The sequence below is a fragment of the Neofelis nebulosa genome, chromosome 1 (assembly GCF_028018385.1).
Source record: "Neofelis nebulosa isolate mNeoNeb1 chromosome 1, mNeoNeb1.pri, whole genome shotgun sequence".
Classification (NCBI taxonomy): domain Eukaryota; kingdom Metazoa; phylum Chordata; class Mammalia; order Carnivora; family Felidae; genus Neofelis; species Neofelis nebulosa.
In genome coordinates this window covers 43,666,539-43,738,260 of record NC_080782.1, presented here as the reverse complement: position 1 = coordinate 43,738,260, position 71,722 = coordinate 43,666,539, and the positions used below count along the sequence as shown (strand labels likewise).

The following is a 71,722-nucleotide window of genomic DNA, read 5'->3' as shown; positions in this document are numbered from 1 at the left end:
AATCACATGAGCCAAATAAGTTCATCAGGGGAATATAATTGTGGTTGTTTGTTTTAGAATGGTATTGGATTGTTTTTAATGCTTTGTATTTGATGTGCTTATAAGGAAGTCCTTTTTCCCTTTTTTTTTCTTTTCTACTTTCTTCTAGACCTATCTCTAAGGCTCAATTTAGCAAGCTATGCTTATGCAAACTAAAAGAAAATATTTTTTTTAGTGATATCTTGTTCCCATTGACCCCTCAGAATTCAAGAGTGAGCACTTTTACTGAGTCCCTAGAAATTAATTTATTTGTAAAGATCAAAAGAAACTGCCCTCCTCTTTACCAGGATGTAATTGGACAAATCTATTACACAAACAAATCCATCTAAAAGGTTTTATATTTGACAAAAAAAATTTCATCTAATTGGCTATAAGGAACAAGAGTTATACCTCCTGTGTGTATAATGACCTTCCAGGAGACTGGTCTGGTGAGCCTATTCTGTGGTTCACAGTGTCCTAACATTACACTGGTAAGGAAGTTCATTTGCTGTCAGGTCACCAACCCTAGGAAATGTTAGAGACCTTGAGAAAAAGATGAAGTCTCTTATTTTTAGGGACTGCAAGTAGAGCCTGATAGAGATTGATTTTTTAGCTTTGGTTTTAGCTTTGGTTTTTTAGTTTTGGATGATATTGGAATAGATGAGCAAAGACATCAATCATTGAATAATTAAAATATTAACACTAGAAAATATCCACTCGATATAAAAGATAGCAGCAAAGAAGGAACAAAGATAAAAAAATGTATGATGTAAAAGATGAAATGGCAGATGTAAATTCAACTATATTAATGATAATATTAAGTGTAAATGAATCAAACAGTCCAATCAAAAAGGAGAGATTTTTAAGACTAGATAAAACAAAAACAAGCTCCAACTACATGCTATCTACAAGAGGCACACTTTAGATGCAATCACATGAATAGATTGAAAGTAAAAGGATAGAAAAGATGTATGACGCAAAGCAAACAGCAACCATAAGAAGGCTGGAGTGGCTATACTGATACAGGAAAAAATAGACTCGTAAACAAAATGTCATTAGAAATAAGGAGGCACGTTTTCTAATGATAAAAGCATAAAGCCATGAGGAAATTATAAACATATATGCACCTAGCAACACACACACATACACCATGAAGGTTGATAGAATTGAGGGGAGAAGTAGACAGTGTAATAATAATTTTCAGGGACTCTCATACCTCACTTTCAATGTTGGATAGAACAACTGGACAGAAGATTAACAAGGAAATGGAAGAATTGAACAGTATTGTACACAAGCTAGATTTAAAAGACAGATCTACCCAATGACAGAAGAATACACATTCTCCTTACATAGAATATTAGACCAGATTTCAGGCTGCAACATAAGTCTCAATACATTTAAATTGGCTGAAATCTTTCCAACCACATTCTCTAATCAGGATGGTGTGAGGTTGGAAATTAATAGCAAAAAGAAATTGGGGATATTAACAAATATGTGGAAATTAAGCATCATACTACTAAATAACCAGTGTATCAAAGAAGAAATCACGGGGGCACCGGGGTGGCTCAGTTGGTTGAGCGCCTGACTCTTGGTTTCGGCTCAGGTCATGATCCCGGGGTGGTGGGATCCAGCCCCACACTGGACAGAGGGATGAGCCTGGAGCCTGCTTGGGATTCTCTCTCTCCCTTTCCCTCTGTCCTTCCCCTATTCATGCTCTCTCTCTCTAAAATTAAAAAAAAAGAAAAGAAAAGAAAAAGAAAATAAGATGCATGAAAATGAGGACACAACATAAAAAGTCTACGGGATGCAACAAAACAGCACACAGAGGAAACTGTATAGGTATAAGTGCCTACATTAAAAAAAAAAAGGTCTCATATCAACAACCTCATCAACACCAGAAAAAGAAGACCAAACTAAAACAAAAGCAAGACAAGGAAGGAAACGATAAGAATTAGAATGGATATTAATGACATAGAGGACAGAAAAACAATTAAGAAAATCAAGGAAACCAAAAGTTGCTTCTTTGAAAAAAGCAAGATTGACAGACTTCTAATTGAACTAAAGAAAAACAAAACTTCAAATGACTCAAGTCAGGAATAAAAGAGGGGTCGTTAGTACTGACCTTTCAGAAATAAAAAGAATTACAAGGAAATACTACAAGCAACTCTTTGCCAATGAACTAGACAGCTTAGATGAAATGGACAAATGCCCAGAAAAACGTATGCTACTCAAACTGACTCGAGGAGAAACAGAAAATCTGAGAAAATCTGAATAGATCCATGACAAGTAAAGAGATTGAATTGGTAATCCAAAATATATACATATATATTAAAAAATAAAACAAAAACAAAAACAAAATCCTATAAAAAGAAAAGCCCAGGACCAGATGGTTTCACTGGTGAATTCTACCAAATATTTAAAAAAGAATAAATACCACTTCTTCACAAACTCTTCCAAAGAATATAAGAGGAATGTATACTTCCCAACTCATTCTATGAGGCCAATATTACCTCGATACCAAAACAAGACAAAGATACCACAAGAAAACTATAGACCAATGTTTCTTATAGTCACAAAAATCCTCAACAAAATACCAACAAATGGAATTCAGAAATAAATAACAAAATTTGTATACCATGACCAGGTGGGATTTACCCCAGGAATGCAAGTTTGGTTTAATATGCAAAAATCAATTAATGTAATATACCATATCAAGAGAATAAAGGAAAAATGACATAATCATCTCAATAGACACAAATTCAGTGCAATTTCTACCAAAATCCCAATTGCTTTTTCTTGCAGAAATGGACAAGCTTATAAATTAAATTCATATGATGAAAATGCAAAGGATCACAAGTAGCCCAAACACTCCTAAACAAGAAGAACTCCAACAAAAAGAAAGTTGAAGGATTCCTACTTTCCAATTTCAAAACTTACAGAGCTGTAATGATCAACAGTGTAGTACCGGAATAGTGATAGGTACATAGATTGATGGTAAAATAATTGAGAGTCCAGAAATAAACCCTCACATTTATGGTCAACTGATTTTCGAGAAGAGTGCCAAAACAATTAAGTGGGGGGGAAAGAACCGTCTCTCCAAGAATTGGTGCTGGGACAATTAGATATCCAAAGGCAACAGAATAAAGAAATACAGTATACCATATACAAAAATAAACTAAAAATGGGTCAAAGGCATAAATGAAAGAGTTAAAGTTGTAAAACTCTTAGAAGAAAACTTCAGGACTAAAACTTCATGAGCAAACAGTGGAATATTTACTCAGCAATCTGGGGTAATGAAAATCTATAGCTGATTGTGATGATAGTTGCACCACTCTGTGAACGTACTAAAAGCCAACGTATCGTGTACTTTAAATGAGTGAATTGGATGCTATGTGATTTATATCTCAATCAAGATAAGAATATCTTTGGAAGGATAGTGGGTATTGAAAATTCAATCCTAGTTCTTTGTGAAATGTCCAAACAGAAGTCAATGCTATGGCTGTAGTAGTCGTTCAATACCATATGCTCCACATTTACTGACCACGCAAAACGATGAGGCTTCTATGCAAATAGGACAGGTCAACTAGCCCCCAAATATAATGAAATCAGCCATTTGTATGATCATGAATAATTTTTTGAAGGTTGTGATCATAGAGGTGGAGTTATAAAAATTATCCAGAACTGGGAAATAAACCAAAAGGAGGACTAGAGGTCTTCATGTAGATGTCTTGTTAACATCATGCAAGGGCACAGCTTCGCAAGTCTGCCTAAAGATCATCTGACTCTCCGGGGGTGTGTACCTTTGTTTGATTTACCATTTACTGTTAATTTAAGGGTCTACATTTGGCAACTCTGTAAAGTTAGATCCTAACTTGTAGAAAGTTTAATAAGGTATAAATCTGTTGGTTTGGTTTGTCCAGTAGAGATGCAAATGACTTCTAAAAGGTAGCCCCAAGGTTGTGTTTTATTGCCCTCTAGGGCATTAACAACTTTGCATTTAACCCATCAAACGTATTCCAGCATTCTTTGGCATCCTGCTGGTTCCTTTGTTAAACACCTAAGGAAAACTTGGATGCATGCTCATTACATGCATGCATAAAAATTATATTTTTAATATTTTTAAAATTACACTTTGCCAAACTATTTGGAGAGAACGCTGTGCTGGAAACACATCCCAGACTTCTTAAACTCTTCCCAAATGGCCCAAATCCCTAAGCAAAAGGATGCGTGATCGTGTAGTTTAGAGATTTTAAAAATTGAGTTTGAGGGGTACCTGGCTGGCTTAGTCAGTGGAGTATGCAATTCTTGATCTCGGGCTTGTGAGTTCAAGCCCCATGTTGGCTATTGAGATTATACAAAAGTAAAATCTTTAAAAAATATTGGGGGGTGCCTGGGTGGCGGGGTCGGTTAGGTGCCTGACTTCGGATCAGGTCATGATCTCATGGTTCATGAGTTCAAGCCCCGCGTCAGGCTCTGTGCTGACAGCTCAGAGCCTGGAGCCTGCTTCGGATTCTGTGACTCTCTCTCTCTCTCTCTCTCTCTCTCTCTCTCTCTCTCTCTGTCCCTCCCCTGCTTGTGCTTTGTCTCTCTCTCTCTCAAAAATAAATAAATATTAAAAAATATTTTTTTTAATTGAGTTTAAATCCTGGCTCTGGCACTAACTGTGTGACCTTGGGCAAAGTATTTAATGTCTACGAGCCTCAGGTTTCCCTTCTACAAATGTGAATGGCAATACCTTCCTCAAGGGATTTTAGTGAGGAGGAAGTGGGATCGAGCAAAATCACGAATGTGGAAGAGCCTATGACTGGTAAGCACCACTTATTTGTATCCATAATATGTATGGAGCATATATTCATGTATGGGTTTTTTCTGGGCCCTGAAGTAGATGTTCTATTGCCCTATAGAGTATTAACTAATTCTGCATCTTATTTATCAGTCTTGTTTCAGTATTCTTTGTCATCTTACTGGTTGACTGTTACTATTTACGATTCTTCTCTTCCTGAATTTTCGCTTATAGTTTTTAAAAAAATTTTTTTAACATTTATTTATTATTGAGACACAGAGAGACACTGAGCATGAGCAGGAAAGGGGCAGAGAGAGGGGAAGACACAGAATCCGAAGCAGGCTCCAGGCTCTGAGCTGTCTGCACAGAGCCCAATGCAGCACTCGAACTCACAAACTACGAGGTCATGACCCGAGCCGAACTTGGCCACTTACCCGACTGAGCCACTCAGGCACCCCATCTTCCTGAATTTTCAATAAAGACACTGCGCTTCCAGAATTAAAGGGAAAATTAAAGATCACTTACAGCAAACTCTTCCTTTTACATATGGGGAAACTAAGCCGAGGCTCAGGAAGGCTGGGCAGTTTTCCAAGGTCACGAGCTGGCCGTTGTCAAAGGCAGAATACTAGCCCAGAGCTGTCTGACTACAGAGTCTAAATTCTGTGTCATTGCACTAGCGATCTGGGGTAGGGTCTGATCAGTTCAGAGGTTGCAATATTGGGTGCCACATTTTCCTTTCTATCACCAGCACCTCGTGCAGAATAATGCTCTTTTGTGGAGTGAATAAATGACAGGATATGGAGAGGAAGATGAGGGATCAACAAAGACTTCTCTTTCTGGTTCTGAGGTTGTGCCTAAAGGCTTGAAAACTGGGTGTATTAGTGACGGTTCTCCAAAGAAACAGAACCAATCTGATGGTGTGTGTGTGTGTGTGTGTGTGTGTGTGTGTGTGTGTGTGTGTGAAAAGAGAGCTTGATTTATTTTATTTTTTTAAATATTTATTTAGTTTTGAGAGAAAGACAGAGAGTGAGCAAGGGAGGGGCAGAGAGAGGCGGAGACACAGAATCTAGAGCAGGCTCCAGGCTCTGAGCTCTTAGCACAGAGCCTGACTCGGGGATCAAACCCACGAACTGTGAGATCATGACTTGCGCTGAAGTCAGATGCTCAACTGACTGAGCCACCCAGGTGCCCCTGGTCAGTCTTTTTCTTAAGGCCTTCAACTGATTGGGTGAGGTCTGCCCCCATTATGCAGGGTAATCTGCTTTACTCAAATTCTACTTATGAAAATGTCAATCTCATCTAAAAAAAACAAAAACAAAAACAAAAACAAAAAAGTCTTCACAGCAACACCAAGAAGTGTTTGACCAAGTTTCTGGAAACCATGGCCCAGCCAACTTGAAACATAAACATCACATTTGTGTACCCTTCTGGCTATGGGTGTCCGAACAAAATCTTAACTACGTAATTGATCAATCTAGGATATAAAAACTCTCTTGGATTCTAAAATAGGTCAAAATGTTTGGTCTAGAGATGAGGAAATCATGGAGGTCATGGAGACTCTGAGCAAACCTCGGAGGTATGTTGGGGCTTTGGGAGCCAACCAGAGGGCTGACGTAGAACTAAAGAGGGTCATTGAAGATAGGCAGATCTTAGTTTGCTCTAAGAAGGAATGTTTTGAGAGCTGTCTGAAAATAGAACAGAATGGGCTTTCTTGGGATGTCATGAGCTCCCTAACACTGGAGGTATGCAAGCAAAGTGATGTTGCAGAGGACTCCATTGGTGGAGGGCTGGTGAGACAGGGGTGAGTGACTGCACCCACGGGCATGATGGAAATGGCACTAAAATGGCACTAAACAGTTCTAAACTGTGGCTCCTTGTTCTGGCTCTATCACTAGCTTGCCACGTGACCTTCAATGAGTCCCCATCCCTCTCAAGGTCTTTTGGCCCCCAAAGTAGAAAGAAGGGAGGTGAATTAGATATTCTTTGAAGTCACTTGCAATACCAATATCTTTTCAAAGCTAAGAACTCAGGATCTGAAGACCGCTATAGTTTTGAGTTAACGCATACCCATGCAGGACAACCCATCTTGTTCCACATACCAAAATGTCTGCTCAGACATCAATCCCTCCTTACAGACTGACTCCTCAACAGCTCAGTTCTTCCCAAAGAGTCAGGCACTGGGCAGCAGGACTCCTGAGATGGCTGTTCTCTCCCTTCCCTTATTTCCCTGGAACAATTTCCAAGAGCATTTCTACTGTGTAGATCCTTAGGCAACATGCCATCTAACTCTTAGGGGAAGCCCCACTGGCTTGCTAACTTTCAAAAGAAATTCTGAATTCATTTCTTTTGAATTCCTGATGCAAGAATTTTTATTTTAATTCCGTGATGCAGGAGTTTTTAATTACAACCTATTTTATTGTAGCCAAAAGACTTCGTTGAATTAGCGATTAGGCAAGAAGGTAAAATGATGAGACTTTCTAAACATGTGGAATTTGAGATAAAAAAAAAACAAGCTGCTGTGCAGACAGGAAGAAAGAAATGGAGACAGAAGGGTTCCACATTATAGCTTTCAAGTGGATAGTCACGTGGTCTCATGAGTGTGGTTGTAATTATATGCATTAATTCTCATGGCTTCATTCCAAAGTGTTCAATTATCACAATCATGTAGCTGAGAGGGAAGAGAGTGCCTATTACTGGCAGATATCACAGTCCAGCCAGTATAATTTTTGAAGTAAACAGTGGCCTTAAGGAAAAAATATATATATACATATATATATAATATATATATCATATATAAAAATATATATTATCATATATATCATATATATGATATATAACATATATTATAAATATATAAAAGTAATAATATATAAATATACATTATATTATATAATATATAATATAATGTATATTTATAAAATAAATATAATGTATATTTATAAATTTATAAAATTATATAATTTATAAATTATATAAATATATGATATACATAAAATCATGCCCTTATTTTTTTTTCCAAAAAAGATTACTTAAAGAAAACTTCTTTAGCATTTGCCCTGTAGCAAGAATCTTACACGCATCAAACCACTTAATCCTGGCAGCAATTCTGTGATGCAGATGTTATTAACCCTCATTTTACACATGGGAGAACAGAGCCCCAAAGAGGACAAGCTGACTTGCCTAAGATTACTCAGCCAGGAAGTGACAGGACCGTTTCTAAATGTCCTCCAGCTGACTCACTGAGTGTGGTCCTCCCTGCGCTGGGCCCCTGTTCTCTGCTCCATGAGAAGGAGTAATCCCTGCCCTGACTAATGTGCGATGCACAGTGTACAAGCACAGACTATTAGATGTATGACTATGATGGGGGCAAAGGACAAGAATTGGGAGAGTTGAAGGAAAAAGTGTTTTGAAACCAAAACACAGTGCTATTAAATTTTAGAGAGTATTGGTAAGTATTACTCATTTACTTTATTTTTTGTCTTTTTTTGAGAGCCAGAGAGAAAGGGAGAGAGTGCAAGCAGGGAAGGGGCAGAGAGAGAGGAAGAGAGAGAAAATCCCAAGCACTCTCCAAGCCATCTGGACAGAACCCAATGTGGGGCTCGATCCCACAAACTGTGAGATCATGACCTGAGCCAAAATCAAGAGTCAGACACTTAACCAACTGAGCCACCCAGGAGCCCCCATCTTTTTGTCTTTATCCCTGAACTATTTTTTGTTTTTTTTTTTTACTTTTTTTAATATTTAATTATTTTCAAGAGACAGAGCATGAGCATGAGCAGGGGAGGGGCAGAGAGAGGGAGACAGAATCTGAAGCAGGCTTCAGGCTCCCAGCTGTCAGCACAGAGCCTGATGTGGGGCTCAATCTCATGAATTGCAAGATCATGACCTGAATTGAAGCTGGACACTTAACCGACTGAGCCACCCAGGTGCCTCTACTTCTTTTTTTTTTTTTTTTCTAAAGTTTATTTATTTATTTTGAGAGAGTCGGAGTGAGAGAGAGAGAGCAGGGGAGGGGTAGAGAGAGAGGGAGGAGAAAGGATCTCAAGCCAGCTCTGTAACATCAGTACAGAGCCTGATTTTTTTCAATGTTTATTTATTTGTTTTGAGAGAGAGAGAGAGAGAGAGAGAGAGAGAGAGAGAGCGCTTGCGCGCACAAGAGGGGGAGGGGCAGAGAGAAGGAGAGACAGAATCTCAAGTAAGCTCCATGCCATCTGTGCAGAGCCTGATGAGGGACTCAAACTCACAAACCGTTGAGATCATGACCTGAGCCGAACTCAAGAGTCAGTGGCTTAACCGTCTGAGCCACCCAGGTGCCGCCCTCCCGACCCCCGAAATTACTTCTTTTAAAAAAATTGTTTATTTATTCATTTAAGTAATCTCTACACCCAACATGGGGCTTGAACTCACTCCGAGATCAACAGTCACATGCTTTTCCTACTGAGCTAGGCAGGGGCCTCTACACATTTTAATGTTTTTGTTTGTTTGTTTGTTTGTTTTGAGACAGAGAGAGACAGAGCATGAGCAGGGGAGGGGCAGAGAGAGAGACACACACAGAATCCAAAGCAGGCTCCAGGCTCTGAGCTGTCAGCACAGAGCCCGACGTGGGGCTAGAACTCACAGACTGTGGGATCATGACCTGAGCCAAAGTCGGACACCCAACCGACTGAGCCACCCAGGTGCCCCTCTACACATTTTAAATATGCATGTAAGTTTTATTTGTCCATCTGGATTCACCCCCCACACACTCCTCCAGCCTGCGATGTGCATGGGAGGTGCGTCTGTACAAGCTATAACCCCCATCAGTGTAGCCCACGTCGGCGGGACACTGTCAGTGCCGTGGCCAAGTCCCTTGGACCTCCCCCCACTTTAGCCCTCCACAGGCTCTCCACTGCCAGCATCTGCTCCTTGGTGGCTGAGGGCTTTTCCCACACAAGCTCTGTCTGCCAGGCTGGCAATCCAAAAGTACTTAGGAATTCACACCCGTCCCCAGGAGCAGCCTTTGGTCAGAGACGCTAGAGTCATAAACACCCCGACTCCTTGACCCTTTGGTGGAGACGTTTTGAGGCATGTGTTTCCATTGTTCCCCAGAGTTTCTCTGTGACACCGAGCTCCAGTCACCCACCCTCCTCTACAAGCATTTCCTGAGCTTCTCCATAAATGATTGCACTGAAACCCTCATGGCATAGTGTGCCTCAGAGGGAAGCCGAACGAAGAGAAATTTCCTGGATGTCTGGCTTCCCGTTGCAGTCAGCTAAGGGGAAAGAGGCAGCAGGAGCGGAGGCTTTTTACATTCTACCTTCCACCCTGGGGATACCAAAGCCTGGCTCTGTCCTGGGCCCAAAGGTGCCAGCTCCTGTGAGGAGGCCCTCTTCACATTGCTCCCTCCGACTCCAAGTTCCAGTAAGTACTCCGTCCCCTGGCCCCTTCAGGCCTCAGGCCATAAATGGCACCTCATGTTGACTAGCCCCGGGGGTGTTCCAGTATTCCTTGCGATTATGCTCTGCTCCACTCACCCTTTTTGTAAGCAAAAACACTAACTCAAAAAGATACACGCACCACCATGTTCATTATATACGATGTTCATTATATACAATAGCCAAGGTATGGAAACAACCGAAGTGTCCATCGATGGATGAGCGGATGAAGAAATTGTGCAATAAATGCGATGGGTATTATTCGACCATAAAAACAAATGAAATCTTGCCACTCGTGACAACACGGATGGACCTCATGAGCATGTGTGAAGTGAAATAAGTCAGACAGAGGAAGGCAATTATCATATGATCTCTTCACTTACGGATACGTCCTGGAATGTCCTACAGATGGAATCTAAAACCAAACAAAAAAACTTTCCTGGGAGGGCAGGAAAATTCTCAGATGAAACACTGATGGCTCAAAACCTAAAAGCGTCCCCAAGAAATGAATTGTTAAGAGGCACCCAAGAGGCACAGATAGATGGCGGTGTGGGCAAGACTAGAAATCCCGGTCATCCAAACATAATAAAAGAAATAACTTGGTGCTCATTCAGTAAGCTGGAGATCCAGTTTAACTTCAGACAAACCACTTCCTCTGTCTGAACCTGTTTTTCCACTTGTAAATGAAGGAATCAGACTAAACTCTGTGGTCTGATGGCAAATACTTACATAGCAACCTAACACGGTCTATGTTCTACGCGCTTAAACTTTTATTCATTTGTTTTACCTTCACGGCAAAGGGTAAAGCTTGTTTGGAAGAGCCCTTGACACCCTTCCAAATGGCCTGCCCTCTCCCACACCAGCATCCCCTTCTCAGTCCGAGCAGGAGCTCTGAAGATCTGATGAATATGTTTAGCAGCGGACTGGCTCTTTCTCCGGGCCTATTGTGAAATATGCTTTCCTGGTAATTTCCTGTGGTAATCATCATGCTTTGTGATTTGGAACAAAGTAGAGACTGGACAAGTTAAGTTTCATCCCCTTGTTTTGAACATAAAAGCGTCCGATCCTTTCCATGATGTTTTTATTTTGACTTCAGAAAGAAGAAACAGATAGTCTTGATAAGGAAATAAACTCTCAGTAGCTGAATTGAGCTAAACCATGAAATGGATTATCCCCTGGCCCAACAAGGGCCTCTGTGATGTGTGACTCCAACCCACCAGTCATTTGGTAGTCTGAGTGCATGATGTCCCTGGGTTGGGCATCAGGAAATCCTGTAGGCTCTACCTTCAAAATATAGTCAGAATTTCTTGTCCATGGCACTGTCCTGTCCTGCCTGGATGATTGCAGTAATTACCACACTTTGTCTTTCTGTAGTCCATTCTCAAAATAGCATCCAGGGTGACCCTTGTAAAACGTGAGCTGGATCATGTCACTGCTCTGCCTGAAATCCTGCGATGGCTCCCCCTTCCTTCAGAGGAAAAATCCAATGTCCTTAAAATGCCCTTCAAGATCCTACATGAGCTACAACCCCCTTACCTCTGGGACTTCATCTCTGAAACTTCTCCCCTTGCTCACTCCTTAACAGCCCCTCTGCTTCCTTGCTTATCCTTAGTCAGGCCTTAGAGACTTTGCTAGGCTCTGCTTGGAAGAGTCAGATAGCCACCAGCCTACTCCCCACCTCCTTCAAATATCTGCTCAAATCCTACCTTCTCACGAGGCCTACCCTGACCACTCTATCTAAAATTGCAACTTGGGGCGCCTGGGTGGCGCAGTCGGTTAAGCGTCCGACTTCAGCCAGGTCACGATCTCGCGGTCCGTGAGTTCGAGCCCCGCATCAGGCTCTGGGCTGATGGCTCGGAGCCTGGAGCCTGTTTCCGATTCTGTGTCTCCCTCTCTCTCTGCCCCTCCCCCATTCATGCTCTGTCTCTCTGTCCCAAAAATAAAAATAAAAAACGTTGAAAAAAAAAATTAAAAAAAATAAATAAATAAAAAAAAAAAATAAAATTGCAACTTGCCTCCCTTCCCCCATTTCCTTCTGAAAGAAGAATTGCTTAAAGATCAAAAGGGAAGTATTTTTTTTTATTTGCAGACTTCTGTCTGCCAGCAAATTCCAGATAGTTGAAGGTAGTATTCATCCATTCAGCACATGCTTATTGAGTGCTTGCTCTGTGTCAGGCACCAGTTAGGCAGGAACTCAATATTCAATTTCATTTTATTCAAATCCACAATCAATACACTGGTGGTCTTCTAGAAGCCAGGCTTGCAGGGCGGTGGTGAATTGTGTAGAGATGCAGGTCCAGCCAAGTGTAGTGAAGGCAATAACCTTGAAATGAGGACATGTGTTCAAACCCTGGCTTCACATCTAACTTCCTCTGTGGTCTTAACGAATCCCTTCCCTTTTCTGGGCTGGCTGTAGTTCATCTTTACAATAAGGAGAGTGGTCTAGTTACTCTTTAAGGTCACTTCTGGCCTACTGTTCCATGATTTTACCCTTATTTCCCTGAGGGCTGTGTCTCTTGAGCTAATTGTGAGTTCCCAAGGGTGAGTGGGCAAACAAGCCAGAGAAGGAGGATATGAGCGGAAGGCACGGCCATGAGCTGTCCCTTGCGAGCCAGCACTTGAGAGGCCAGAGGTCTGCCTTAAGCAGCGGCAGCAGTTGGGTAACAGCTGCAGTGGTTAACCCGAGGTCGCCCTGTGGATCCTCTGGCTGAAAGAGGACACCCTGCTCCCGTCTCCACATCCTTAGGAGAGCACAGAGGAAGTGTTCCCTGGTGCCGCAGAACTGACATCAGCTTTCTGTTGGTCTACTAAGCCCAGAGAAGGGAGAGTGAGGGGGACAGGCTTTGCTTTGGCTTGAAGTGTGCTTGGGAAATTCTCCAGGGGGGGGGGGGGGCAGGGGGAGGTGAGGGGAGAGCACTCTAGAGGTGGGAAATGTACTGCCTCCGACGGGAAGGGTGCAATCCCAGCAAACTTCCAGGGCAAACTTGAACAGGCTATCCATTAGCATTCCACTGATGCCTGCATTTGCTTGCTTTCTTCTTCTTTTTTAAGTGTTGTTAGAGTGACTGGTTTCTTACTCAGCTGTAGATACGAATTAACTGATGAGGTATGAAGCAGGGAAGGGCATTCGTGGAATGAGAAAACAGAATATGGCAACAGGAGCATATTTCTTGACTCTCTGGACTTCATTTTCACCGCCTGAAAAATGCAGGGATTGAAGTAGGGTCTTTCTAGTATGTGATGATTCTGAATCGTCACCAGGGGCCAGCAAACTCCAAACCATAGCTACTGCCCATTGCTGGGAATGCAATGGTGCGGACACCACTGAAGCAGGTTGGCATGGCAAGCCTTGGAAACCAAACCAGGTGTCCTCCTGTGGTCCTCATTTTCTCACTGCTCCAAGGGCCTGCCTCCCAGGCCAGTGCGTGGGCCTTGCTGCTGTCCAGGGCCCATGCTGCTAACTATCTGCACCCTGGGGATTCTGTTCCCAGTGATTGCCAGTCACTGAGCACAGAATTCTGTCTGTCCTAGCTGCGGTGGGCAGGCTCTCTTGGGAGGTGAAGGCACCCAAACAAAGGTCACTAGGGAAGAAAGTTAAACTGACCGTGGTGGTGGCCTCTCTCTCCTGTCCCCCTTTACCGCACCCCCTTGTCACTGGCCTTTCTCCCTCTTCGCTGGGAGAAGGTCTTCAACTTGGGGCAACGTGTGCCCACCATCCTGCAAGGGGGCAATACAGAGAGATGGAACAGAAGTTTTCTCTGTTGTTATTTAGCTATATAATATCCTTGATTTTGCCTCTTGGCCTGCAAGGCCTGGAGATATTTGCTATCTGGCCCTTTACAGAACAAGTTTGCCAACCCATGGCTGTAGTGTCATCTGTAAGACGGTAAAGTATGGAGTCAGATGACCTGAGTTCATCCACTTCCTATTAGCAAGACCTCGGGCAAGGTCCTTAACTTCTCTGAACCTGTTTCCTTACCTGTAAGACTGAGTTAATAGCTAGAGCGTCTGCCGGATAGGCTTGCTATATATATGTTAGGTGACTTGTGAACAACACCAATCAGGCAATGTGAGCAGATTTAGCAATCTGTGCACATAACACATAGTCCCAGATGTATGTCATCAAACAAAATTTTCTGAGTCCCTACTCTCGGCCAGGCCCTCTGCCAGGCCATGGTCTGGAAGGGAAGATAGACTTGTTAAAAGACAAAGGCAATGCAGTGTGTCAGTTGCTCTAACAGGACACAGCTGTGGGACAAAGGCAAGTGTGTCCAAGTCCCTCTCTGTAGTTTCAGACAAGGTTCCACTGAGGAAATTAACCTCGAGCTGGCAGGCAGATAAAGGGTATTCCTGGCTGATGGAACTGCATGTACACAGACATGAAGGTAAACAAGGACACTGCACATTCTTGTTGGTGGCCTTGAGGGCAAGTGGGAGATGTTTGGAAGGTGGGGCTGAAGAGGTAGGCAGGCCCCGGAGCCTGGGGGACCTTATCACTACCTCAAGAGTCTGGGGGAGTCTCCTGTTGCTAAGTGTTGGAGAGTCACTGGAGAAAGCGGAACAACCACAAAAAAAGGATCAAGATCAAAATATGGCTTTCAGAAACATCACTCTGGCTCAACACGAAGAGCCAACCAAGGAGCAGTCAAGAAGCTACAGTACATCCAAGAGAAAGATTGTAAAACTGAATGAAGGTGGTGGCTATGAGGACAAAGAGAGACAGGTGGATGAGTTATTTGGGAGGTAGAATCCAAAGGGAAGAGCCACCCAGGAAGCACCGAGGTTTTGGGCTGGGGCACTTACATGAGAGTAAGGGCATAGCTACAGTAACAGAGGTCAGGATATGTGGAAAGGTAGGGAGCTCTGTAAAAACGTTCAAAGTCCAGTCTGTGGACAGTTTCCCAGAATGAAGCCATAGCTGCACTCCTCTGCTATGTTTACACTTGGGAAATATGCAGAGGCCAGCACTACCATCACATTTCCTGGGCAGGGCCCCTCGGAAGGGCCAGGAGGGGTCTGATGAAACAGCGGCTTTTTTTCTTCTTCCCCTTCTGTTTACTTACTATGACTTTTAGATGAGTGTGCAGATTCAATGCAGGGAAACCTGTGATTAATGCAGTTTTCCAGCAAGAAACCAAAATGAGAAAGTTCGCCCAGGCAGATGGCCAGCACGGGTCAGAGTAGCCTGCCGGGATTGTTTTGTTTTGTTATTTATTTTTTTTTTTTTTAATTTTTTTTTAACATTTATTTATTTTTGAGACAGAGAGAGACAGAGCATGAATGGGGGAGGGGCAGAAAGAGAGGAAGACACAGAATCTGAAACAGGCTCCAGGTTCTGAGCTGGCAGCACAGAGCCTGACGCGGGGCTCGAACTCACGGACCATGAGATCGTGACCTGAGCTGAAGTCGGACACTCAACCAACTGAGCCACCCAGGCGCCCCGTTTTGTTTTTTAATAATTTTGATATTCTAGCATAATACTTGTCACATCTTGGCATCTTTTTAAAGGTTTGGTTTATTTTTTAGAGAGCATGTGAGCAGGGGAGTTGGGGGCGGGGGGCAAAGAGAGAGGGGGACAGAGGCTCCAAAGCAGGCTCTGTACTGAATGCAGTGAGCCTGATGCAGGGCTCGAACCCACAAACTGTGAGATAACGAGCTGAGACAAAGTCAGACACCCAACTGACTGAGCCTCCCAGGCACCCAGCCAGCCAGGATTCTTAAGCTGTAGAGGAGCCTGAGCCTTTGATGTGGGAGCTCAATTTCAGCCCTCTCCGCAAGACCTCATTTGACCAAAGTGTGACTGACTTCAGTTTTTTTTAGTTGTTATTGTGGATTTACTCTGAAGGATTCTTTAGAGAAATGAAAACCCCTTTGGGTTTTTCATTCATGGGATAATTAGGGGCCATTTCTTACATGTGCCTAGTACTTCATAGTTCACAAAGTGCTTTTATAGCTGTGGGGTTTTTTTCTATTTTCACCAAGACAGGAATTATTTTTCCCATTCTATGTGTTATGAAATGAGACTCAGAGGTGGAAATGGCTTTTTCAAGATCACATAGCTAGAAAGTGCAAAACTATTCACCCATATTTGATAATATTCCGTGTTGGCAGAACAATGGGGAATTGGGAGCCTTGGATACTTACTGTGAGAGTATACATTGGTCTGGTCTCTTCACAAGAGCTCATTGCCAATAATTTTTTTTGAATTTCTTTTTTAAGGTTTATTCATTTCTCAGAGACAGAGACAGAGCATGAGTGAGGGAGGAGCAGAGAGAGAGGGAGGCACAGAATCTGAAGCAGGCTCCAGGCTCTAAGCTGTCAGCGCAGAGCCCGACGTGGGGCTAGAACTCATGAACCGTGAGATCATGACCTGAGCTGAAGTCAGAGGTTTAACGGACTGAGCCACCCAGGCGCCCCACCAATAATTATTAAATATGGTTACCAGTTAGACAGCAGCTCAACTTTTGGGTCCCTATCTTAGCCTCAGCTTCCCTTAGACAGCAGAGAGATCAAAATGAGAGCTTGCAGGCAGGGAGCCAGGAAAAGTCAACCAGTTGGAAGAAAGGTCAATACAAGGGCACATCATCAAGCTGGGCATTACTGCATGCAACTAGGGCTCGATCTTGCTGGTACCCCCTAACGTCACACTGAGAATGTCTGGGAGAAGGGAGAGGGGGGCATTTATTGATAGGTTCCCACCTAGGTTGGTGAACAATTGTCCCATAAAATGTTAACTCCTTCACACTTCCAGGTTTGCCAAGTGGATTCCCAGAGGGATTTCAAGAAGGTATTCGTGTAGTAATCACAGTTAAAAGTAAAAAGGGTTGGGGAGGACCTGGGCCTGGCGACTGGAGTTGGTACTGGAAGGCAGATCTTCACAGTGAAGTCTAATTTTCAAAGTCTGACAGGTAGGGCTCTGTGGAACTGGAATCATGGAGAATAGAATCCATCCCCTTAAAGGTGGGGAGAGAGTCCTACCAAGAGATAGGCAGAAACTGAGGGTTGCTGAAGGCAGGGCTGTGGGGGGGGGGGGGTGGTGGGAAAGGGCGACTGGCATTGAGGAAGGCACTTGTTGAGATGAGCACTGGGTACTGTATGTAAGTAATGAATCATGGGAATCTGCCCCAAAACCAAGAGCACACTGTATACACTGTATGTTAGCCAACTTGACAATAAATTATATTTTAAAAATACAATAAATAAAACATAAAAAATAATAATAATAAAAAAGAGGCAGGATGCTTTCTGTTTCTGTCATTGGAGACTTTCCATATTCCATAGCACAGTGGGCAGAGACTATCTGATATCCTGCTAGGTAATGGTCACAAGGCAGCAGAGACAAGGCCCACCATGCTCAGTCTTGGGGCCAAAGACAGAAAATTAAACAAGTGATTATCAAACCACAGTGGTTCTCCAAATTTGTGGGCATGAGATTCAGCTGGAAGCTTAATAAAGATTTAGATTTCTGGGCCCTGCCCCCCAAATTCTAATTTGGGTCTTGATAAGGGCCTGGAATCCTCATTTATAGTGGTAATTCTCAGGTAATTCTAGTGTAGGTGACCCAGGTCCACACTTGAGAACCACTGCCCTGGGGCCTAGACTCTGAGTCCTTTGGGGGCAGTAATTGTCTCCTTTATCTCTGCTTCCCTCCCTAATTCCTGTCACAAAGGGACAAAATAATTGCCCATTGAACTGAATTGTTTGAAACCACTGCTCCAAAAAGTGTTTCACATGGAGTCAGCTTAAGTTTGTAGCCTCCCTCTACCTGTAGTCTCTGGGACTTGATTTTACCAGAGGAGTTGAGTCCAGCAAAAGCGATTAACACTCAGCAGAGACTAGGTTATAAGCCATAAAGCCAAGGAATTCATTAACAGGAAGAAATACATTTTCTTGTAGGAGCAGAGTCCACCCATGAAACTATTGCTTGGTGAATAAGAGGTCAGAGTAAATGGAATTTACTGACTTTTAGGCTTAAATTGTTAAAATGGGACACAACCTCTGAGATAACATATAGGAGAACACTGTATAAATCAAAAAGCACTATATTCCCTGTAAGATATTACTAACATCATCATAGTAAAAAATACGGTAGACAGAACACCTAAATGTGTAAAGCAAATACTGACAGATCTGAAAACAGAAATTGATGGTACAACAAGGGGACTTCAATGCTCTACTTACCATAATGAATAGAATATCCAGACAGAAAACAATAAAGGAACAGTTGACTTGAACAACACGATAGGCCAAATGGACCTAACAGATGTTAACGGAACATCGTACCTAACAGCCATAGAAAATGTCTTCTTCTCAAGCACACGGGGGTTTTCCTCCAGGACAGATCACATGTTAGGCCACAAAATTAGCCTTCAAAATTAAGAAGATCAGGGGTTCCTGGGTGGCTCGGTTGGTTAAGCGGCCAACTTCGGCTCAGGTCATGATCTCACGGTCCGTGGGTTCGAGCCCCGCGTCGGGTTCTGTGCTGACAGCTCAGAGCCTGGAGCCTGTTTCAGATTCTGTGTCTCCCTCTCTCTCTGACCCTCCCCCATTCATTCTCTGTCTTTCTCTGTCTCAAAAATAAATAAACATTAAAAAAAATAAAAATAAATTATTTTTTTTAATGTTTTTTTATTTATTTTTGAAGGAGAGAGAGAGACAGAGCATGAGCAGGGGAGGAGCAGAGAGAGAAGGAGACACAGAATTCGAAGCAGGCTCCAGGCTCTATGCTGTCAGCACAGAGCCCGATGCGGGGCCCGAACCCAAGAACCACGAGATCATGACCTGAGTCAAAGTCGGACGCTCAACCGACTGAACCACCCAGGCACCCCTCCTCTTTAAAATCTTTTAAGAACAGGAGAGGAACCACTCCCAAATTCTTTTCACAAGGCCAGCATCACCCTGATTACAAAAACAGACAAAGACACCACAGGAAAAGAAAACTACAGGCCAATATCTCTGATGAATATAGATATAAAAATCTTCAAACAAACTAAATTCAATAACACATTAAAAGGATCATACAGGGGCGCCTGGGTGGCTCAGTCAGTTAAGCGGCCGACTTCGGCTCAGGTCACGATCTCGCGGTCCGTGAGTTCGAGCCCCGCGTCGGGCTCTGGGCTGATGGCTCAGAGCCTGGAGCCTGCTTCCAATTCTGTGTCTCCCTCTCTCTCTCTGCTCCTCCCCCGTTCATGCTCTGCCTCTCTCTGTCTCAAAAATAAATAAAAAACGTTAAAAAAAAATTTTTTTTAAATAAAAAAAATAAAAGGATCATACACACCATGACCAATTGGGATCTATCCCTGGGATGCAAGGATGGTTCAATGTATACAAATCAATCAATGCGATACAACACAATTAAAAAAATGAAAGAAACCACACGATCATAAATAGACACAGAAAAGGTATTTGACAAAGTTCAGATCCATTCATTATTAAAACTGTCAGCAAAATGAGTATAGAAGGAACTTACCTCAACATAATAAAGGCCATATATGAAAAGTCCACAAATAACGGAAAAACTTAAAAGCTTTCCTTCTTAGATCTGGTACAAGGCAAGGATGCTCACTTTTATAACTTCTATCCCACATAGTACTTGAAGTCCTAGCTGGAGTAATTAGACAAGAAAAATAAACAAAAGGCATCTAAATTAGAAGGGAAGAAGTAAAATTATCTATGTTTGTAGATAACATCATCATATATGTAGAAAACTCTGAAGACTCAAAAAAAAGCTGTTGGAACTAATAAATTCAGCAAAGTTGATGGATACAAAGTCAACATATAAAAATCAATAGTGTTTCTATACACTAATAATGAGCTATCTGACAAGGAAATTAAAAAGACAATCTCACAATTGCAAAAAAATAAATAAAATACTTAAACTTAACCAAAGAGATGAAAGATTTGTACACTGAAAATTATATATTGATGAAAGAAATTAAAGAAAATACTAATAAATGGAAAGACATCCTGTGTTCATGTATTAGAAGAGAATTAATATTGTTGTAATGTCCATACCATTCAAAGTGATCTACTGATTCAACGCCATTCCTATCAAAATCCCAAATTCATTCTTTACAGAAATAGAAAAAACAACCCTAAAATTCATATGGAACCACAAAAGACTCCTTTTTGAGCAAAGAGAACAAAGGAAGAGGCATCACAGATCTTGATTTAAAATATGTTACAAGCTACAGTAATCAAAACAGGCATAAACACAAACATATAGACCAATGGAACAGAATAAAGAGCCCAAAAATGAATTCACACATCAACAGTTAACCAATCTTTGACGAGGGTGCCAAGGACACAATAAATGGTGTTGGGAAAATTGGATATCCACATGCAAAAGAATGAAATCATATAAAAAATCAACTCAAAATAGATAGGAGACCTAAACAGAAAACCTGAAGCCATAAAACTATCGGAAGTAGACATAGGGGAAAACCTTCTTGATATTGGTCTGGACAATGATTTCTTGGATATGACCCCAAAAGCACAGGCAACAAGAGCAAAAATAGACAAAAGGGATTCCATCAAACTAAAAACCTTCTACATAGCAAAGGAAACAATCAACAGAATGAAAAGGCAACCTACAGAATGGAAGAAAATACTTGCAAATCATATAGTTGATAAGGGGTTAATATGCAAACTACATAGCAAAATAAATAAATACTCCAATTTAAAAATCTGCAAAGGACCTGAATAGACATGTCTATGTGTCTATAGATAAGTCAGATATATCTAGAAAACATACAAATGACAACCAGATATATGAAAAGGTGCTAAACATCACTCATTATCAAAGAAATGCAAATCAAAACCACAATGACATATCACCTCACACTTGTTAGAATGGCTGTTATCAGATACAAGATAACCAGGGTTGTCAGGATGTGCAGAAAAGAGAACTGTCATACATTGTGTGAGAATGTAAACTGGTACAGCCACTATGCAAAGCAGTATGGAGGTTCTTCAAAAATTAACAATAGATCTATCTTATGATCCAGCAATCCCACTTCCGGGCATATAGTCAAAAGAAATGAAATCAGAATCTTAAAGAGATAGCTGCATTCCCATGATCATTTCAGCATTATTCACAATAGCCAAGATATGGAAACAACATAAATGCCAACAGATGAATAAAGAAAATGTGATATATAAATATATGCACAATAAAATATAATAACTGTAATATAAATATAATATAAATATAGGTATCCTGCCATTTGTAGCAACACAGATGAACCTGGAGGACATTACGCTATGTGAAATAAGCCAGACCCAGGAAGACAAATATTGCATGATCTCACTTATGTATGGATTCTCAAAGTCAGACTCATAGAAGCAGAGAGAATGGTTGTTGCCAATGGCTGGGGAAAGGGGGAAATGAAGAAATGTTGGCCAAGGGGTACAAAGTTGCAGTTATGCAAGGCGAATTAACTTCTGGACACCTAATGTATAACAATGTGACCATAGCTAATACTGTATATTATATCCTTGAAATTTGCCAAAAGGGTCGATCTTAAGTGTTCTCATCAGAAAAAAAGAAAAGAAAGAAAATGGTAATTATATGAGGTGATGGATATGTTAGATTGTTTGAGTTCATTATTTCACAATGTATATCAAATCACCAAGGTGTACACCTTAACTATATACCATTTTAAATTGTCAATTATACATCAGTAAAGCTGGAAAAAAAGAAAGAAAATATGCTGGAGGCAGTATGCATAGGAGTGACGCAGGCAAGCTCTGAAGTCAGACAGAACATAGTTCCGCTGCTATTTTTGAAATCTTAGACAAGTGGTTTCAATTTTCTGAGCCTCAGTTTCCCATCATTCCCAATACAAATGATGGTACCTGGCTTTTGGAATTTGGGGGAAAATTAAACGAGACAATGTACGTAATCTTTTCATAGCGTCTTGTACTCAATAAGTGTTCAATAGATGTTAGCTAATATTAATATTCAGTTCCATTTCTTCTCAATCACCAACTCTAATGTCAGACAAATAATACAACAGCGCAACGAGAAAAACACGCAACTGGTGGCAGGTAACCTGGGTTCCAGTCTCTGGGTTCCAGTCTCTGCTACATTTTACATAAAATAGGTCATTTTACATAAAATAAGCCTTAGTTTATGTATTAGAAAAAAAAAATGTAGCCGACACCTAGCAATAATGTTCATTCATTGATTTAATTCCTTCACTAGTAATACTTGTAGAACGCCCACAATGTAGAGTTAGTCCTAATTCTAAGTATTCGAAACCTGGAAATGAATGAGAAATGGTTTCTGTGTGGAGGAGCTCACAGTCTAGTAAATTTCCAACGAGATAATGTCTGTGAAGATTTTCTACAGGTCAGTGGCAAGTGTGGTGTGACTCTTAACCTTCCGGTTCCGAAGGCACTCTGTCCCTGAGATCTTCCATCTACCTTCTGGAAGTAGGTCTGGAAGGTGAGGGCAGGAGAGGCGGTTGTAAATTAAACAAAAGAGCATCCTTTCCTTCTGGAGAAACAAGGAAAAGGAGAGCACCGGGCCAGTGTGGATTTGACCTGTGATTGCGTACCTAATGACCGAAAAGTCAGACTTCCGTCCGGGCAGCAAACGCCCACTGAAACGCTGGGGGAGAAACGGGGATTCCCAGCTGCGCACGCGCACTTTAACTTTCGCCGAGCGCCGGGCCCCCTCTAGATCGGAAACCTTACGCAGTCTCCTACGAAAGACGTAGGAAAAGCGGCGTGGAAAACGCAGGCTCTTGGGTCACGTGACGCGACGAGAGCGTCGTTGGCTCCTCCCCCTCCAAGATGGCGTCCCTGCTGCAATCGGAGCGGGTTCTGTACCTAGTCCAGGGAGAAAAGAAGGTTCGGGCCCCGCTCTCGCAGCTTTATTTCTGCCGCTATTGTAGCGAGCTGCGGTCGCTGGAATGTGTGTCTCACGAGGTAACGCAGTCGTCCCATGAAGTGTGTGTGTGTGTTGGGGGAGGGGAGAAGGGTTCGTCCTAGTCACCGCGACTGGCGGGTAGTTATTTCCTAGCTTGGTGATTGGCTGTGTCTTCTGTCGCTCAAATTTGCTTGCGATTTAATTTGCTTATAATTTGTCATTTGGAAAGAAGGAGCGGCCTAGGGTGGGGCTGAGCTGATCTTTTGGTTCTAGAGCACCCTTTGATTGGATAGACTTGACTTTGGGGACACTGACCGTCTCCTGGGAGTGGGTTGGTAATTGGGTGGGTTGGGAGGAAGGTGTAAAGGTGCTTATTCAGGCTACTTCAGGGGCAAGATACAGTCTTTCCTGATTGATACCGGGTGGAGCCCGTAGGCATTCTCATTCATGCTCCTCCCATCCTGGAAGTTCTGCCCCTACTTTGGCCAGAAACTGGGCCTTCCTCTGTCTGCCCGGGCTGTGTTCTGGCTCATGCCTAGGCCTGCAGCAAGGAAGAGGTTGGGTTGGGGCAAATTGAGTGAAAAGCGCTTAGAATAAGGTCTGTCGTGTAAGAAGCTCAAAGGGTTCTATTCATGGCGTTTCTCCAGAGGGAATGGTGCTGGCCTTCGCAGGCACAAGTGGGGTTGGAAGTGGGATTGCTCAGAACGTAAAAGACCTACCCCATTTTTTTAAATTATCAAATAAAATTCCCAAACTTCTGCACCATTTGGCACATCCTGTTATTCGTTTAGTAAGCTTCGGAAATTAAAAGACAAGTAAGACAGAAATCCTGCTGTTGAGTGATTCATGATCTGGTTAAGGAAAAGCTACTGGTAACAGTTACTGTTTAGTCAGTGCTTTCTGTATGCTGTGGTTTACCTAAGGCCAATAGAATGAATACCTTTTTAAAAAACTATTTTGTAGTTAGAGCAACAGGCACAATGTTTGCCCTACATCAGCCAAAAATTTGGGGGTGGCAGGGAGGATCAGGATTTGAAACTGCAGCCTTTCAAATCATGATTTGAAACCCGATTCAGAGAACTTCATTGAAGATCCCTGGACTGTTAAAAGTGCATATGAAAACGTGTCCTATACTGTAAGCCATTTTACACATTATTATTAATAATAATTATCTTGTTGGGTGTATTTTTCATAGTATTAAGAATTGTCAGAGAAAGCAGTTAAATAATACGAGAGAAAAATCCATGTATTTTCTTTCTCCATTAGTATTTTATCTGTGTATATCTCTTTAGCGGGTCCTTTGTCTTTTAGATGTTTCCTATTCCAGCTTCACCTCCAGAATTTATTGGATTAGAGTCTCATTTGGTGGTCATTAGAGAGATCAGTCTCCATGATTTCTAAGGATCTGTTAGAGAGTCTGTCTGTGACCACAACTTTTACAGACAGACTGGTATGTACCTGGGCGTTTGGGGTTTGGAGAAGGATGAGGCTAGTGAGGGGTGGAGGAACCCAGAAAGTTCTTGGTGAGAACCTGGGATTGGATCTTCATATGAAGGGACGGGCATAATTTGAAAAGAGCCACAGGAAGGAACAAATTATAGTTGGCCTTTTATGATGAATACGTGTAAATATTAGTTAGCAATATTGTATGTTCCTGGAGATTATTTGAGCAGCACCTTTATTTTTTCAAAGGTAGTCCTGTGTATAGCAGATGATGAAAGAAGAAGCCAATTTCTATCATCATGCTGATATTCAAATAAATCTGTGTTTACATCTGAAGGTGATTAGGGTTACTAGAATTGTCAGACAGGATCTACCTACATTAAAGAAAATAATTATTCAGACCTTAAAAAATACAATGAATTTAATTTTCTACTGTGTTTTTGAGTTAAACACAATAAGACTATCTTGCTAGCTTAGTAGTTTAATTTGCCATTTAAATATTTCCATAGTTGGCTCTAGCTGATTTTGTAAATGTTAATCTATACTTCTGCAAATGTGTAATACTTCAGTAAGGAGAAAACTTTTAAGTCTTCCTTAACAATTTAAGTGTGGTCAAGTTATTACAGTCCATTAAAGCTAAGCAGGATGGAAGGATATTTGATCACAGCTTCACAAATTGGGTTATTTTATTTCATTAATCTGTTCCTTAGATTATCATAGAGTTCTTCTTTTACAAAGACAACTTTTAACACATCTCATACATGATACCCTGATGAAAGGGAACAGGAAAGAACAGAAAGGAAAAATGGAAGGGTTTTAGGAAATCCAGAGGATAAGAAAAAACTTGGTTGAAGAATAAACCCTAAGCTGAAAACAGTCTAGATTCTTTGGCAGATCAGTGGTTTCTCACTTGCCACTGCAGTATATTTTAGAATTCACTATTTGGCGTAGACATATATACAAGCTAGACTGAGTGCCTTTTTCTCTGATTTTTTATTTCTTGTTTCTTTCTAGGTGGACTCCCATTATTGTCCCAGTTGCTTAGAAAATATGCCATCGGCTGAAGCCAAACTAAAAAAGAATAGGTAAGACTGGGATCCATTTTTTTTCTGTTTTCCTCAACTATTTTTTGAATAAAACACATGGAATTAACTCTCATTTTTAACTAGCTGATTTTCATTTTTTAGCATCACCTTTGCTAAAGATGAAATGTCCTTTGATTTTTTTAAATTAATTTTCTATTTTAGGACAGTTTTAGACTTAAGAAGTATTGTGAAGATGGTACAGAGAATTCTATTACTTCATACACAGACTCCCCTATTGTTAACGTCTTGCATTAGTATGGTATATTTCCTTCAAATTAATGAACAGCATGGGTACTTTATTATTAAATAAATGCTATATTTTATTCAGGTTGCCTCAGTTTTTCCCTAATCTCCTTTTTATGTTCCAGGATTCTATTTAGGATACCCACATTATATTTAATAATGATGTCTCCTTAGGCTCCTCTTGCTGTGACACTTTCTTAAACTTTTCTTGGTTTTGATGACCTTAAAGGTTTTGAGGAGTACAGGTAAGATATTTTGGAGAATGTGCTTCAAACAGAATTTGATGTTTTTCTCGTCAGCGGGGGAAATGTGTTTTAGGGAGGAAGACAACAGAGGTAAAGTGCATCTTTTGTTACATCACCTCAGGGGTACATACCATCAATAGGACTTATTACTGTTGATGTTAACCTTGATCACCTGGCTTGAGCTAGTATTTTTCAGGTTTCTCTGATGTAGAGTTACTCTTTTTCTCCTTTTTTATACTGCACTCTTTGGAAGAAAAGCCACTATTACAGTCAACACTCAAATCGTAGGGAGTTATGCTTCCCCTCTGTGAGGGTTATCTACACCAATTATTTGGAATTCTTTTGCATGGAAGATTTTTCTCTCTTCCCCTATTTATTTATCTAATCATTTACTTAAAGCATGAATATTGATTTCATATACCTTAGGATATAATCTAATACTCACTCCTTCCTTCCTTCCTTCCTTCCTTCCTTCCCTCCCTCCCTCCCTCCCTCCCTCCTTCCCTCCTTCCCTCCTTCCCTCCTTCCTTCCCTCCCTCCCTCCAGCTTTGGCCATTGGAGCTCTTTCTGTAGACTCCTATAACCCTTTTACCACCCCCACCATTGCATGGGCGGGGAGTTTGGGAGGTTGTTCATTTGTTTGAGCATTTTCTGACTTTCTGGTATTGCAAGATAATCCAGGCTCATCCCAGGACTCTGCCTCAGTCCTGAATTAGCCATTTCTCTAATTAGTCTAAAGAGTTTAAAGTCTCTTTCTCTAAAGAGTCCTGGTTCCTTTTATTAGAAAACTGGTATTAAAAACCAAGATCTGGGTAGTAGGTATGTTTGTTGCTACTGGGTGCCATTTGGTTTTTAGCTTAGCATGTATACCTCCATGGATGCGAACCGCTATTACTTATCCTTCCTGAACCCAAGAAATAGCTCCTGATGATCCAGACACTGTTTTTTGTATGCTGTCCACACATTAATTTTTATTTAATCCTCAAAATATCACTGAGCAGTAAACAGTGGGCAGGTACTATTATTATCCTTATATGAGGATGTTATCCACATGGCAAAATACCGCATAATTAGAGTTATGGAGCAGAGCTTCAGAACAAGTCCAGGAGTGGAAGTGAAATCTTAATAATCTCAGATGGTGAAAATTAAAAGCAGCAAGGCCCAGGGGCCCCTGGAGGGGAAACATTGGCTGAGCACTAGGAAGAGTAGTGCCTAAGGAGAGAGCAGAAAGCCCTGAAAATGCACTGCTTCTGAACTACTGCAGTTTGATGGCACTGTTTGGTTGCTGGGTCGGTTCTGGCACAGCACACAAGCAGTTATTTTCCAAACCCAGTTTCACAGCTTATTGTGTTGTTGCCTCCCAGGTTTCCATTGTGCAACTGCTCTTCCTCTCAAGGCATGAGCTGTGACATTTGTCTTCGTCAGAAATCTTCGTGATCTGTACAAGCCTAAAATGAGTCTGAAACAGTTAACCCCAGACTGTTTAACAGTGATTCCCTCTGTGGAGTAGGATTGGGTTAGGCTCTAATTCTTCAGGGACTTTGGTGCTGATTGCATTTTTTACAAAAGATAATGAACATTATTATTATAAAAATATATTAAATTTTTTTTTTAATTTTTAATGTTTTTTATTTGTTTATGAGAAAGAGAGAGAGAGCATGAGCCAGGGGAGGGGCAGAGAGTGAGGGAGACACAGAATCTGAAGCAGGCTCCAGGCTCAGAGCTGTTGGCACAGAGCCTGATGTGGGGTTCGAACTCGTGAACCACGAGATCATGACCTGAGCTAAAGTTGGACCCTTATCCGACTGAGCCACCCAGGTGCCCCTATTTTTAAAATTTTTAAGCAAGGTTTTAATACCTTTTTTTATTTCTTACTGTTTGAGGGTCACTCCTTCCTTATAGTTCTCTCTTGAATTCCTAACACCTAGAACAATGTGTGGCACATAGCAGGTGCTTGATAAATGTTTGTCAAATGAATGGACAGTTGTGTTTGTTGTGTTATAGGTGTGCCAACTGCTTTGACTGTCCCGGCTGTATGCACACTCTCTCCACTCGGGCAACGAGCATCTCCACACAGCTTCCAGATGACCCAGCCAAGACCACCATGAAGAAAGCCTATTACCTGGCCTGTGGATTTTGTCGCTGGACATCTAGAGATGTGGGCATGGCAGACAAATCTGTGGGTGAGTCAGGTGGACTTCAGCATGAGATTTTGTGAAATTGTGAAATTTTGTGAATAATCGCCCACAGATTATTATTTCTGTTACCTGTGGAAGGTAGGAGCTAAATTCCAAGCTAAATCTTTCATGTTCCCAAATTCTCACATTTGTGGGCTACGATGTTTCATCTAAAACTGGGTAAACTATTTAGTTTTCTTAGAGTTAGTAAAACAGTATGGATAAATCTGACACTTTCTTAGAATCAAAATATTAATGCTTTTCATAAAAAAGAAACACTCCTGATGATGAAAGACATCATGAACAGATCTAAAAGATAAAAGTAACAAGACTAAGAAAAATATTTGGATCATATATAACAGACTAAAGGTAAATAAATAAAAATAAAGAACCCTTGTAAATCAAGGAAGAGACCCCAAAGAAACATTGGGCTAAGGATAAGAATAGCAGCTCTCAGGAGTGGAAATAAAAATGATGAATAACCAAAGTGTGTGCATGGAAGGACCCACAGTAGGGTTAAAATGATTCTCTATTTTCACAAGTCCCATCCCTCGTGTTTCCTTACCCTTGAAATATTTTAGGCCTTTCTTTTTATTTCTACTCTTTCTTTGAATATCATGAAATGCCTTGTACTATTAATATTCTGTATATGTGAGTTTTTCAGGTGTTTTTAACACTATTAGGAGTTTCTTGGGAACAAAGACTTTGTTTTGAATGTCTGAATTTTTCATTTAGTTTTCGTTGTTCAGGTGATTGGATTTTTGTTTTCACACGCAACTTGGTGAGGTAAATTTTTTAAGTCAATAAATATGCACAAAGGTATGTTTAACTTTACCAGTAATCAGGGAAATGCAAATGAAAACTTCATTGATTTGACAAACTTTTTAAATCTGTTAATATCAAGGGTTGGCAAGAATATGGGAGAATATTCATTTCATGTACTACTGCCTTGGAGAGCAGTTTGATAACATTTATTAAATTTATTTCTTTTTATTTTTATTAAAAAAATGTATTTATTTAAAATGTATTTTTATTAAAAAAATGTATACCCAACATGAGGCTTGAACTCAAAACCCCGAGATAAAGAGTCACATGTTCCTCCAACTGAGCCAGCCAGGCACCTCTATTTATATTTATTTTTATTTTAACAAAATAAATGACATTTTATTTATTTATTTAACTCCAGTACAGTTAACATACAGTATTACATTAGTTTCGGGTATATAATACAGTGATTCAACACTTCTATATATTATTCAGTGCTCATCATGATAGTGTATTCTTAAATCTCCTTCACCATTTATTTTAACTTAAAGATTTTTTGTTAATGTTTGTTTATCTTTGAGAGAGAGGGACTGAGTGCGAATGGAGAAGAGGAAGGGGCAGAGAGAGAGGGAGGCACAGAATCTGAAGCAGGCTCCAGGCTCTGAGCTGTCAACACAGAGCCTGACTCAGGGCTGGAACCCACAAACCATGAGATCATGACCTGAGCCAAAGTCAGACACTTAACTGACTGAGCCACCCAGGGGCTCCACCTTCACCATTTATTAAAATTAAATTGCTTTTATTCTTCTCCCCAACAATTCCATATCCAAATATCCCGGAGCATTCAAACACATCCTCAAATGTGCATATGTAAAATGTTTGTCAGTGAAACAGAAAAACTGTGTTGGTTTGGACCTAAAGACCTAAGGCCCTAATTACCTCTCCATCATTTGAGTATTTCAGAGCAGAGATTGCACTTATCTTCAGTAAAGGAAACTTCCTTTATTTTTACATTTCATCTATACTCCATGGTTAACACCAGAAAGTAGAAACTGTGTATAGTCAGTTCAAAATCTTGAGTTGCTATTTAGTTTTTATAAAAACAGTAGTATTGCTAACTCCTCATTGTCTTTTTATTTCTGAAATTGAATGAAATTTCAATTCTGAAACTTGATTTAGACTTGTTAAAAATTTGTATTTGGGGATTTTCATTAAAATTTCAGCTTACTAGTCTATGAGGAAGCCCATAACAAACTCATTATGTCAGTTGACATAACAAAAGTGAAGATGGGCTTTAAAAACTTTTTGTGTGTGAGAGAGCACGTGTGTGTGCGTGTGGGGGGGAAGTGGGGCACAGAGGGTGAAGGAGAGGGAATCTTAAGCAGGCTCTAAGCAGGGCTTTGTCTCACGACTGTGAGATCGTGGGACCTGAGCCAAAGTCAAGAGTTGGATGCTTAACCGACTGAGGCACCTGGGCACTAAAAACTTACAGATTTTCACACACTTTAGAAGTAAATATGGATGAAGTTTCTTTAGATTCAACTCTGTTCTTAAAAATTTAAGATTTGATTCTGTGGTGTTTGCTCTTTTCGTTTAGAATGCTTGAGCTCTTGGTTGTTTTCTGACTTTGTACATGAGGTTGATAAAATACTCCTCAAAAGCAAAAGTTAACAAGTGTATCTTTAGTTCCTTAAGAATGTTCATTGGTGGATAGATATTTCCTGAAATGTGATTTGTGTTAGAAAGATCCTTCCTATAGCATCTTTTTAGATCATTAGTAAATATTTGCATGGGTTTTTTTTTTTTTTTTTTGAGTATTTTTTTTAAGTTCATTTATTTATTTTGAGAGAGAAAGAGTATGAGTCTGGGAGGGGCAGAGAGAGAGACAGAGAGAGAACCAATCCCAAGCAGGTTCTGCACTGTCAGCACAGAGCCCAATGTGGGGCTTGATCTCATGAATCATGAGATCATGACCTGAGCCGAAGTCAGATGCTTAACCAACTGAGCCACCTAGGCGCCCCTGTTTGTGTGTGTTTTAATGTCTGTGGCAAGTAAGTTGTTTGAATTTGCTTACAAATTTAAGTTAATTATGAAAAACAACCCACAGTGGCATAGTACATTTGCCCCAGTGAGTTGAAGTGTATTTTTCTACATTTGTATTTTGTGTCTTGTTATCAAATTATAGAAACAACGCCCAGAAGTCCAAATAGATTTCTCAGTGTTACTCTGTAGAGGATGTTTTATGCTTTTTAGATTATGAGCCATTAGGGTTGGAAAATTTATATTTCAGAACTCAAAACCTGTGTTTACTTCAGAAATCTATCTTCTCTAGGGTATCTTGACAATGATAATTGAATACTAGGAGCTCTTAAAGAGTACAGACAATTTTTTCTTTCATGATGTCATTGGCGTGTGAGAAGCTCTGAAACCACTTTAGAACTATTTGTTTATTTGTAAGTAAGCCATTGTGTCTGTAAAGTGCAGAGAAATGAGATTGTTATGTTTCCCAAATTGCTCTTCAGAATAAATTACCAGTTCTAAGGAAGCAATTAGGTAAAAACATCCAGAGTTTTCAAAATATTACAACTAAAACATTGCTTTCACATAATTGTTTTTCATGTTTGTCTCAAGTAAGGCAGCCTTTAAAATACAAATATTGTACTAAAGGATGTTAATTGTTGCAGTTTCTTGCAAGAAGGTATGGTGTCACCTTCAACAAGCGTCCTTTTTGTTTTGGAAAAAGGTTATTTTTAGTTATACAAATAATACACATTCCTGTATTTATCTTCCAGCTGCAGAAATTAAACAGAATCAAAACAGTTTAAGCCCTTGTGTAGGCCTTTCCATACCGCATCCCCCTTCCTCTGCCTCCTAAAGAGAAGCAATCATCCCAGTCCTGAATTTAGAGTTTATCAGTGCCCATGCCTGTCTTTATACTTCTCCATATATGTATGTAGCCACTGCCAAATGCTTTTCAATTGGAAACAAATGGAAAAACACTGCATGCATTCTGCTACAACTTTTCTCTGTCAGCATTATGTTCGTGGTATGTAGTTGATTTATGACTTACCACAGTTTACCCACTCAGTCTCTTCTGATGGACACTTAGGCTGTTTTCATTTTTTGGATTTTGACAACAGTACTGTTAGAAACATTCTTGTACATACTTCCTGAGTCACAAGAGTAAAGTTTTCTCTACATAACTGAAAGTAAAATTGCTTAAGTTGTGTATATCTTTAGCGCTCCAAAATGGCTTCCCAACTTTGGTCCCACCAGTAACAAGGGTAGACTACCCATTGCTCCAGATTGTTGGCAGGTCTAGTATTGTTGGACTTCTTCCAGATTTTTCCAAACTGATAGTTGTAAAGTGGTATCTCATTATGGTTTGCTTTTCAGCTTTTTTTGGTTAGCTTTATTGAGATACACAGTCACAGTTGACTCTTGAACAGTGCAGAGGTTAGAGATGTTGACCCCCCCCCCGCCCCCCACCATGCAGTCGAAAATCTGCTATAACTTTTGACTCCAGCAAAACAACTCCTAATAGCTTACTGTTGACTGGAAGTCTTACTGATAACATAAATAGTTGATTAACACATATTTTGCATGTTATATGTATTGTATACATATATATTCTTATAACAAAATAAGCTAGAGAAAAAAATACATTTACATTACTGTATTGTACTTATTGAAAAAAATCCACTTATAAGTAGACCCATGCAGTTCAAACCCATGTTGTTCAGGGGTCAGCTATATTCATTATGGTTTTACTTTTAACTTTCTGGAATAATCTTTTCCATTATGATTTGTGCGGTATATTTCTTATATAAGAAATTCTTCTCTAAATCAAGATCATAGAACATACAAATTGCACAGTATTACAGGTAAGAGCAGGGTCTTAAGAATCAGACTACTTGAGTTTGAATCCTAGCTTCACCACTTACTATCTATGTGACTTTGAGCCTCAGTTTCCTCATTTGTAAAATGAGACTGATAATAAGAATGCCCATCTCAGAGGGTTATTATGAGTATAAAAGGGTATGTAATACATTTCAAATACCTGGCACAGAAACTATGCATGTGTTAGTTGTGGTGGGAGCGGTTATCTTTATCACCATCATTATTTTTAGTGAAAATTTTGTTCTGAGTGTCTTGGTTTATATAATTTATAGGACTGTTAGAAATTCTGTGATTTTATGTGTTTAAGTTGCATTATTTGGCCTGCAGATGATCCGGTTTTTATGAAAATGTAAATATTAAATTATGAAAATATGCTTAACGTTCCTTTGTCTTGCAGCTAGTGGTGGTTGGCAGGAACCCGAAAATCCTCACACGCAACGGGTGAGTGATGTGTCATCAGAGAGAGGATGAGCTAAAAAGATGGAGGGAAAGCTGAAGATCTTCCATGTTACGGACTATGGATATGGCATATGCTTAGAAATCTGTGATGTGTTTTTTGGTATCTGTTACATATAGAAAGTGCTCTCATAAGACATTAAGTCACAATGGCTGTGTTTTCCAGTCTGACTTAAGTTCATAGAAAAACCTAGCTGTAGCTTTAGTTCTGTGGTCAGGTTGTGAATCAGAATAAGGACATAGTATGCGTTTGTTTCTGTTTGTCATGTATCCGCCAACTAAGTTAAGGTTCTGTTTGTTCTCAAATGCTCTTGGAAATACCATGGACATATAGATGTCTGAACTCCTAGAAACACCACACATATAAGATGCCCTTGGACGAAGCAGTGGTTGCTGATAGAAGCACGACTCGAGCATTCTTTAACAGTTTAAAGTGAATTGATCTGTTTGGGAGGTACCCGAGCTGATTCGTTGCCGCAGAAACTCAAACATGAGAAAGAAGATGACGTGGTAGTGAAATGAAGGACTTACGGTCAGGCTGTACATTAAACAGTGACTTCTAATCACTCACCTGTGATATCAGCAAAAGTTAGAAATACCATGGATGAGAGTGTAAGGAATTGGACCTTTCACATACCCTATTGTTAGTGTAAATTAGTACAGATTTCTTGAGCTTTCAACAGCATCTATATGAACTATGACCTACGGAAATACTTGCATTTATGCACAAAGATATGTATATTCATTGACCAGACATTTATTGAGCACTTATGTCCCAGGGGCCATGCTGAACAGTAGGGATACATGGTCCCTTTCTTTATAGAGCTGAAGTCCAATGGGGAAATAAAACTTGATCAAATTATCCCCAGATAAAGGAGAAAGGGTGATATGTGATGTGAAGGAGAAAGAAATTGTGCCATGTGAACATTTAAAGAAATTGTTTTCATCTTTATTTATCTTAGAGAGCGGGGGACAGGGGCAGAGGGAAAGAGAGAGAGAGAATCTAGAACAGGCTCCATGCTTAGTGCAGAGCCTGATGCAGGGCTTGATCCCACAACCCTGGGATCATGACCTGAGCTGAAACCAAGAGTCAGATGCTCAACTGACTGAGCCACCTGGGCCCCTTGTGAACCTTTATTAGGGAGATTTCAGCTAGTTAAGTCCATGTCTGAGGACTGTGCTGAGCTCTGAGGACAAACAGGCACAGAAGGGAAAGAATTCAAGGCAGAGAAACAGCACATACAGAGAGCTTATAAGTGGAAGAAGCAAAACAAGTTGTAGACAAGAAGGGGAGTGTGACCAGAGCCCAGCACAGTATCAGACAAATGGACAGAAGAATGTGGGGTTGGACCATGTGGGACCACATGGACCAAGTCAGGGAGATTGAGAAGGTTTGAACTGTTTTTAAACTAAGTGCTGACAAGATCACGTTAGTGCTTCTAAGAAGTAATTGCTGCTGAACTGAAAGTGAATATCAGGAAGCCATTAAAGTCGCATCATAGGAAGTGCTTAAATACCTTAACAGATATCTGTGTTACACAATAAGATGCAGCCTTGAAAACAATGAGATCTGTTGACTGGATGAAAAGTTCCTAATACTTCTAGTCAAATAAAAAGTTATAATTTATTTCTCCTATATGAAAAGTGTTTTCAGACCTATGAAAGCTACGTATGTATACATGGGGTTTTTGTTTTAATGTATGCAGATTGTAATATTATCATACCCATGTCTGTGTGTAAGAATGCTATCTAAGCTGATAATTGTGGATGCCTCTGGTGAGGGGAAGGGTGGACTTGGGCACAAGAGAAAAGAGAAGTATCAGTTTTTATTCTTTATGTTAAATATTGTTTGAACTTTTCACAACATATATTGCTCTTAGGATTAAAATATGTTTTAAAAATGAAAAGGTATGAGTGGTGAAGACAGTACAAGCTGTCACAGTCTTAGATGTCCTGTGGCCATGCGGAGAAAATGGGAGCAATTGTGAGGGGAAACAAGTAAAGAAGTAAAAGAATAATAAAAAGAGGGCTTGAAATTTCCAAGCCTTTTCATTGCCTGTTTCTTCCTGTTGCCACAGTTTCCATTTTAATTCTGCAAATAATTGAGAGAAATGTGATAAAGAGAAATTCTCTTTGAAGGGCAAACTTGACTACTGTAGTAATTTGTCTCCTTCATTCGTTATGTGTCCAGTCAGTGGTGTTGATTAATTTTGCATATTTCCTGTTAGCTTTTTATGCAACAAATACTGCATCTTTGATTTCTTACAGATGAACAAACTGATTGAGTATTACCAGCAGCTTGCTCAGAAAGAGAAGGTTGAACGAGATCGCAAGAAACTAGCACGGCGTAGAAACTATATGCCTTTGGCTTTTTCGGTGAGGACTTGGTCCAAAAGAGGAGTGTGCATTTCATTGATCGAGGCCTGTGTGGCATGAGAACAGTGACCCTTTCGGAAATTGGCCACTGTCCTTAGATTCCTGAATGATGGGTAGCAGAGAATCCTAGTGTCTAAGTCTAGCAGTTAACGCTTTTGCCATATCACGAGTTCTATTTGAGTTCTTTCAGTTTTAAGGACATTTGTGTTCCTTTTTGCATCACTGTCCTCCCTCTCCTGATTATTCCCCACAGCTCATGTTTAATTTTGTAGGCATCACAGAACTCTTAAACAGAAAGTCAGAAGAAGGTGGGCAAGTGGTAGATTTTATTCACGTTACCCAGTAGCCCACCTTTGACATCCTGTAGTAATGGTTTTCCAGCTCTCATGATTATTTCTGGCACCTTCCTATGTTTCTCCAGTGTGAAGAACACTGACTTTTACGCAATGCATTTGGGTGGTTAAATAAATAGTAACATATGTACGTGTAATTGTTAGGAATTATTTATGGAAGTCACTGTCGACTATTTGTACTACCAATCCAGACGCAAAAGGTTAGGATTTGGCGCTTTTGTTATTGTCCCCCAAGTTTCATTTGCTGTCACAGAACAATTTCTTTTCTCCATGCTTGCTGGGGGCCCAGCAGGTTGACATTGAATACATAACATTTATTGAAGGACAGTGATGTCTCAGGCACCGTGCTAAGTGCTTTTCCCATTTTATTTAATTCTCACAAAAATCCTGTAGGGTAGTTTGACAGTTGAGGAAATGTAACTTACCATCCTGCTTCTGTATGATAATTAGTTTAAATCACTGAAACTCTAAGGGTTGGTGAGGTCCATATAAAAACCTTTAGTTTTGTGCTCGCTTTGGCAGCACATATACTAAAATTGGAACGACAGAGAAGGTTAGCACGGCCCCTGCACAAGGATAAATGCAAATTTGTGAAGCGTTCTATAAAAAAAAAACTTACTATTTAATAAAACATTAAGACATGCAAGGCATCTACATTTGCCAGAGACTTTAATGAAGGCTAAATAAAACTTACAGAATAGTTCAGTGCTATAATCAGCATACACACTACTATGTTTAGGAGAGGAATTTGAATTAAAGGCATTATTCTTCCAGCTTCCCTTATAACCTGCCTGCTGTATGAGTTTGCTTCTATCTTATGCTGCATTTTTTTGTCTCTGTTGCAACCTGCTGCTATTTGGGGGCCTACAGCAACACACTATTCATGTAGTGGTAAGTTCTCTTTTATGATTCTTGCTAACCCTGAAGAAGTTAGCAGGTGATCACTGGTGTTCCATGAAGACATTCATCATGTAGCTTAGACACTCCACATAGTTCTGGTCTAAGCCATAGAGCCATTGCTTAGATACTTTTAGATTAATAGTAAAAAATAAAATAAAAATCACATTTAGTTCAGTTTTGCTGTACTAATATAGTTTCAGTCTCCATGTGTGATGCTTTTATTCTTTTAAGAATAAAATGATGTGGGGCTACAAATTTCTTTCTTTAAAAGGAACTTTAAATTAGCTTTTTGGTTTTGTTTTTTTGTTTTTTTGTTTTTTGCTTATTTCCCTGAGCTTCTCATGCTGTCCCACCCCAAAATCTTTCTTTTGGTAAATAGGATGTATAAATACGGGATTTGTAATCGGGATTTCTGAACTCTCTTTAGGACAAATATGGTCTTGGAACGAGGCTTCAGCGACCACGAGCTGGTGCAACCATCAGTACCCTTGCCGGACTGTCGTAAGTTTGGACATTAAATGGCTTGGAGGAGAAAAGCAGGTATCAAAATGAATATTGAAGGAATGTGACGTAAAACAGTGCCTACTGGGGAAGAAGAGTCTCATGCTTAGAAAAGACCTGAGCAGAGAAAGAATGTCCTACAATAGAAGAATGCTTCAGTTATTGCTATCATAGACTTTGAATATAATCAGGTGGACCTTTGAGAAATTAGTGCTTTTTATCTTTTAGCCTTAAAGAAGGAGAGGACCAAAAAGAGATAAAGATTGAGCCAGCTCAGGCCGTGGACGAAGTAGAACCTCTACCTGAAGATTACTATACAAGGCCAGTCAATTTAACAGAAGGTAATATTTTACATTATTCTACTTTGTTTCTATTTCACATCTAATCTGCTTTGGTTACTAAATGCCCTGGATTTTGAGTTTGTTTTTTTTTAAATGGGTATTTATTTTTGAGATAGAGACAGAGTATGAGCCAGGGAGGGGTAGAGAGAGAGGGAGACACAGAATCCAAAGCAGGCTCTAGGCTCCAGGGTGTCAGGACAGAGCCTGACACAGGGCTTGAACCCGTGAATTGTGAGACCATGACCTGAGCCAAAGTCGGATGCTTGACCAACTGAGCCACCCAGGCACCCCTGGGTTTTGAGATTTTTAATGCCATAGCTGTTAGTAGTAAAATAAATCAAGTAGCAAGTGAGATGGATACAATCATTTGAAGAACTTTAAAAAAAATTTTTTTTTGAGAGAGAGACAGAGTGTGAGTGGGGAAAGGTTAGAGAGAGAAGGAGACACAGAATCCAAAGCCAAGCTCCGAGCTGTCAACAGAGTCCGACGGGGGGCTCGAACTCACAAACTGTGAGACCGTGACTTGAGCTGAAGTTTGATGCTTAACTGACTGAGTCACCTAGGCACCCCTGAGGAACTTTAAAATGTCAAATTTCAATATAGTAGCTTTTTGAAGAACTATTCACAAGGGAAGTGTTGTTTCATGTGATAATTTCATATAAGCCTGATTTTGAGCAAGTCATTACAAACTAAGCCTGGTTCCTGCCTTTCATACTAGTGACCACCCTTCAGCAGCGCCTCTTGCAGCCTGACTTCCAGCCAGTCTGTGCCTCACAGCTCTATCCTCGTCACAAACATCTTCTGATCAAGCGGTCCCTGCGCTGTCGGGTAATTATTCCATTTTGTAGAGTTGCCATTTGTATAAGAGAAAAGCAAAAATAAATTAAACATTGGGATCTGACTAACATCGAAACTTTGGGGGATGTAGTAAATATAAAGAATGCTTACAGAGAATGGACTAGGTGTCTAGGCATCATTTTAAATGCCTTCAAGATAAAAATCCTTACAACTATGAGATATGGGTACTATTGTTACCCCTGTTTTATAGATGTGGAAACTGAGGTACCTACAGGTTAATAAGTTCATAGCACTAATCCCTAAGAAAATCCTGAAAGAATATATAACTTTTAGGCTAATAAAGAGGAAACGAAAAGGAGTAATAATAATTTAAAAGAAAGCAAGAAAGGAAAGACAACAGCAAAATCGAGCCTCTAGGAATTTATAACACAAACAACTGAATTTTTTCAATAAATAAATTATAAAAGAAAACAAAAAAAAAGGGGGGGAAAGAAACCTTTTAGATCAGTGCTATTCAGCAGAACTTCTTCTGATGATGGAAATGTTCTGTATTTGCACAGTCCAACATGGTAGCCACTAGTCGCATGTTGCTATTTAGCACCTGAAATGTGGCTGAGGTGCTAAATCTTTCAAATGACCACTTGTGACCAGTGGCTACTGTTAACAATACAGCTCTAGAAGAGATCTACCAAACATAGTATGTAGACTTCATTTAAATCCCAATTCAAACAAAACATAAGAAAGGGCCAGGGAGCGGGGAGGAAAGGAAGAAACATTTATGAAATCTTTGGGGAGATTTAAACACTAGCTGGATTTTTGATGCTATCGAAAGAACTTTCCATGTTTTTAACGGATAAAAATAGTATTGTTATTTTTAAAAATATCTTTCAGAGATACATACCAAAACATTTATGGATGAAATGACATGATGTCTGATACTTGTTTCAAAACAATCAGGCATGGTGAATGGGTGAAAGTATAGATGAAACCAGATTGGTCATTGTTGCTAACAGGTTGCTAATTTGTTGAAGCTGTGTGACATGTACTAGGAATTTCTACTACTAATTTGTATTTTGCATATATAAGAATATTTCTATAATGAAAAAGCTCTTCAAAAAAGAAGGAAAGGGGTGCCTGGGTGGCTCAGCTGGTTGTGTCCAACCTCGGCTCAGGTCATGATCTATCAGTTTGTGAGTTCGAGCCCCACATCAGGCTCTCTGGTCTCAGCGCAGAGCCTGCTTCAGATCCTTTGTCTCCCTCTCTCTCTGCTCCTCCCCTGCTCATGCTGTCTCTCTCTCTCTCTTTCAAAAAATAAATAACATTGAAAACATAAAAAAAAAAAAAAAGAAAAAGATACTGGCTTCTAATTGTGGAATGAATAAGTCACTGGAATAAAAGGCACAGCATAAGGAATATAGTCAATGATGTTGTAGTAGTGCTGGATGGTGACAGACAGTGGCTACGCTTATGGTGAGCACAGCATAGTTTAAAGGGATGTTGAGTCACTACGTTGTACACTTGAAATTAATGTAGCATTGTATGTCAACTGTACTCAACAAATTTTAAAAAATAAGAAGGAAGGAAAAGCCCATTTTAAGTATAAAGACATGTATTGATTAAAAGTAAATAGATGTAGACAGATAAACATGCTAACACTAATCTTTCTAATCAAGAAAGCAAGTGTAGCTATCTTAGTTTCAGACAGCAGATTTCAAAGTAAAGAAAAGGATCCCTTAACAGGGATAAAGAAGGGCATCACATAATGATAAAGGGGCTAATTTTCCAGGAAGACATAACAATTCTTAACATGTATATGCCTAACACTAGTGTCAAACTATGTGAGGCAAAACCTGATAGAGCTGCAGGAAGAAATAGGTGAATCCACCCTCATAGTTGACATTTCATCACCCCTTTCTCAGAAACGGACAGATGCAGCAGGCAGAAAATTAGTAAGGACATAGCTGAACTCAACAACGTCATCCATCACTGGATAAAATTGACATTTGGAGAGTGCTTCACCTAGCAACAGCAGAATATACATTGTTCGCAAACTCATCTGGAACATTCACCAAGGCAGTCTACATTTTAGGCCAGAAAAAGAACAAAACAAAACAAAAAGCTCATCATAATGGATTTGAAAGAATAGAAATCATACAATGTCTACTCTCAGGCCACTGTGGGATTAAACTAGGAAGGAAGAGAAAACTAGAAAGTTAGCAAATACGTGGAGATTAAACAACACATTTCTATTCTAAATAGCATGTGTCAAAGAAGAATCCTCAAGAGAAATTTAAAAATACTTTAAGCTAAATAAAAACAAAAACTACTTATCAAAATTTGTGTGATGCTGGGGCGCCTGGGTGGCTCAGTCGGTTAAGCATCCAACTTCAGCTCAGGTCGTGATCTCACGGTCCGTGAGTTCGAGCCCCACGTCGGGCTCTGTGCTGACAGCTCAGAGCCTGGATCCTGTTTCAGATTCTGTGTCTCCCTCTTTCTCTCTCCTTCCCTGCTCATGCTCTGTCTCTCTCTTCTCAAAAATAAACGTTAAAAAAAATGTTTTTAAAAGAAAAATTTGTGTGATGCTGTGAAAGCCATGCTTAGAGAGAAATTTATAGTATTACATTCATAGATTAGAAAAAGAGGAGAGATCTAAAATCAGTCATCTAAGTTTTCACCTTGGGAAACTGGAAAAAGAAGAGCAAATTAAATCCACAGTAAGCAGAAGAAAAGAAATAATAATTCAAGCAGAAGTCAATGAAATTGAAAATAGGAAATCAGTAGAGAATATCAACAAAACCAAAAGTTGATTCTTTGAAAAGACCAATAAAATTGATAAGCCTCTCTCCAGGCTAAGTAGGGAAAAAAGAGAGAGGGCACGAATTACTAGTCAAATGAAAAAGGGGACATCACTAGAGATCCATGAAAATCAGAAGGATAATAAATACTATGAACTCTGTGCCCACAAATCTGATAAAAGAAGAAATGTGTGATCTGAATAGGCTTATGTCTATTAAATAATAAATTGAATCACTAATAACCTTCAAAACAGGAAGTCCTAGGCTCACACGTGTTTACTGGTGAATTCTACCACATATTTAGTTACACTAATTCTTTTTTTTTTTTTTTTATAAGGTTTGTTTATTTTTGAAGGAGAGAGAGACAGAGTATGAGCGGAAAGAGGGAGACAGAATCTGAAGCAGGCTCCAAGCTCTAAGTTGTCAGCACAGAGCTGGATTTGAGACTTGAACTCACAAGCTATGGGATCATGACTTGAGCCAAAGTCAGATGTTTAACCGACTGAGCCACCCAGACGCCCCAATTATACCAATTCTTATAATGGCTTTTTAGAAGGTAGAAGCAAAGGGAATACATCCTAATTCATTCTATGAGGCCAGTATTACCCTAATACTAACCAGGCAGACATTACAAGAAAAGTACAGATCAGTGTCTCATGAACATATGTGCAAAAATCTTCAACAGAATATTAGCAAATCAAATCCAAAAAAGTATTAAAAGAATTATACACCATAACCAAGTGGGATATATTCTTGGGATGCAGGGCTGGTTCAACATTTAAAAATCAATGAAATCCGTCACATCAGCAGACTTAAAAAAAAAAAAAAAATCACATGATCATATTGATAGATGCAGAAAAGGCATTTGACAAAATCAAACACCCATTCATGATAAAAAGAAGAAAAACTCTCGAAAACAGGAATAGTGAACTTTCTCTACTTGATACAGACTGTCTACCAAAAGAAATGAAAGGGGGGAGCGCCTGGGTGGCTCATTCGGTTTAGCATCTGACTCTTGATTTTGGCTCAGTTCGTGATCTCACAGTTCATGGGATCAAGCATCATGTCGGGCTTCCTGCTGGCAGTACAGAGCCTGCTTGGGATGCTCTCTTCCCCTCCCCCCACTTGTACTCTTTCTCTCTTCTCTCAAAATAAACATTAAAAAAAACTTTTAAGTTTATTTCTTTCTTTATTTAAAGAGAGCGCGGGAGGAACAGAGAGAGAGGGGAAAGAGAGATAAAATCCCAAGCAGGCTCCGCGTTGCCAGTGCAGAGCCCAGTGTGGGGCTTGAACCCACAGACTGTGAGATCATGACCTGAGCTGAAACCAAGAGTTGGATACTCAACTGACTGAGCCACCCAGGCGCTCCAATAAATAAACATTTAAAAAAATAATAAAGGATTAGTGTCCAGAATACATGAAGAACTTTAGCAAATTAGTAAGGAAAAGGTAACAACGGGATAAAAATACCCAGTAAATAGTAACATACAAGTCATGGCAGAGGAAATCCCAGTAGCCGGTAAACATGAAAAATATTCCTACAGTAATCCAGAAAGTGTCTGTTAAAACTACAGTGAGACACCATTTGATAGTTACCAGGTTAGCAAAACATAACGCGTGGGAAATGATTGTACAAGAATCCTCATTGCTGCATTATTTATAGTAGCAAAGTCGTGGAAACATCCTAGATACCCGTCAATTTGGGCATAGAAATGATGACAGCAGGATACAGAGGTACCTCTGTGTGCAGACATGGAATACCAAGACAGGAAGTGAAGACAAAGGGCGGAGGAGTATATAAAGTGCTCCCTTTTGTGTTACTGCAAAAAAGATGATGTCTGTGTATACTTGTACGTGCATAGGCTATTTGTGAAAAAAACACGAGAAACTGGTTGGGCTCTGGGGAGCGGGACAAGGGGACAAGTCATGGGTACCTTTATGCTGTATTTTTTTGTACTATTAAGAAATTTTTTTAACCAGACGTATGTAGTACCCATTCAAGAAAGTAAGTAAATAATTGTTACTGTATTTTAAAGCATGGAATCTGGAAACACACTTTGTGGATTTAAATCCCAGCTTCAGTTCTTATTGGATCCGTGAAGTAGTACAGATTACTCATCCTTCCCATGCCCCATTGTCATCACCTGTAAAATGGGGACAATAATAGTTATGGTACGTAACTTTCCTCATAAAGTGGATGTGATGTTTAAATCCACTTAAACTAAGGAGCACATTGCTCAACACACATAGTATGTACCCAGTATGTGTTATTATTTCAGCAGTTGTTAGGCCCCACAAAGGTAGGATAGTATTTGATAGTGTGGTTGCTTATATCCACAAGTCCAAAACATCATCTTTTGTAACTTGTGGTAATCAGTAGCATACACACTGTTTCAAAGTATATGTGGTCTTAGAGCAGAATGAAACGACAAACCTTGAGTAAATGCTGTCCTTCTGAATTTAGCAGCTCTGTGGATCCAGCATGGGTGTTCTTGTTTTCCTCTGATACGTATTAGAATTTTTTCTTTTTAGAAATGTGAACATAATTTGAGCAAGCCAGAATTTAATCCAACATCTATCAAATTCAAAATCCAGCTGGTTGCTGTGTGAGTATTTTGGGATTGGTGTTTTTAGTTACCGTTTTTTGGCTTTTTTCAATATGAAATGTATTTACTCTGGGCTTACAAGAAGAAAATGACATCAGAACAGTTTTGATATTTCTTCTGTTTAGATTTTGAACTACGTATCATGAAGTTAAATACAAATTATAGACCTAGAATCAAGGGTGTTTGTACTAGGGACACAGGGACAGGGTGGTCCGGGGCAGAGATTGTTTTGTTTGTTATTGGACAGAGAGTCACTGGTCACTCATTACAAATTACAAAGTGCCTAGTTTTGGTATTGATCCAAAATATCAAAGTAAAAAATAATAAAGTATGGCAAATCGAAGAGTATCCCCTTCATTGTTCATCTTAATTATGTTCTGATAACAGTCTTTGAGTGGGATAAAAGTGATTATTAGTGTTAATTCACTGGGACTTGTCAAGAGAAGGGAATTTTATGTATGAAAATCACCTTTCAAACAAGAAAAGTAGTTTGAGAAATTAGGAAAATAATTGTCTTGATTTTAGGGCAAGAGAGCCCTTCCTAAGTAAGGCAGGAAACCCAGAAACCACTAAAGAAAATAGACAGCTTTGCTCTTAGCACAAAAAAAAAAAAAAAAAAAAAAAAAGACAACAAAGTCCTGGGACAGACAGTAGAGTAGGAAAGAGTATTCGGTATTCCATGATAGATAAAAATTTGATGTCCCTGGAAGACAGAATTCCCACAAATTGGAAAGGTAAAAATGGGAGTAGAACAAAGGATTTGAACTGGCAGCTTATAGAAGAGGAATTTCAAATGGTTATTGAATACATGGAAAGATACTGAGACTTGTTAGGAGAAGTTTAATAAAGATCATTTAGTGCTCATGAGAATGTGGGGAAACGTATTTGCATACACTGTTGGTAGGCTTGTAGATTGCTTTATGGAGTCTTTTTGGAGAGTGGTCTGGAATATCCAGACAAAATTACATAGACTAAACCCAGGAGTACTGTCTCAGGAATCTATTCTTTGAAGCAAAAGCACCAATATCTAAAGATGCATATGTAAGGATATGTATTATAACGTTTTAATGACAAAAAGCTAGAAACGCTTTCTGTGTCAAGCCAATTAACCATTAAAAACTAGTTGATTAAATTGAGGTACACTCAGGGTATAGAATATTATGCAGCACTTCTACATAAGTCGTCTCAGCAGTCAAAAACATTGAGAATAGGTGTATAAACACCGAACTGGGATTTGACTCTGGGCAGTTTTGAGTTCAGACTAAGCACATGTGAGTCTAATATTCTATTTTCTTACTTAAAGAGGCAGCAAAGGGGTACCTGGGTGGCTCAGTCAGTTAAGCATTCAACTTTGGCTCATGTCATGATCTCATGGTTCATGAGTTCAAGCCCCATGTTGGGTTCTCTGCTGTCATCACAGAGCCTGCTTTAGATCCTCTGTCTCCCTCTGTGTCTGCCCCACCCCTGCTCACACACACACTCTCTGAAAAATAAACATTTACGTTTAAAAAAAAAAAAAAAAGGCAACAAAACATATGGTAGTTAAGGGCAAGGACCCTGGAGCTACACTGTCTGAGTTTGAATCCTGGCCACTCACCAGTAAGTTACTTCTCCCAAGCCTAGTTTCTTCATCTCCGTAATGGGGATGATGATGATAATACTTGTGTCATGCAGTTACAGTGAAGATTATGTAAGTTAATTTTTTTAAGTGTTTAAAACATTGCCTGGCATGTGTAGTGCTTTGTAAAAGTATTTGGTAAGTAATGTGGTGGTGTTTTTACACCCCTGGATGGTGTTACTAAGTCAGTTTTGGGTCCCATAACCAGTTGCCTTTTAGATTTACAGAAATGAATTAATAAAATCTCAAAAAATATGTCTAGCAAACGTATAAGGAAGATGTCTACCATGATACACACAGATATATGGGCCCTAAACTAGAAATGTGCTTAAGATTTAAGAAAGAACTCCTTAGCAGTTGGTTTCATTTCTTAAGTTCTAATTATGATGATATCATATGATTCTTTAAAATTCTATTTCTGTGCCATGTTCTAATCAAAGAAATCTTTGCTGTACTCACTTAAAAAAAAAGTAACAATAATTTTAAGAGACTTCAGTGAACATTAATGTATTTTTTTATTCATGCATAGCAATTATATTCCAGAAGTGAGAATCATGTCAATTCCCAACCTTCGCTACATGAAGGTTAGTACTTTGCTTGTTAACAGGGAGACAAAGGATTGGTCAGAGATGTGTGCATGTATGTATGTGGGTGGCTGTGCGAGATTCAAGAGCAAGGGATAGAAAAGAAAGGAATCATAAAGGAATTGCGATTTTTAATTTCTTTAAGCAGGGATTCTTGACAACAGCATCTTTGGCATACATTTAGAAGGAGTAGTGTGTACATTATACAAAGATGGAATCATGGGTGGGGAAAGAAAGAAGATGTTTTACCCCACAAGCATCTTTAGCCACGTGATTCCACCATCTCATGCCTGTGAGTGTATCAGATAATCAGGAATCAACTGGATTTCTTTACCATGGCCTTTCTCTTCTTTGAGGTCCTTATCTACGCCCCCTCCTCCTGCCCCCCACCATGAGTTGTAGAATATTCTGCAGCAGCCTCTTTAGTTCTTTCCTTCCATGCTGCTTATGAAGATGTTTATGTAGCCCATGTTCATTTAAAAGATTTTGCTAATCTCAACAAAGTACCAAATAAGGGCAAATTATGGTTCAAGAAATCATAAAAATCTTGTAAGTCTTGATGAATGATTTTTTCTACATCTGCTTACCCTGTGGCTTTCATATTTATGAGGACTTCTTTTTCAGTCCCTAAGTGGAGGGCTGGGTGGAACAAGAGTTACAAACTTTTATTGCTTAGATAATGTATAGTCCCCAGATTTTCTGGATCTAGTAACTGGCCCTTTCTGTGGGATCTGTCCTATTTCCTCATGTGATAGCAACTCCAGAGCATACATAGCCTGACATAAATAATAGAATAGGAATCAGTGAGCACTTGGAGGACCCAGTGATGTAGAGGTGTAGGTAGGTGTTAACTACTCAGAAATAATGGGGGATTGCGGGGAAGGTGACAATTTTGTGAAATGCTTGGTATAGCAACTAAGAAAGTGGCCCTAGGTGGCAGTAGTAGAACATGTCTAAGAGAGGCTTTTCGTGTTCCCCAGGAGAGCCAGGTGCTCCTGACGCTTACGAATCCAGTGGAGAACCTCACCCATGTGACACTGGTGGAGTGTGAGGAGGGAGACCCGGATAATATCAATAGCACTGCTAAGGTAGGTGCATTTTGCCTCATCCTGATGGACCCTTACTTTTCCTGGAGGGGCCTTTTGACCTGGCTTAAAGGACTCCATGCTGTCTTCCATTTCCATATCCAAGTCGTCATCAAGTTCTTTTGATTTTACCTCTTGAGTTTTTTTTACTTTATACACAATCACCGTACCATTGCTCTGTTGGAAGGTCTCTTCCGTTCTTACGTGCACTGTGACAGTAACTTCCTGGCTGCCTTGTTTTGAGTCCACCCCCACTTCCATTCCAGCCCATCTTCTGTCTTACCACCGAAGTGATCTTTCTAAAATCTAACTTTGATCATGACATGCTGATCATTGGCATCCCTCTGACTTGGGGAAGAAACCCAGATTCCTCAGCATAGCAGAAGAGCTTAATGGCCTTCCCTCTATCTTTTCTTCCAGGATGACCTTCTGTTTTTTTTTTAAAAAAAACTTTATGGGTTTTTTGTTGTTGTTGTTGTTTTGTTTTTTAATTTTTGAGAGAGACAGAGCTTGAGTGGGGGAGGGGCAGAGAGAGAGGGATACACAGAATCTGAAGCAGGGTCCAGGCTCTGAGCTGTCAGCACAGAGCCCGACATAGGGCTCGAACTCACGAGCTGTGAGATCATGACCTGAGCTGAAGTCGGACACTTAACTGACTGAGCCACCCAGGCACCCCTTTAATTTAAAAAAAAAATTTTTTTTAATGCTTTATTTTTTTTTTTTTTTTTTTTTTTTTCAACGTTTTTTATTTATTTCTGGGACAGAGAGAGACATAGCATGAACGGGGGAGGGGCAGAGAGAGAGGGAGACACAGAACCGGAAACAGGCTCCAGGCTCCGAGCCATCAGCCCAGAGCCTGACGCGGGGCTCGAACTCACGGACCGCGAGATCGTGACCTGGCTGAAGTCGGACGCTTAACCGACTGCGCCACCCAGGCGCCCCGCTTTATTTTATTTTTGAGAGAGAGAGAGATTGAGAGCAGGGGAGGAGCAGACAGAATCTGAAACAGGCTTCAGGCTTCAAGCCGTCAGCACAGAGCCTGATGCAGGGCTTGAACCCACAAACCATGAGATCATGACCTGAGCCGAAGTCAGATGCTTAACCAACTGAGCCACCCAGGCACCCCTCCATTAAATTTTTTCTTTTAATATTTATTTATTTTTGAGAGAGAGAGCATGCGAGCAAGGAGAGGCAGAGAGAGAGGGAAACACAGAATCCTAAGCAGGCTCCTGGCTCGAACCCATGAGTCACGAGGTCATGACCTGAGCCGAAGTCGGAAGCTTAACCAACTGAGCCATCCAGGTGCACCTTTCATTCTGCTTTTTAATGATTTCACTTACTAGCATCATTTTCAAAGAGAGATGACGCTCATCTGTCCTTACTCTTTTTAAAAGTTTGTGGGTTTTAAAAATGTGTTTATTTAATTTTAAGTAAGTTAACATACAGTGTAATATTGGTTTCAGGGGTGAAACCCAATGATTCATCACTTACATATAACACCCAGTGCTCATCCCAACAAATGCCCTCCTATCATCCATTTATTTATTTATTTAAAAAAAATTTTTTTTTAACGTTTATTTATTTTTGAGACAGAGAGAGACAGAGCATGAATGGGGGAGGGTCAGAGAGAGAGGGAGACACAGAATCCGAAACAGGCTCCAGGCTCTGAGCGGTCAGCACAGAGCCCGACGCGGGGCTTGAACTCACGGACTGCGAGATCATGACCTGAGCTGAAGTTGGACGCTTAACCGACTGAGCCACCCAGGCGCCCCGCTCCTATCATCCATTTAGCCCATCCCCCTTTCTACCTCCCCTCCAGCAACCTTCAGTTTTTTCTCTGTATTTAGGAGTCTCTGATGGTTTGCCTCCTTCTCTGTTTTTACCTTATTTTTCCTTCTCTTCCCCTATGTTAATCTGTTGTGTTTCTTAAATTCCACATATGAGTGAAATCATATATTTGTCTTTCTCTGACTGATTTATTTCACTTAGCAGAACACACTCTAGTTCCATCCACATGGTTGCAACTTGCTTTTTTAGTAATACTAATAACCTGTGAGACAGAAAGAAGTGCCTGATATGTACACCCAGCTTGTAGATTTGCTCTCTTTCTCTTCATACCTCCCCAGGCTCATTTGTATCCATAATTACAAATATGGTTGACGTTGTTACCTGCTAACCTCTGACATAGCAAAGTTGAGGCCTCCTTACAACATAAGGCTGAGTCTGAAGAATGCTTAACAATTCTTTATTTTGTACTTTTGCTGGAAATGTCTGTGTTCCTAAACAGTATGTTTTCAAACACTGTATAAATAGTGAAGTAATATTGTGTATTTCTTGAAACTTGAATCTTCTGTGTGTTTAGGTCAGTGTCACACTGTGCTGTATTTTGTCGAATGAATGGCCTGCAACTCACTGGCCCATTCGGAGGCAAACTTCTCTGTTTCACTCTGCAGGTTGTGGTGCCTCCCAAAGAGCTCATCTTGGCCGGCAAGGATGCAGCAGCCGAGTACGACGAGTTGGCAGAACCGCAGGACTTCCAGGACGATCCTGAGTGAGTGAGCGCTCAGTGACCGCCCCCCCCCCCCCCCTCGACCCCACACACACACCATAGCTGGCTCATATGGGAGCCCCACGTGTAGATCCCAGTTTTCTCATCCTGGTTTTTGAGATACTTTTTTCCTATGATAAAAATAATTACTATAGCAATTTGCTGAATACATCTACAATGATGAAGAAGAAAATAAAATAAAATCCCACTACCAGAGAAAAGCACCATTAACATTTTGGTCTTTGGCCTTCCATGTATTTCTTCCATCATTGGGATCATTCTGTAAGCCGTTTTTTAACCTTTTTTTCCTTTTAAATATATTTGTCCCTCTTAATAAAAAATATCAAGTACATGATTTTTAATAGTGTGGACAGGATCCAGTGTTCTCTCCCTATAGTTTTATCATTAGATTTGTCCATGTACCACTCATCCCCTGCCCTTTGACTAAAAGATTTTACTCTCTCATACCTAATAACTGAGAAGTAACAACCAAACCTTTCCCTGGGTGAGGGTACATCAGTACACCAGTCTAAAACTGCAGCTGGAAACTGCTCCTTCCTGAGGGAAGCATTGCTGGAATGATGCCCACAGGAACCACGCACAAATAGGAAGCTCATAGGCAGGAGCAAGCCCCTACCCCTTCAGATTTCTAGTCTCCTTTAGACCCCTCCTAAGCTCCCTGTCGGGAGCCAGCCTACAAAGCAGAAACATGGACAGCAGAATCCTGTGTCACAAAGCAAGATGTAGAAGGTGGGCTTGGAGCTGAAAGAATAGCTTCACATACAGGCACAAGGAACACATAAGCTTTTTAAACAGAATGATCCAAAGCTTCCTCAGTAAGACGTTAGAAAGAAGAAATAACATGGGATGGGGTTGGCGGGGCGGTGTGGATAATGGGCAAAGATGAGATTAGTACAATGATTAGCAAACTTGAGTGAACTTCAGAAAGCATCAGGGCCGGTGTTGTGTTGTGTTGTGTTTTGTTTTGTTTTGTTTTGTTTTGTTTTGTTTTGTTTTGTTTTGTTTTTAGTCTGTAGAGTCCCAGGCCCCGACCCAGATACTCTCTTTAGCAGGTCTAGCGGGGCACCAGAAATCTGAATTTTTTTTTAAAAGCTTCCTAGATATTAGTGGTTACCTGAGAAGTCAGGCTAGAAAGACACTAATTTTTTCCGAGTTTTTTTTTTTAATGAATCTGATGCAAATCAAGGGTTCAGTTATTTACTGTAGTACAAAATGCATTGAGTTAGTCCAATACAGAATTCATTCTCTGTAATCCTTGCTTTATGTGGGTCCTTAAATGACATTAATTAGGTAATAGAAATTTGTTAAACCAAGGTTGGTTTCTGAAAAGATCATCTGCGATAACAAATTTCTAGTCAGGTTACATGACAGATTTAATAAAAAATTGAATGAACTATATTTCACATTGTACTTTTAGGACTTTCAGGTATTTGGACATTAATACTATATAATAGTGTATAAGTAGGTAACTGTTTAAATCCAGTAAGTTTTCTTAGAGTGAGTATCATTTGATAGTAGGACAAATTCTGTCTCATTGCCCTTTAGCTTTTTGTTTGAAACTAAGTTACTGAGGCACAAAGTTCAAGTGCATGTCACAGAAGATGAAAGTTGAAACTTCAACTAAAGAGATCATTTTTCTGTTCTAAAAATTTCTAACTTACAGAGCTTATTTACAAAAACACATTAATCTGTGTTGTTCCAGAAATTCCGTTACAGCTCTGAGTTAATATCAGTCTGTATCCTATAGAAATATTACCACATGCACACAAAGATAAATGTAAAGGGGTAGTTGTAGCACCATTGTCTATAAGAGGAAAACTGGCAATAACATCGGTATATACCAACTATAGTAACTCTATGAGAAAATACTATGCAGTCGTTAAGTAGAATGGAGAAGATCTCTATATACCAGTATGGAAAGGTGTTTGTGATAAACTGAGAGGAAAAAACCAAGTTAACATAATAGTGTGCCCCTTTTGTATTGGTTTGAAAAGCAGAAAAGTATAAGTTTATAGAAAAATATCTGGTAGGTTAAGAACCAAAGTGTTTGTAGTTTTTCCCTGTGTACTGAGGGGGAAAATGAGGGAGAACTTACATTTTCCCATTTAAATTTTCCACAACTGGGTATTTTACTTTTATAATATTAAAAAGATAGATTGACATTTTGCTGAAAGAATGCTTCATCCCTGATAAACGGAATGGTGGTCATAACTTGTCATCAGATAAAATGTAAATCTTAGTGGCTTGGCTGACTTGTGACCTGCCTAATACTGTGCTTCTTTTTTTCATAGCATTATAGCCTTCAGAAAGGCCAACAAAGTGGGTATCTTCATCAAAGTGACCCCACAACGTGAGGAGGGTGAAGTGACCGTGTGCTTTAAGATGAAGCATGATTTTAAAAACCTGGCAGCCCCCATCCGCCCCATCGAAGAAAGTGACCAGGGCACAGAAGTCATCTGGCTCACCCAGCATGTGGAACTCAGTTTGGGCCCACTTCTCCCTTAAAAGGTGCCACCAGTGGGGCGGATCCCAAAGGACAGTACCACCACGAGCCCACGTTAAAATGTGGAAGCCGCTGCTTTGTTAAGCCTTGTTTGTAACGATGTACCCAGGCACTACTGAATCCTATTCCTAGGAAGGTGGGGGCACAGGCAAGGCGTTGGGAACACAGGGTAACTCCTGTTCTCTTGCTCTCACTTCTGCTAATACCAGTGAATTACTGTCTCCCTTACTGAACCCCGCACGTCGAATAACAGCAGCATAGTTCCCTCCCAAAAAAAGGGGGTGGTGGCTCTTCTTTGGCGTGGCATTAGATTTACCACCTGAGAAATTCTGACCATACTGTCTCCCAGTCTGATCTCACAAGGGATCACGGTCTCACAGATGAAACCTAAAATGATAACTGAAAGGTGGACCTGCTGTTAATGATCCAGCACTGGTCTGCTCTCTGCATCCCATTTAGCTATAATCTAGCACTCTAAACATACCCCTTCACTGGTTGCCACGGCTCCCATCTTGCTTAGGTTTGCACTGGACAGAAAAGTAGAAATTGTCACATCGTCTTTAGTTTTGCGGTGTTTGAAAAAACCCGTGAGATTCTCAAGGCGCTCCCATTTGCCTTTTTCTAAGTGAATACAGCATACTTACTTATCAGTTCCTCTTAAAATTTCTTTGTTGTTAGAACATGGAACTCTCTTTTGAGAAGAATTGAAGAAGCAAGCAATCACATGTCATGTCAAGGGGGTGGCGAATCCCATTCATTTTAAATGTTGCCACAATATCCAGGGGTTACCGCTGTCACTGGGAGGCAGCCCTTCTGTGTCTCACTCCCTTCACCTCCTCTCTGCCCTGCCTCTTTAACTCAATAAGTTGTTCTGGACATTTGGCACCTGGAAAGAGCCCAAAGAAAACTTGGTGGACAAGTTCACTTCTGGAATGCAGATTTTTAGCATGATCCAAAACTAATGTTCTTTCCACTGATTTGAAGGGTTACATAACGATTAAAATCTCTTGAATCCCAAACTAGATATTAAGATAAGGAACCTTTCCTCTTCCTGAGTTTAAGACTTTTATCATATGGTGTGTCAAATAAGACCATTTTGATTGTAAACCATAGAACAGTTCAGCATACTTGCCTAACAGCACATGTGCTGTTTTCTCTTGGTATCCTGGAGTTGGGTTGCTGACCTTAACTTCTGTGTTTTCTAAAGTGAGATTTGACCAAGTAGACCAGCTGCACCACATTGTCTGTAAATGTATTGTTAGCAAGTGGCCAGCACATTTTTGGGGAGAAGAGAAATTTCCTGTTTGTCCTCGTTTTGTTTTTAAGTTCAAGCCTTTAGTTAAAAAACAATTAAGATATGTAGTAGTCTAGAACATAGGACATAGTAACTTATTAGCTCCCTTTGGAAGATAAAAATACTTAGGAAGCCTTTGAAAGACACTAAATTGTACTCTAAAGCTTAAGCCGACTTTATGAAACAATATTCCACAGAGTAATATATATGCTGCAGTATGAGAAAAAAAATACACATATCTCTAACATTATGAGAGTAATTAGTAAGGTTTAGCCTCTTAGGAGTTGGGGCAGGGGGTTGTATAATGACAATTTGCAGACTGTAGATACAGTTTAATTTTTTGTGACCCCACAGTGTCAAGTCAGTTTTTATTTCACTACCTGCTAGAGCCTGCTCTGACGCCACTGCTCCATATTTGCTGGTGGAGAAGCTGGACGTCAGAGCGGAGAATGGCTTCCTGTGTTTACACATCTGCAGACTGTACAACAGTTGTATATTGTGCGTTTACGGCATGTAGCTAGTGTTCGTTCCCAAAAGTGATAATGTTGAAGCCATGGGTCTCATCACCCCCAGGTGACACAGAAACACAAAAATACTTTTGATCACAGATTTTTTTTTTTGCCTTTAGAAGTCAAATTAACGTGAAGAATAACAGAGTCATTGTATGAATGTTTCCTCAAGATAATTTTCAGTGCAAGCCAGTATTCTGTGTATTAGTAGAAACGGCTCAACACCTGCAGCTGGTGAATTCAGAATTTTGTTACTTGTTTATATTAGATCAGGTGCAAGACTGCCAGTGCACAGGCAGTGTGCACCTCTGCAGGCGAATAAGATGGCATTAGCACCAGAAACTACAGTTTTGGAAACTTAAGGTTAGGTTACTTTGGATTTGTGGTTTGATTAGCCCACCAAAGGTTTCTTTTGTTCACAGTGCTTATAGGTGTAACGTGCTAAGTAAATGTCATGCATATTTGTGAAGAAACATCCTTTTTGGTCCCTTTTGGGAATGAGAGGCACTCCTTGATCCTTATGAATCACAGGTTCCTGTTTTGCCTTATAGCTTAACTTAATGTAGTGAAATAAAGCAGACAAAGCTTGAGCGTGTCTTTTGTTTGCTTTCCTGAGGGCTGATTGGAATAGCACGGCTCGGAGTCCAAAGACTGGCTTGAAGAGAGTTAGTCTGAGAGGTGGTGGGGCCTGCTCCCTCTTCCATTTCTTTCAATGAACGAAGCTAAAACCTCGTGTCAAGTCAGTTCCCTGTAACATACAGGTAGATGTTGCCTGAGCTCCTTATCGACGTCTTCTCAGAACCATGATATAAATGTTATGTTCAGCTTTTATCCTGCGTCGTTGCTCCCAAAGCTTACTTGCAGCTGCCCAGAATGGCCCACCCCCAACAAGTGGCCGCCACTCCACCTTCACCTGGACTTCTGTGACCCTGCCTTCCCCCCGCCCCAGGACTGTGGGTGACCCATTCGCGCCCCTGTCTAAAGCTGGCCCCACCACCTGGCACAGTCAGTCTCGTCCTCTCACCCGTCCCCAGACGCCCCTTCAGCAGTGCCCCCTCCACTCTCCTGCATCGTTGCCATATACGTGCTAGGATCTCTCTTATCTTAGGAGCTGACCTCACGCCCCTCTTCAGCTGCCACCCCATTTCTCTCCTCCCTTTTCAGCAGAACTCCTTCAAAAACTTTTAGTTCCGTCTCTACTCACCTGAGCCCATTCCACCTAGGCTGCCACCCCAGCATGTCACCAAAATTGCTCTTGTCAAGTTCTCTAACAATCCACATGGCTAATTCTCCGTCCTTATCTACTTAATCTCTCACTAAACTAGCATCTGGCAGCTGATCTCTCCCTTCTTGAAAACCTGTTTTCTCTTGGTTTCCAGAACACAGCTGATTTTGCTTCCATCTTACTGGCAACTTTTCTTGCATATCCTTTGCTGGCCCTTTCCTGTCGTCCCAAGCTTGGAGTGTGCCAGGTCTCATTCCTTATGCTTTTGTCTCTGCTCACTCTTAGTGATGTCACCATTTTCACTCTACCTATTAAATTTACATACCAACTCTAGAATAGTCTCTGAAAGTTCAAAATCACAGTGGATTTCCTCTCCCCACGTCTGCCCCTCCTGCATTCATCTAACTAAATGGCACCTGTATCCTTTCAGTTGCTCACAGCAAAAACCTTAGCATCAACCTTGACTCTACATGCCACATGCAGTAAGTCAGCAAATCCTACCAGCTGTGTCTTCAAACTGTGACGTCACATGCTCTCCAACGTAACTCTCCTGGGCCAAATCACCATAGGCTCTATAAAACCCTAGGATATTGCAGTAGCATCTAAACGGGTCTGGAAACCACCCTGGCCCCTGGCCCCACCTGTTAGTCCACGTTCAACACAGCAGCCAGAGTGAATAAGGCATTCTTCCACTTCAAACTCAAGCTTTTGAGCTTGGTAGAACAAAAAAATACAAACTCCTTACAGTGGCTTGTGAGGTCCTACATGACATGAACCTATATGATGTGAAACCCCACTACTGCCTCCTTGAATTCATCCGTTACTTCCCCATGCTCCCTCCACCCCAACCACGCCAGTTTCTGCTGTTGCTGAGTCACCCAATCAGGGGTCTTCTCAGGGCCTTTGCATGGGCTGTTCCATCTGCTTGGAAAACTCCTCCCAGATATCTGTATAACTTACACCGTCATCACAATCAGGCCTTTGCTCAAATATTTCCTTCTTAGTGAGGCTTTCCCTGACCACCCTACTCAATGGTGGAAAACTGCCGTCCCTAAGCACATTTCCTGTCCCCTTGGCTACTTGTTTGCTTTTTTTTTTTTTTGCATAGCACTAAACACCAGCATAATGATATACTTTATTTTCTGACACATGACACTAGAACATAAGCTCTGTAGTGCAGGGATTCTGTCTTTTTTTAATTGCTGTATCTGCAGAGCCTACAATACCTGATAGTAGGCACCTTAGTTTGTTCTATTAATGTTATCCTTTTCCTTATGTATGTACCTGTTGATCTTCTAGCCTTTTTTTTTTTTAATATACCTATGCCTCTTTTTTGTCATAAGCCAAATATTGTGCTTGCCTTGAGCATTCTTGTTCTGTTGTTTTCTCTACCTAGAATACTCTTCCTTCTCTGTGTGCCTTCTCTAGAATTACTTCCCTGCTCTCTCCTCCCATCTCTCCCTTCCTCTCATCTAGATGTGACCTTGATCCACAGCACTGTATCTCTTAAAAACATTTACCTCTTCCTTCTTTATGGGGTTTTGTATGTGTGTAGTTCAGTTACTGGATTGTAGACTCCTTCAGAGCCAAATTCTGGACCCCTTCTCATCTGTTTTTCCTTTATTTCATCAAACTAAAAACAATCAGAGCTGAGACGCTTGTTCAGTTGCTATACTTAACTTTGTTTATCCTCATTTTCTGGTGGTCAGGGACATCTACAGCAAAATATATTTCACAGTGTGAGACACCCACACAAGATAATGACTTTAAGTATTAAATGAAAGTAACATTAGGGGTGCCTGGGTGGGTCACTTAAGCATCTGACTCTTGTTCTCGCCTCAGGTCATGATCTCATTCTCATAGTTCATGGGATCAAGCCTGTGTTGAGCTCTGCACTGACAGCATGGAGCCTGCTTATAATTCTCTCTCTCTCCCTGTCTTTCTGCCTCTCTTTCTCTCTCAATATAAATAAACGCTAAGAAAAAAAAAAAAAAAAAAAAAACAAACATTAGGGGCACCTGGGTGGTTCAGTCGGTTAAGCGTCCAACTCTTGGTTTTGGCTCAGGTCATGCTCTCAGTTTGTGAGTTCGAGCCCTACATCGGGCTCTGCACTGATAGTGAAGAACCTGCTTGGGATTCTGTCTCCTCCTCTTTCTCTACCCATCCCCCACTTGCATGCACACTCTCTCTCCCTCTCTCTCTCTCAAAATAAGCAAACATTTTTTATTTTTATTTAAAAAAATTTTTTTTTCCAACGCTTTTTATTTATTTTTGGGACAGAGAGAGACAGAGCATGACCGGGGGAGGGGCAGAGAGAGAGGGAGACACAGAATCGGAAACAGGCTCCAGGCTCCGAGCCATCAGCCCAGAGCCTGACGCGGGGCTCGAACTCACGGACCGCGAGATCGTGACCTGGCTGAAGTCGGACGCTTAACCGACTGCGCCACCCAGGCGCCCCAAGCAAACATTTTTTAAAAAGTAACATTAGGGGTGCCTGGGTGGCTCGGTTGGGCGTCCGACTTCGGCTCAGGTCATGATCTCGCAGTCTGTGAGTTCAAGCCCCGTGTCGGGCTCTGTGCTGACAGGTTGCTCAGAGCCTGGAGGCTGCTCCGGATTGTCTCCCTTTCTCTCTGCCCCTCCCCTGCTCACACTGTCTCTGTCTCTCTCATAAATAAATATTAAAAAAAAAAAAAAAAAGTAACATTTAATAGAGAATCAACCAGTGAAAAAATATTTTCCTCATGTTTTTATCCCTATCCTTCTGGTTAAATCAAGGAGAAAGTATCAATACTCATGTTTGTAACATCTAAACACTTCCTCTTCTTTTTTAAACCTAGGCTTCTAGTTCAGAGTCTGGCAGACAACAGTAGCTACTTACTAAAAAAAAGCCTGTTTCATTTTCATTGTATTTGTTTTTAAGGCTGCATCTAAATATGTGATACTATTTTCCATTTACAGAAGTGATAGAAAGTTTCCTCTTAAACTATATTTTGAAATGAAATCACTCAGGAGTTCCACTTCTGCCCATGATACGGGTATCTGGAAAGAGTGTCACCCCCCGCCCCCACTCAAAAAAGAAAAGGTGGATAGATGAGAAAGTCATAAATTTTACTGGATCTATCAGAGAACTGATGTGGCAGAGCAGCCAAATAGCTTGAATTTCAAGGCGGGGAGCGGTGGGGGGAGCGGGGAGAGACAGACCCCTCCAAGGAGAGATCAGACATGCACAGCATGGGAGGAAGAAGTGTTGACCATTATAAGCAGGTAAGAGGAAATCAACAAAAATCTTAAAGAATTTTTTGAACGGTCATATTTGGGCTAACAAAACAGTACAAAATCCCTGGGAGCCTAAGACACTCGGGGAGCTTGCATGCATTCACAAGCTCTTTCCAGAATCTCCACCAGGTATTCATGAGAAAGACCTGCAGGGAGGGGAGAGTGCTGGAGCTCTACAGGGCCTCCTTGGTTTGGAGGCCGCAGAAGAGATCTGCTGCTTCTGTAGGAAAGGCCTGAGAGCCTGCCTCCTCCTGCCCAGGCCCCTCCCTCATAAGGAGAAAAAGGCCACTGGGGGAGGAACAGAAAATCATGTCTCCCCAGGGCACAGGTAAAGACCCACTGCTGCTGGGGCACGGTAAGAAAAAGCTTCTACTCTTGGGGGCAGAGGACAAGATTCAGTCCTGAGCCCCAAAAATCTATACCAACCAATACCATTAAAGTTCTACCACTGCAGGAAGGGCAGGAAACTCTCCCTGACAAGGCCGACTACAGGCACAAGTCACAGTTTGGCTGTCATAGACAGCAGGGGCAGGAATGTTAAGAAAAAAAACCACTCGTGAGGCCTGGCCACAAAGGACCCACTAAAGACGGAAGTTGAACTGGAACAAAGAACCTCCAACAAATTCCCAACTACCGACCTAGCAAGGAACTAATAACAGCTGCTGGGGGAAAAGCAAGGCCACAGAGACTCACCACTAAGGTTCGGGTGTGCAGGACAGCTGAACGCTAAGGATAAAATATGAACACTTGAGAAAAGTTCTTCAACCCCATCCTAAAGCACAAAATAATGCTAGAGGATACGAAATCTGTAATGCATGGAAGGCAACCATAGCAACAACAAAACCCAGACCCAGTTCAATTTCTGACTGGATTGACCAAACCCCACACACGTGGCCTGACAGATCTGCCTACTTCCCAGCATCTACCTCAGTCTACTGCTACATAAGCAATGAATGGCATTCAATAAAAAAATTGAGTTACACAAAGAAGCAAGAAAGAAACAACTCATTTTTCACAGACAAGACAATAAGACCGTATACAGATATGACCCAGATGTTGGAACTATCAAGGATTCAAACTCTGATTGATATGTTGAAAAAAGTAGTTGAAAATATGGATAATATGTATGAACATGTTTCAGCAGAGAGGTGGAAACTGTAAGAGACAAATTGAAATAAAAAACAGGATCAGAGAGGAGAAATATCTTTTACAGGCTTATCAGTAGAATTGTCATAGCTAAGGAAATAATCAGGAAACTTGGAGATCGGTCAACAGAAATTATCCATATTGAACCGCCTCCTCCTAAAAAGGGAGGAAATAACACCACAGTTTTCAAGAGCTATGGGACAGTATCGCGTGGCCTGATATGTGTAATTGGAGTCCCGGATAGAGAAGAAACTAGGCAGAAGAGTAAAGAAATGATGTCTAAGAATTTGCCAACAGCAAACGATAACAAACCATAGGGGCACCTGGCTGGTTCAGTCGTTACAGCACGCGACTCTTGATCTCTGGGTTGTGGTTTTGAGCCCCATGCTGGGCATAGAGTTTTCTATACAAAAAAATTGTTTTTAAATCTTAAAAAAAAAAAAAAAAAAGATAACAAACCATAAAGAAGCTCAGCTAAATCCAAGCACTTTGCCTTACAGGAAAATATACACTTACCATATGATCAAGTAATCCCACTCCTTGGTATTTACAAGTGAAAACCTATGTCCATGCAATAACATGTATGTGAATGTTTATAACGGCTTTATTTATATTCACTGAAATCTGGAACAACTCAAATGACCATCAACTGGCATATGGATTTTTTTTAACTCACCCGGTACATCCAAGAATCTCAGCAATGAAAAGAACAAATTGCTGATGCATGCAACAATATGGAAGACTCTCAAATACTATATTGGAAGAAAAAGAAATCAGACCCAAAAGGCTATAATAGGACTCCACTTATGATTTTCTGGAAACAGCAAAACTATAGGGACAGAACAGATCAGTGCTTGTCAGGACTGCGTGTGGGGAGAGGGGAATTTACTTGGTCACAAGGAAACTTTTTGGAGTGATGAAACTATTCTATATTTGTAGTGAATATATGTACATATGTGAATATATGTAAAAATTCTATACAACTATACAACTAAAAGGTAAACTTTTACTGTACATAAGTTCAACCTGATTTTTTAAAAACTGTGGTAACTTAGGGGCGCCTGGGTGGCTCAGTCGGCTAAGCATCTGACTTCAGCTCAGGTCATGATCTCACAGCTTGTGGGTTCGAGCCCCGCGTCGGGCTCTGTGCTGACAGCTTGGAGCCTGGAGCCTGCTTTGGATTCTGTGTCTCCTCTCCCTCTCTGCCCCACCCCTGCTCGTGCTCTGTGTGTGTCTCTCTCAAAAAATGAATAAACATTAAAAAAAAAAAAAACCAACTGTGGTGATTTGAACATAATAGGTATTTTAATGATACACTGTAAGTGTTCAGAATGCTTGAATTCCTAAAATATTGGCAGTGCAGTAATGAGTTGTTCAAAAAACGATGTAACGATGCATGTGTTGATCCATAAGACCCTTTAAGTTTCAAGAGGGAAAACACTACTATTGTCTTTGGATTTGTGGCTTCACCATTTATTAGCTACACTACCAGAAGAAGCAAGTTAATTACTCGCTCTAAGCCTCACTCTCCTTTTCTATAAAACAGGGACAATCACACTTGCCTAGAGGGTAGTGGTTTGCCAGATACAATAAGGATATCCAGCTAAATTTGACTTTCAGATAAACGAGTCATTATTTTAGTATAAATCTATTTGGGACATATTTATACTAAAATATGGTTTGTTGTATATCTGAAATTCAACTTTAGACCTTCTGTGTTTTTGCTTGTTAAAACAGGCAACTTTACAGAGTTTATTGTGAGAAATAAGACACTGGCACGTCAAGACGTTCGCCCAGCGTTTGGCATAATAAACGCTCCACGGAAGCTAACGCTGTTTGAATGCCATCCCCTCATTCCTTGCTTGTTCCTCTATTCCTTCGCTCAATTTTAAAATAAATCTATTGTACTTCGGCTCTTCTTCCTAACCACGGACCAACTCAAAGAAAGGACCAGGGAAACCCACCAGGCCGCCCAATTGTTAAGCGAAGAAATTCCGGGCTACGTCATGACGCACGAGGCCCGCCCCCAAGGGCGCCCAAGACGCATAAATAAGACGTCAACGGGCCGGGAACCAGCCTCGGGGCCTGACGGGATTGTGGCGGTCCTCTCTCCCAACTCGGAAGCCGCCACTGCCTCCAGACGCTCTCAAGATGGCGACTTCTCTGGGTTCCAACACCTACAACAGGCAGAACTGGGAGGATGCGGTGAGTATGCCTGCCGGAGGAGGACGGAGAGAGGCGGCGAAGCCGGGCCTCTTTGGGGCGGGCAGGGCCGTGGCTGTGGATCGGCCGAAGGAATTCCGGGAAGGAGCCAGCGCTGCGGCCTAGCTCGGCCAAAGCGGGAGGCTGGAGGGCGGCCCACCTTCGGGCTTGGAGGGAGGGGGCTTAGCCAGGGTCCGGGACCTGCCCCCTTCCCACCCCTGCCCTCTCCTCTCATTTCGAGCTGGTCTTTTTTTCCCGCCGCTTGCCGGAAGTGCAGACAGCGCCCCCTCCCGCGACCGGGCCCGTGCAGAACCTCGGGTTCCTGCCCTACCCTGTCCCCCACCCTCGCTCCTTGTCTCCCCTCCCTCCCCCTTCCCCACGAGTGTGGCTGAGATGGCAGGGTCTTCCGAGCCTGGCTTTCAACCAGATTTCCCACTTTCACCAGGACTTCCCCATTCTGTGCCAGACATGTCTTGGAGAAAACCCATATATTCGAATGGTGAGTAATCGCGTGTGAAACGAGAGTTCTTCAGGTTCTGTCATTGTTGTGTTACCTACACGCTGTCCGTGAAATGCTTCTCCTAGCCAATCCAAAGCAATGATGCTCCTTTACTAACCCAAAACACAGGACTATTTGCAAAGGACTGTCATGCTTATTCTGTCTTTGGAACTCAGCGGCATTCCTGAGATCCAGGAGTCATAACAACAGCTAATATTTGTTGAGCATTTATCTAAGAGTGAGGTGTATTAACCAGGCAAATACGGTTTATGTTTTTTTGGTATGGCAAGCAAGGAGCAGACCTTGGATATAAATTCAGATAGGCTGACTCCAGGGACCTTAGCAAGGAAGAAGGAGAAACTCGGTGTCCTGATTCCTAATCCAGTGCCTTTTGGCCACTGCACCTTGTAATCTGTTTAGTGTAAGGTAACCCCATCCTTATAAATAAGGGTAAAATCACCAGCAGTTAACATTTAATAATTAGAATAGGGCTGTGTTGTGATCCATCTCCGAGATCTTGATTGTATACAGACTGTCTGCACAGGAGGGTATAGTAGGTACCTCTGACTAAACTTTGTAAAATGGGCTAGCCATAGCTACGTCCTCCATGATTTGGGGACTGTGGACACTATTAGGAATTTTAGTTCTTCAGCGAGAACTTGGGAGCCAGAAGTGAGCGGAAGAGTTGTGGCAGTGGAAACATACGTATTTACCCAGTATTAGATCCATAAGATTCTTAAGAGAGTATAATTCATAGCAGGTAGTTAGAATATATCTCTGTCATCCCCTGCCCGCCCCCCCCCCCGCCCCCCAAAAGAGGTGGTCCCCACACACACACACCTCATTAGGATGCCGGGGATCTCCAGACACATTTCTTAGATTGTATTTAGGGAAGGAGAAGACATCTAGTTTTTTTCTTTCTGTAACCTGCTGTTTTTTGTTTTTTTCTGTTTCAGACCAAAGAAAAGTATGGGAAGGAATGCAAAGTAAGCATGTCTGTTAAAGAGTAATGATTTGATTTGATTTTCCTTTTCTTTTCAATTTGCTGGGCTTTGAGCTTCTCCAGTAAAAGTCAATGCTTCACAGACTTTCATGTATCATTTATGTACTCACTGACTGTTAACTGTTTAGTGTGAGAGGTAAGAAAGTGAGGCCTTTAATGTAAAGGTTCTTAACCTGGCGTCTGTGAATGGGCTTTGAACCCTCAGAGATGGTATACTGAGTGTTGTTGTCTGACCGTGCACATGAGGATTTAAATTTTTTTTTGACATTAATTTATATTTGAGAGACAGAGCACGAGCTGGGGAGGAGCAGAGAGAGAGGAAGACACAGAATCCGAAGTGGACTCCAGGCTCTGAGCTGTCAGCACAGAGCTTGAGATGGGGCTCAAACTCACGAACTATGATATCATGACCTGAGCCGAGGTCAGATGCTTAACCGACTGAGCCACCCAGGAGCTTCCAAGTGAAGATTTTAGCAGAGGAGGAAGGTCATAGCTGTCATAAGATTCTTAAAGGAGTATATGGCATTCCCCAGTGTCCCCCCAAAAGATTAAGGGTCATATGTTAATGGTGGTTACCTCTAGTGTGGGGAGGACTTTGACTTTTGAGTATTTCATTTCTGTACTGTGTTAATTTTTTAACTCCTGGGGATGGGTGTGCTAAATGGAATCGAAATGTCAGATGGTGTTTAGACTACATGATTGCTAAGATCTCTTCTAAACCCTAGAGTCAAGGATCCTTTCTTTAAATTCCCTGTTGTTATTAAATCCCCTAGCTTGATTGGCCAGACCAGCATCAGGGCTCTTATTTTGTTTATTTTGTTTTCCAGATCTGTGCCAGGCCATTCACAGTATTTCGCTGGTGCCCCGGTGTCCGCATGCGTTTCAAGAAGACTGAAGTGTGCCAAACCTGCAGTAAATTGAAGAATGTCTGTCAGACCTGCCTCTTGGACCTAGAATATGGTATGTTTGCCCTAACAGATCTAAAACTATGCAGATGCAGGTGCCCTAGATGACAAATTAGTCGTTTTGTTTTCTACTTCTCACCCCATCTCCAGTTCTGACCCCCCTTTGGAGTGCCTTTTGTGCTCTGCTTCTCCTAGGAAGAGGAGAATCGTGCTAGGCCATCCTAGAGCCCTTCCGGACAAGGGGAGGAACTTAACTTAAGGAAAAGTTGGGAATTAATCAGGACTGGCCCAAGCCTCTCTGTACATCTGTGTAGCCAAAGTGAGGCAAAGGCATTGTTCCTATGGTAGATAATCTCTTTGCCTTGGGCTTCTTTCAAAATCTAAAGCTCTTTCCCACAATCCCTACCAGAAGCATAGGCTAATTGTGCTTTAGATTTCTGTGTTTTGGGGACTGATGTGCTATAACTGCTCCTATTTTAAAAGTAATTTGGGAGTGATTTTTTTTTTTTTAACTACAAGTGACTTTTTGTTTATGAGAAAAGTACTTTTTCAATAAGAGTTTCTACTATACAATAAAATAAAAGGGAAAATATAAGTTTATGTATGTTAAGAAAGTTAGCTGCTAATCAGAGTCCTGGTCATATATTGTTTAATATTATTTACTTACATGTTTGTTAAAAGAAGTGTTCTGGTTCTGGAATATAGTGACTCTTACTGACTATGACTATCCCAAGGATCTAGAACACCAGCCTAAAAATAACCCACTTTTTATGTTTATTTAAATAAATCCTGTTCCAATAAAAGCTAGGTACTTCATTAATTACAGGTCAAATCTGACCATAACCAAAGTTTGTCATCTAAAAGATTTTCTAAAACCTTCATTTCAAATATCATGACAGCTTAGGAATTTCGACAGTTGCATAGAATGCTCTTAGGTAGTTTTGGCCTGATGGTAATAAAGATTTTGAATAAAAATAAAGCCTCTGGGGACGTGTGGGTGGCTCAGTTGGTTGAGCATTGGACTCTTAATTTCAGCTCAGGTCATGGTCTCATGGTTCATGGGATTGAGCCCTGCATCAGGTTGGGATTTTCCCTTTCCCCTCTCTCTACTCCTCCTCCCCGCTCACTCTCTCTCTCTCTCTCAAAATAAATAAACATTAAAAAAATAATAAAGCCTCTGATACCTAGAAAGCTGGAGGAGAGAACAATGATGTTGTATTCTATGTGCATGTTCAATATGGATTTGTTTTAAAATGTATCTTGAGGTTTTTTCCTCCTTTTCTTTGTACCAGGCCTGCCCATCCAGGTTCGGGATGCAGGATTGTCTTTTAAGGATGATATGCCAAAGTCAGATGTCAACAAAGAATACTACACACAGAATATGGAGAGAGAGGTGTGCTGCCACTTTCTTGATGTGATTTTATATTTGGTAGAATCCTAGTGGATTGATACAGTCTGTGTAATTTATCTTTTGAACTTGTCGTCCCTCTGTAGATTTCCAACTCTGACGGAACACGGCCAGTTGGCATGTTGGGGAAAGCCACATCCACCAGTGACATGCTACTCAAACTAGCCCGGACCACACCCTACTACAAAAGGAATCGACCCCACATTTGCTCCTTCTGGGTAAAAGGAGAATGTAAGAGAGGAGAGGAGTGTCCATACAGGCAAGAGCTGAATTCCATTTTCATTATTTGCTTTTAGATAATTAGTCATCTAAGAAATGGGAGATGCTAGCTTAAACTATTTCTGCTTTAAAATCTACAAGTTTAGGGGCATCTGGGTGGTTCAGTCGGTTAAGCATCTGACTTCGGCTCAGGTCATGATCTCACAGTTCATGGGTTTGAGCCCCATGTCGAGCTCTGTGCTGACAGCTCAGAACCTGGAGCCTGCTTTGGATTCTGTGTCTCCCTCTCTCTCTCTGCCCCTCCCCTGCTTGCACACGCTCTCTCTGTCTCTCTCAAAAATAAATATTAAAAAAATTTGGGGCGCCTGGGTGGCTCATTCGGTTGGGCAACTGACTTCACTTGGGTCATGATCTCACAGATTGTGAGTTCGAGCCCCATGTCAGGCTCTGTGCTGATATCTCAGAGCCTGGAGTCTGCTTCGGATTCTGTGTCTCCCTCTCTCTGCCCCTCTCCCACTCACGTTCTGCCTCCTTCAAAAATAAACATTAAAAAAATTTTTTTTAATACATATTTTAAAAATGTAATTAAACAAGTTTATGCAATTAGTGTCATATATCTCATTTCTTAGGGCTATTAAATTTAGAAGAGCTTGATTAAATTGTTGTTTTTACTTGTAATGGGACTTTAACTCGTAACCAAGCCTTGGGAAACTAAGTTATTATGCCATATAATACGATGTTGACTCTAAAAGTTTCTGCCTGAGAAGTATGTCATGGTTTAAGTCTCAGTGTGTAGTTGAAATCAAATGAAGGCCAGACCTCTAACAGGTATGTGAGTATGTTTCAGTCAAGACCGCCAAGCGTCTGGATCAGAAGTTCTTGATTGGGTCTTGGTTAACCACACACCCACCAAAAAAAAAAAAAAAAATTATCTATACTTTTTTTCTGGGGCTGGTCCACAGCCTTAATGAGACTCTCCGTGGAATGCAGGACTTCAGGTTTGTTAAGAACCATTGTCCTAGAGAAGGGTAACCATGTTTTGATTACTTTTTGTTTTGAAGCAGAGTGTGCCAAAAGCATTTCTTTATAAGGAAAGTCTGTTACCGTAGATGGTCATTTAAATGGCTTTTAGGAGGCTGGCAAGTGTTTGTGTGATACAGTAAATCCTTTTGGTGTTAGCTTTGTTGTGATAATTATGTTTTGGTATGGCCATGGTTTCTAGTTCAGAAGGCATTTCAGGGTATATGTACGTAGCTACTATTGGGTGATAACCTGTAAATTCTTTTCCTTTGTTTTACCTTCATGTGTTGTTCTGTCTTGAACCATAGGCATGAGAAGCCAACAGATCCGGATGACCCCCTTGCTGATCAGAACATTAAAGACCGATATTATGGGATCAATGACCCTGTGGCAGATAAGCTTCTAAAGCGGGCTTCAACAATGCCTCGTCTGGACCCCCCAGAGGACAAGACTATCACCACGCTGTATGTTGGTGGTCTGGGCGATACCATTACTGAGACCGATCTAAGGTTTGTAGATAAAATTTTATGAGCTCTCTGCTTTTAACTGCCCTGAAATACTTTTTTGGGCAAAAACACAGGCAACAGGATAATTCTGTACAAAGTACATTTTTCTTTAGCCTCTCTATAGTTATGCTAATTAGTCACGCTAACAAGAATTTTTATAAACGTGTCCTTTCTCTTGCCAGAATAGTAATGTTCATCGGCAGTGCTTATAGTGCTTACCTGATCCTTCCACGTGATAATAATCACGAGATTCTATTTGACCTAATAGCCAAATAGAGTCTTTTAAATATGGCACATATCCAAGAATGATTAATTATGTCAAGGAGGGAGACCTTGGCAGTTATAAAACTCTCATGGTTTAAATTGTTGGCTTTTTAAAGAGATTTCTGTTTGCTATGTTTATATTATTCTTGGCTTGTATTTTGCTTGGCCAATGGGACATCTAGACAGATAGTGATGGAAATTACCCCTTCCAGTTACCCACTTATCTCCTATAAGTGTATAACCTGCCCTTGGTAGCCTGTCTCCATTAAACCCGGTCTAAGTGAGCTAGACAGTCCCTACTGCTGGCCGACGCTTTCCCTGCTCCTCCCTTTTGTTTCATTGTTGTTGTTGTTACATAGCCTTAAAAAACTTTTTTAGAGGTGCCTGGGTGGCTCAGTCAGTTAAACGTCTGACTTTAGCTCAGGTCATGATCTCGCGGTTCATGAGTTGGAGCCCCGCATTGGGCTCTGTGCTGACAGCTTGGAGCCTGGATCCTGCTTCGGATTCTGTGTCTCCCTCTCTCTCTGCCCCTCCCCCACTCACACTCTGTCTCTCTGTCTCTCAAAAATAAATGTTTAAAAAGATTAAAAAACGGGGCACCTGGGTAGCTCAGTCGGTTAAGCGTCTGACTTCGGCTCAGGTCATGATCTCACAGTTTGTGAGTTCGAGCCCTGCGTCGGGCTCTGCTGACAGCTCAGAGCCTGGAGCCTGCTTAGGATTCTGTGTCTCCCTGTCTCTCTCTCTCTCTCTGTCCCTCCCCTGCTCATGTTCTGTCTCTCTCTGTCTTTCAATAATAAATAAACATTTAAAGAAATTTTTTTTTTTTTTTTAATTAAAAAACAAACTTTTTACAATGTTCTTGGCTCATGAGCTGCGGGGCTGAGTTTGCCAGCCCCTTATGGAGGGTTTAGGGTCCCTATGAAACCTGGATACTGGAGCCTCTTTTCCTCCATGGAACAATCCCTGAGATGTTTGTAAACCTTTATTTACTCACTATTTTTCTTATACTCTTTCTCAGTAAGTAGTACCCACAGTAGGGCAGGGTACTGGGGGAATTACCTGCAGGTAGTTAGGCAGATGACCAGGGGGCCACCTGCCTTGTGTGTGAGTGAGTGCAAGAGTGAATAATCCACTGCAACCTCCTGGGAGTGTCATTAACTCTCCTGTTTCCCTGCCTGTATCCCTTCAGAAATCACTTCTACCAGTTTGGGGAGATCCGGACGATCACCGTCGTACAGAGACAGCAGTGTGCGTTCATCCAGTTTGCCACGAGGCAGGCTGCAGAGGTGGCTGCGGAGAAGTCCTTTAATAAGTTGATTGTCAATGGCCGTAGACTCAACGTGAAATGGGGAAGGTGAGAATTGGGCTATTTTATGATGTCTTTATTGAGATTTTCAAGGAAATGTTTCATTATCTGGGGGCTAGTATGCTTTTGGTGAATGGGTTTAAGTCAATAGGACCGTTAAAAACAATGTTTCATTCTCTGACACTTCTCTAACACTGTGGACATTGGGAGGATCCTGCTTTGGAAATTTATTCAGGGCTTTGCCGTTGTAATCTACTCCTTTGAAGGTTCTTACCTTTTGTGACCAGCTGTTATAGGCCAAATATAACGTCAGGGCAAGAAAGATTGGATTTGAGAGTTTACAAATGCATTAGACCTAGTTTCTGCCCTCTAGGGGCTGGTTGTCCATGGAGAATAGCTAATTGAAGTTTGAAAGTGATGATTGCATAAGAGAGACTCAAGTGAAATACCCTGAAGGTTCAAAGGGAGAACATGTTTCCAGCTTGGAACCAGGAAGGAGCGCCCCTTGTGGGTGCTTCCTGTGTGCTGATTAAGCACTGCGCCAAACACACATAGGTCGCTGCTTCTTGTCCTCAACAGCATTTCCAGCAGAGTTTGAATCCAGGTCTTTCTGGCTTTAAAACATTTGCTTCTGTCTACTCTGCACAGTGGCATTTAGGGGAAAAGAGTATTCTCTGAAAAGGAGGCAAGGAGCAAAGGAACTCTATTTGGAAACACAAGAAGCAGAGGTGTGAGAGAAGGTGGGACAGAGTGCTGACATTGTGTGTGTGTGTGTGTGTGTGTCTGTCTGTCTGTCTGTCTGTCGCCCAGGTCCCAAGCAGCCAGAGGAAAAGAAAAAGAGAAGGATGGAACCACAGACTCTGGGATCAAGCTAGAGCCCGTTCCAGGACTGCCAGGAGGTGAGTGCAAACTTCCTGCCTACTGGGTAGCTTGCTGACTTCAAATGCTCACCCTGCCCTGCTGTTCCTCAGTGTCGGGAGAGACCCAGGCAGGTCTCTGGCTACTGTAGCAACTCTTTTCCCCCACCAGGAGCCCCGGGCTTAAAGGAGGTAGAAACATCGTTGCACGGTCTTCTTCCCTTTGACTGTTGGCTGTTTTCTCTTCTCCAGCTCTTCCGCCTCCTCCTGCAGCCGAAGAAGAAGCCTCTGCCAACTACTTCAACCTACCCCCAAGTGGTCCTCCAGCCGTGGTGAACATAGCCCTGCCGCCACCCCCTGGTATTGCCCCGCCCCCACCCCCAGGTAACATCCATCTTCTTTCTTAGTAAATAGGTCTCATTTAGCCCAGGAAAATCTTTGTGAGAGTCCTGTCTCCACACCTCATTATCGTGGCTAGAGTTTGCCCCATAGAGGTCTGCAAGTAAACCTGATTTGTTAGGATCCCTGATCTTTCGTTTTTTTCCCTGGCCTGCCAAGGAGGAGAAGGTTGCCAGTTTTCTAAAGATCTGAGTGTGTATGATCAGAATGGGAGTTACTGGATTATAGTGATCTCTCATCAGTTTGTCCCCTGTTTGGCTCAAGTTACATTTGACTTTATCTTGGGGTGGCGGGGGCAGTAATAAGCAGTTCCAGGACCAGGACTTTGTGTAGCGCTGCTCTAGGAAATGTCAGTGGCCATCTGAACAGTGTAGGTAAGTCACAAATAGCCGGTTCTCCTGTGGCAGAGTTCCCATACTCTGTAACAAAGTCCTGGTTTCTGAACACCTTCCATTCTAGTATAAGGCATTGAGGTTGGTGGTGACAGAGTCTGGCATCAGCCTGGTTCCTTCCTCACTTCCCAAATCCTGATTGCATCCTGTCTGGTAGGCTTGGCGTGTTAGGCACCAAAGGCTCAGATGACATAGTACCAGATCCCTTTGGGTCCTGTGGAGTTTTCTTTTAACCTGGTCTGAGGGGAAAGCTTTCTAAAGCCGAGGAAGTACTACAGGTGGACATGCCTAAGCAACTCTGTGAACTGACATTTTCTGAAGCCCCTTGTCAATTTGACTTACGGCTGGGTGGTTTTGACCTTAGAAAGATTCACAGGTTTGAAAGGTTGTCCAGGAAACGGCAAGCCTAACAAATTTGTCCTCTCCCATCTGCAGGTTTTGGGCCACACATGTTCCACCCAATGGGACCACCCCCTCCTTTCATGAGGGCTCCAGGACCAATCCACTATCCTTCTCAGGACCCTCAGAGGATGGGAGCTCATGCTGGGAAACACAGCAGTCCCTAGCACACTATCAGCACGCCAGGGCTTTACGGAAGAAAGGGCGTTTAAAAATCCCAGTAAATGAATCTTGGAATAAATATATTTTTTCCTTCCTTTGTAGTTTCCGTGGTAGCTGAATGTGTTCAGATGTGGGCAGTCGGAGAACGACAGCCATGCTTTCCTACTCGTGTTCCAAGGATTGATGGACCTCAAATAAGCTGCCATTAACACATCTGGTTACTACTATAACATTGCTAGTAAAACTCAATGCCTGTTCTCCTTACTTGTATGGCGAACAAGCGACTGGGTGAATTGGAA

At 41.1% G+C, this 71,722-nt stretch overlaps 2 protein-coding genes and 1 non-coding gene across 4 annotated transcripts in view; all 3 read left to right on the top strand.

The window, feature by feature from the left end:
- Window positions 1–22,980: 22,980 nt before the first annotated feature.
- On the top strand, window positions 22,981–54,825 carry DCTN4 (dynactin subunit 4). 2 transcript variants are annotated; one of them, XM_058720285.1, is made up of 14 exons: window positions 22,981–23,148; window positions 25,547–25,617; window positions 28,110–28,288; window positions 33,345–33,388; window positions 35,672–35,779; window positions 37,003–37,023; window positions 37,460–37,533; window positions 37,762–37,874; window positions 38,593–38,702; window positions 44,000–44,073; window positions 46,221–46,275; window positions 47,256–47,363; window positions 49,814–49,911; window positions 52,221–54,825. In XM_058720285.1, exons 1-14 carry the CDS (start codon window positions 23,014–23,016, stop codon window positions 52,432–52,434), a joined length of 1,404 nt encoding a protein of 467 aa, XP_058576268.1. In that variant the 5' UTR covers window positions 22,981–23,013; the 3' UTR covers window positions 52,435–54,825. The 2 variants fall into 2 exon arrangements, with proteins under 2 accessions (XP_058576268.1, XP_058576274.1); XM_058720291.1 differs by lacking the exon at window positions 37,003–37,023 and having other exon boundaries at window positions 22,982–23,148.
- On the top strand, window positions 36,639–36,742 carry LOC131489580 (U6 spliceosomal RNA). Its single transcript, XR_009250662.1, has one exon. It is a non-coding gene; the product is annotated as a U6 spliceosomal RNA (small nuclear RNA).
- Window positions 54,826–61,927: 7,102 nt separating the features above from the next.
- Window positions 61,928–71,722, top strand: part of RBM22 (RNA binding motif protein 22) — a 13,269-nt gene continuing 3,474 nt past the window's right edge. Inside the window, exons 1-11 of the mRNA XM_058720272.1 lie at window positions 61,928–62,087; window positions 62,530–62,583; window positions 63,540–63,569; window positions 64,414–64,546; window positions 65,784–65,884; window positions 65,986–66,158; window positions 67,447–67,647; window positions 69,098–69,262; window positions 70,025–70,113; window positions 70,324–70,455; window positions 71,298–71,722. The exon at window positions 71,298–71,722 is cut by the window's right edge and continues 3,474 nt beyond it. Coding sequence (XP_058576255.1) covers window positions 62,034–62,087; window positions 62,530–62,583; window positions 63,540–63,569; window positions 64,414–64,546; window positions 65,784–65,884; window positions 65,986–66,158; window positions 67,447–67,647; window positions 69,098–69,262; window positions 70,025–70,113; window positions 70,324–70,455; window positions 71,298–71,428 — 1,263 coding nt within the window. The 5' untranslated portion in view covers window positions 61,928–62,033 and the 3' untranslated portion in view covers window positions 71,429–71,722. The remainder of the gene's footprint in view (window positions 62,088–62,529; window positions 62,584–63,539; window positions 63,570–64,413; window positions 64,547–65,783; window positions 65,885–65,985; window positions 66,159–67,446; window positions 67,648–69,097; window positions 69,263–70,024; window positions 70,114–70,323; window positions 70,456–71,297) is intronic.

Bases quoted from the DNA above. Each gene is read 5' to 3' on its own strand.
- DCTN4 (XM_058720285.1), top strand. From the start codon at position 23,014: ATGGCGTCCCTGCTGCAATCGGAGCGGGTTCTGTACCTAGTCCAGGGA. The intron at 33,389-35,671 runs GTGAGTGATGTG...GATTTCTTACAG, and splicing joins AAAATCCTCACACGCAACGG to ATGAACAAACTGATTGAGTA. The intron at 35,780-37,002 runs GTGAGGACTTGG...GGGGGCCTACAG, and splicing joins ATATGCCTTTGGCTTTTTCG to CAACACACTATTCATGTAGT.